Source organism: Anas acuta, chromosome 2 (genome assembly GCF_963932015.1).
Source record: "Anas acuta chromosome 2, bAnaAcu1.1, whole genome shotgun sequence".
Taxonomy (NCBI): Eukaryota; Metazoa; Chordata; class Aves; order Anseriformes; family Anatidae; genus Anas; species Anas acuta.
This window is the reverse complement of record NC_088980.1, coordinates 54,987,601-55,059,317: the sequence shown is the minus strand read 5'-3', so window position 1 is coordinate 55,059,317 and position 71,717 is coordinate 54,987,601. Positions and strand designations below refer to the sequence as shown.

Genomic DNA, 71,717 nt, shown 5'->3' with positions numbered 1-71,717 from the left:
TTTAGAGCCTTTTGTTTGGGATGCCTACCATGAGTTCTATTTCCAATTATATTTTAATTCCACCTCAGATTTTTTATAAGAATATAAGTTAAATGAATTCTTTTCTCTCTTATTTAAGGTAATTGGGGAACTGTTGGATATTTTTAATAATTCTTCAAATCCTGATAGGTAGTTCTCAGCAGTTAGTTGAAGTTGGCACGATACTACAGAACAACTGCACACTTGCTGTCATTGAAGCCAAATATTTGGTCTTGCTGTGCAGTTAAGCCTGACAGTATGTCTTCTTCATTGCACAGTGCTGATAGTGATTACCCTGAAATGCAATGACCCTGAGTCTTGACTTGCTCATCTTTCTGCTTAGTATCACTTAATAAGAATTACATAACCCATACAAACTAGCTAATGCATATGAAGAATTCACCACCAGTGGCAGAGTTCCTTTTTTCTTTACTCATCAAGCACTGTGACTCTATTTTTTTAGCAAAACATAACAGCAGCAGGGTTTCTGAATAATTCCAAAAATTCTCAGATGAAAGTCTAGCCTGACTTAGAGAGAGGGAGAGATGCATGGGATAAAGCACTTTTGTGATAGTGTCTTGTTTCTTCTAAGTACTGAGAGCAGTTAGGTGAGTTGATCTCTGAAGGTCAGTATTATCCTAGGGAAATTACCTTTTACAATTTTGTTTTGCTGTTTGTCTGTATGTCACTGGGTGCTGATGTCCCTTCTGACTAGCTTGTTGTTTCCCCAGAATACATGGGTGTCTTGGCCAGCTAAGATCCTCAAGTGCACCAATTCAAAATCACGGTTGGGAGTATGAACTGGTACCTAAAGTACCGTATCTAGTATTATAGATGGGAAGCATCTCAAAAGCTTGGTGGCAGAGGACTGGAGTCCACTGCAACTGGCAGAGCTTTGGTGATTAATGTCAGCTGATACTCAGCTCCATGGACTTAAGTGTTACAGTTTGTATATCTCTAACTAGTAACACTTAAAATGTGTGTGTTTCCATTATGTGCACTAATATAATTTGTTTCCCACATGTGCAGATATTTGGATGAAATTCTATTCTTATGTCTTGGACACAATTATTTTATTATTATTATTATCCTTCAGAAATAACATTGTGGGGTTTTGTTATTGTTGTTGTTTGTTTGCTTGCTCGCTTTGTTCTCCTCGGGAGGATGGGAGGATAGAAGAAAAAGAGCTAGAGGGGGAGATGTTTTTTTCATGTCTGCAACTGAATGCTAATACATTTATGTTGAACAGCCTTTGCTCAGAAATACATTTTGCTGTAATGCTTTCAGCCTTCTGTTTGTGTGGTCCGAGTTCAGAGAGATGATTTGCTTCTGTTTCCCACAAGGCTAAGGACTAGCTGAAGATATTATGGAAAATGTCACAGGAAGTAACATGCTGAGAGGGAGAAAGAACATAAGGCATTGTTAGCAGTTGTGCTGGAGATCTTAACAGGAATAACTCCAGCTAGGCCAGAAAACAGACTTGGCCAATGAAACTCAATGGAAGACACCCAAAATGCATTACACCACTGTTTATAGTCAGTGTAAGCTCTGTCCTACAAGGTACAGAGAAAGGTGTGCAGAGAAGCTTAGCACCATCAGATTTAATTAAGTAAGTAGACTTAATAGATATGTTAGACTAAGCAGAGCCTGGTCCAAGCCCACTCTGTACATATATTATGGGAATAGACCTGGCATGCCTTTTGCTCATACCAGTTAATGTACTTCCAGAAAACTCCAAGGCGGTCTAGCAAGGCTGGGATCACTTCTAGCACCCTGTCTGATGTGATTCTCTCAGTTCTCTATTTGCTCTTTGTGGTGGTTTCACATTGATGGCTAGCTGAGCTCTACCACAATGCTCTCTCACTCTCCCTCCTCACAGAACAGGAGGAGAAAAAATAGCTTGCTGCTTACACCTATTTATCAAGGGTTCATGTAGGCACAGTTTTTACCACCATGCTGTGATCCTCATTGTGCTTCTTTAACCTTCTCTGTACCAAGGGCAGGAGCTCAAGCACATCTGACAGGGCACCTGTGAGTCTACCAAACATGTCATGATGAGCTACTTGCCAAACACACAGAGCAGAAACAGCAATAGGTAAAATTTATGTGCTTTTCTACCTTACTACTCCCCAGACTTTATGCATTCCCAGCTGCAAGGTTACTTGAGTCTATTTACAATCCCATTTTTGATCCCATCCTCCCTGACAATCTTCCGCTTTTAACCCATTCCTCACAACAGAAAGTACCTTCAAAGACCATTTAGTCCAACTGCCTGACCACTTCAGGGATAACCAAAAATTAAAGCATATTCATAGGGACATTGTCCAAATGCCTCTTGAACACTGGCAAGAATGGAGCATCAATAACCTGTCTAGGAAGCCTATTCCACTGTTTGACCACCCTCACAATAAAGAATTGTTTTTCCTTATATCTAGTCTGAACCTCTCCTGGTACAGCTTAGTGCCATTCCCACGTTTGATCATTGGTTACCAGAGAGAAGAGAACGGCACCTCCCTCTCTGTTAACCCTCCCCAGGAAGGTGTAGAGAGCTATGAGGTTGCCTCTCAGCCTTCTTTTCTCCAGACTACACAACCCAGGTGTCCTCAGCCTCTCTTCACAGGACACGCTTTTTAGCCTTTTTACCAGCTTTGTTGGCCTCATCTGTATGCATTCAAGGATCTTAACACCCTTTTTATATTGTGGAGCCCTGAACTGCACACAGTATTCAAGCTGAGGCTGCACGAGCACTAAATATTGTGGGAGAATTGCGTCTTTTGACTGACTGGCTATGTCATGTGTAATGTACGCCAAAATGCAGTTTGTCCTCTTGGCTGCCAGGACACAGTACTGGATCACATTGAGCTTACTGACTACCAGCACTCTGAGACTCTTTTCTGCTGAGCTGTTCTCCAGCCATTCATATCTAGGCTCTACCCATTTCCGGCATTAATCCATACGAGGAGTAGAACCCAACATCTACCTTTGTTGAATTTCATGCTGTTACTGATTATCCAGTCCTCCGATCTGTGTATATCCCTCTGTAAGGCCTCCAGAGAATCAACAGAACCTTCCAGTTTAGTATCACCAGCAAACTTGCTGAGGATACATTTCAGTTGTGTATCCAGATCATTGATAAAAATGTTGAACAGGACTGGACCTAGAATTGAGTCCTTGAGAACACTGCTAGTGACTGTCTGCTAACCATATGTAGCCCCATTCACTACAGTGATATCACTCACCAGTTACCATGACACGCAAAACAAACTCAGCATAGGGAGATTAATGTAATTTATTGCTTACTAGTTCGAGGCTAAAGTGGTGAGAAACTAAAAGCAAACTAAAAATACCTTCTCTCCCCATACATTCTTTTCTCCCTCCTCCCCACAAACAGTGCAGGGGAATGAGGAATGAGGGATGTGGTCAGTCCATAATTATTCATCTCAGTTGCTCTTTCCCTGTTACTCTCTTTCCCTGTTCCAGAGTGGGATCCCTCACACAGAATGCTGTCCTTCCAGAATTGTTTCTGCATGGGCTTCCCACTGACTGCAGTAGCAGACAGCTACCAAAGCCTTGACATATAAGCACAATACAGACTTGTACTCACAGAGGACCTCTCACAGATCACAGTAGGACACACTGCACACCAGCTTGAACATGCTAGGAAAAAAAAAAAAAAAAAAAAAAAACAACAACAACAAAAAAAACAGAGCTGCAGAGTGGATGAGAGGAATGAGAGTTTTTTTTTTTTTTTTTTTATCATTATCTCATTGAGTCAATGAGTACTGATCTTTTAGCAGAGAGGAATAGAAGGGCCATTATGGGCCAGAGAGGAAAACAGTTCATTTAGAGATAGAAATGCTTATTGGAGCTCTGGAGATCATCTAGACCAATTTACGCGTCAAAGCAGGACTGTTTCCAGCATTAGATCAGGTCAGATATGTCTTCACCTTTCTTTAAAAACTTTAAAATGGAGAGAGTTGGGGCACAGGGAAGAAGAAGGCATGGTGGCAATGGCAACACCTGTGCAATTTATAGCAAGGTGCCCCAGCCATATGAGAATCTACAATGATATGGCCAATGGCCACTTACAGTTGGAACCAATGCTAACCAATGCTGGTTAGTATATCACATCAAAACCTCTTTTAATATTATCTGGTCCAGTGCTGGGACAGACCCTGAGCTTGTCTCTCTTGATTGAAAATTAGCTTTTATACTTGCTGATAGGGAAGTTAGTATGAGTTGAGGAAATCAGGATTTGTATTCTGAGATTGAGACATTTGGTGTAAATTAACATTATGAATAGACAGGAAAACACATATTTCATACTTACCACATCAGTTGTGCCATGGTTTAGGATGAAGCCCTGAGAGTATGCTTTAATTTCACTGCACAATAGAAAAAAACCTCCACCTATTTAAATTAAAGCTAAAGTATTTCTGAGTGCAAACTGTTAAATATTGGTAGGAGTCCTTCAGAGAATAAAGATCTCCTGGGATGTGGACACCTCTGATATCCTTGGTCTTTCAGAGTACCACACTGAACTGACCATGTATTGGCACTGTCAGACACAGACAAGTTAATTTAGATGTTGACATTTACCTCAAATGCTACAGAAACAGGAAGAGAACCTGGACTCTGTTTTTCTTTCTTTCCCTTCAACAACTGCGGAGGAGATACATTTCTTTTGAAAGTAGATGATTAATTCTATTTCCTCTGTGTACTGCATCATCATATAAGTGTATTCACATGGCATAAAACATAGTAAGTGCAATGTGTTCAGGTGTTGTTTTCAAGGAATATCTGTTACTTTTGGAGCCTTATACTCATGTGGTTATAACAGGGTCCAAATAAGGAGGAAGCAAAATGTGGACTTTCAGAAATGGACTGTTCCAATGATCAAGTGAAAGATGACAGGAAGATAAAGGAACTTGTGTTGTTTAGTCTGGCAAGCGTATGTAAAGGGGATGTGATTGTTCTTTATAAATATGCCTGGAAAGTAACCAACAGGAAGGGAAAAAATAATTCAAATAAGAGTTGGCATAAGGAAAAATGGTTTAAAACTCAGTACTGATAATTATAGGCTGAGAACAGGAAGGTTTTTAACCACCAGAATAGTGAGATTCTCAGTTTCCCAGAGGGGCAGTATAGGCAAGAAATTAAATACCTTTTAAGAATTGAGTTTTGCAGGAGATTAAATGTGTTTTCTTACAGTAACAGAGTATGGATCTTTGGACTATCTTATTGTTTATGAGATAAAATTACAAGACTGCCTCCAACCTTAAACAACCAAACAAATTTTTAAAAATAGTGGTATGTTGTGCTCATGTAATATAATAATAGCTTTGATGGCTATATCAAAATAGGGAGATATGCTGAACATTCCCTGTAAAGGAGCAATGTGTGTGAGAAACTTTTTATCTTTTGCAATTTTTGATTTAGGGATTAAAAAAAAAAAAAAAAAACAAAACAAAACAAAACAAAAACAAACAAACAAACAAACACAAACAAAAAATCACAGAGTGAGTATTTGCTAAATCATGGAATTATCAGCACACCTGCCTACTCTCAGATGGGTAGATGCAGCATATTCAAATGTAAATGATTGCTTCAGTGAATATTCTGAAAATGATAAAGAACAATATTAGGTTTTGTCTAATCATAGAATCATTTAGGTTGGAAAAAGACCTCTAAGATCATCAAGTCCAACCATTAACATAGCACTGCCAAATCTACCACTAAACTATATCCTTAAGCACCACATTTAGACACCTTTTTATTATGATCCTCTTTTTCTCCAGACTAAACAACCTCAGGTCCCTCAGCCACTCCTTGCAAGACTTGTTCTCTAGACCCTTCACCAGCTTCATTGTCCTTCCTTGGACATGCTCCAGCACCTCAAGGTCTTTCTTGTAGTGAGGGACCCAAAACTAACACAATATTTGAGGTACAGCCTCACCAGACCTAAGTACAGGGGGACAATCACTTCCCTAGTCCTGCTGGCCACACTGCTTCTTATACAAGCCAATATGCTGTTGGCCTTCTTGGCCCCCTAAGCACACTACTTGCTCATAGTCAGCTGGTAATTGACCAATACCCCACGTCACTTTCTACTAGACAGCTTTCCAGCCACACTTTCCCCAGCCTGTAGCATTGCATGGAGTTGTTGTTACCCAGGTGAAGGACCTGGCTCTTAGCCTTGTCGAATCTCATACGGTTGGCCTCAGCCCATCTGCCCAGCCTTTCCAGATCCCTCTGTAGAGCCTTTCTACCCTGCCATCCAGATCACTGATATTAAAGAGATCTGGCCCCAATTCTGAGTCCTGTGGGACACCATCTGTGACTAGCTGGATTGTCAGCACAGTGTGTGGATTAACTGTATTTATCTCCATTCAGTCCAACTCTTTGGGCCTTTAGGAAAGGCACAGAAACCTTAGGAAAGGCATGTAAAGTCCCATCTCTAACCAGATATATTCTTGCCAGTAGAAGTGAAAATTGTAGTGCCATCATGTTTAACATTGTTTCTAAGATTATGTACTGAATTTCTTTTAAACACAGAACAAGCTGAAAGATCTGCTGGAGTTACTGATTATTTTTACTTGGCAATATGCTGGAAATTGTCCTGGTGCCAAATCAGCATTTCTGAAGAGGAAAAGCATTCCTCCTTGACTGTCAATTCTATTATACTGAACTGATCAAAGTGAAATCTTTCCCATGAAATTTCAATGAGTATACTGCTTTCCTACCAGTTCAGCTGGAATTGAGTTGTGAACTCCACAGTTCTCACAGTTCTTTGGAAACCTTTTTTTTTTTTTTTTAATGAAAAATTTCTTCACTGAAAGGGTAATGAAGTATTGGAACAGGCTGTCCAGGGAAGTAGTTGAGTCATCATCCCTGGAGGTATTCAAAAGATGTGTAGATGTGGTGCTTAGGGACATGGTTTAGTAGTAGACTTGGCAGTACTACGTTAACAGTTGGCCTTGATGAACTTAGAGGTCTTTTCCAACCTAAATGATTCTATGATTCTATGTAGTGAATAGTGCTTTCAGTAGAATGAACTACAGAGGGATTCCATTCTCACCAACATGGACATATCATACTTCATCTTTGGATTCTCATTTTGACAAAAATGGAAATCTCACTTGTTATTCCATTGACTTTTCTGTTTTGTTTTGGAGGAAAACTCCACAGTAGTACAGAGTTTCCAGCACAGAAGTTTATGCAGCACTTAGGACTGTAACGCAGATCTTAATTTGAGGTTAAAGAGGTTCCTGGACTCTATATGAGATCACAATAGTAGCATACTTCTTCCAAGTAATGTTTAGAGACCTACACTATGAATTGGACAGAGCAGAAATGTTCTTTCTCTGCTTGTATCTTCTTGCTTGTGCAAATATTTATATTATTAATTTAAGAGTAAAAGAAAACACAATTAAAGGTAATCTGTATTGTTTATTTAGGAAGGAGTTAAGATCATCAAGAGGAAAATACTTGCTTTACTGTGTTGCAACATCGTGTTGCTTTCTTACACTCCAGAGCTCTCCTAACTGAAGTTAGGTTGCTTTATTTCTTCATTTGTATCTTCATTTACCAGAGATAGACATCCTACTGGACTATAATTGACAGAATCACTGTCTCTCTCTCTCTCTCTCTCTCTCTCTTTATATATATATATATGTATATATATATATATAAAATAAAATGAAATTAATCCATCATAGGTAATTTATCAAATTAATTGTTTTAGTTGTTTTCTCCTCTGTGGTCTGTGATCAGCTCACTTTCTGAGCCTATTCATGATTAAGAATTAGCCAAGGAAAATCTATTAAAATGAGTTTTGATGTGTTGTCCATGGCTAATGATCAGTTTTCAAAGTTAATGTTGATTTGCTCACAGTGTCTTCTCCTTCAGTGACTGGATTTGCATAATATTACTATGAGAAATGTGACTCTAACCATACTATTGGAAGTATAGAACTGATAATTAACATTCTGCAAAATTTTCTTAAGCTTCACTCTTTGCTTGAATGTCCTTCAATAGACATGCAAATTAAATTGATAAGGACATAATCTAAATAATGTTTTTTTTTTTCCACATTATCTAAATATTCCTAAGAGTTCTCCTTTCTGCTCCAGAAAGTGATCTATCCCCTCATCTGAATTCTATTAATTCAACAATTTATCAGGAGTGTTGTATCATAATGAAGCTCACCCACACTGTGGTTTTCTGCTCACACAGTTCTCATGTTAAACTCAGTAATTAGTACAACAATATGAGTTTGTGTTTGTTTCTTTGCAAGATGTTTGCTCAAGGATCTTCTAGCGAATGTGCACTATGGTCACAGGATTTTCTACAGAGTAAATAAACTGTTAAAATCATAGAATGTTACCCAAATATATGGTTTCTGAATCATGAACAGAATGTAGGGTATGGAATAAGAAACAGAAATATAAAGAGAATGTCTCCTCAGCAACAACGGGAAAGGATAAGCAAAATATATGTAAAACCTTGTAAAATACTTGTGTTGACTTGCTTGTTCTTCAGAGGGGAAGGTGATGACAGATACCCACAGGAGTCCCATTCTGGACTTGGAATAAATGAAGAGTGAAATGTTCTGTGGAGACTTTGTCTTGTGTTACATTGTTCTTTTATTATGGTAATTGTCATAGTAATTGAGAATGTGTCTTGGATGCTCTAGCTAAACTGTGCAAAACCAATTTAACACAATGATTAGCAGAAGAATACACAGAGTAAAAATGTAGGTGCTTATGACAGTTGTATCAATAAAACATCTGATGCATATTTACGATAGACACTAAAGATTAAAACTTGAGAGTTACGAACTTCAGTTATGGTTTGTTTGTTTTTTTTGTCAAAAAAGCGAAAATCATCCATTTTACTCAGCTGCTGGGTATCGCTTTAAAGACAAATAAATGGAAATGTGATTTACTACTGATGGTTTTACATCACACCAAGCTCTAATTTCAGTATGACACCACTTTTAGTTGTGCACACAAATTCTGCCAGCATTGGGACAATTTAATGTACAAGCCAATCTTTCTGATCCATTTATGCAAATTTATGTAAATATACCCCATAAGTATCATGAGTTCAAAAGTAAAAATGAGACATCCATACATCTGTATGTAAGTGTGTACAGAGATGGTATGGTGAAATGAGACTGTATACAATACAGCAAAAATAATGCCTGGATACCATCAAAATGCTGGGACTAATGTTAAATAGTGCACAATAGTTAAGTTTCTGGATAAAATAAGTATAATGTGTATGTGAATAATTCTTCAGCACTGTACAATGTACATTTGTGACCCACCACAAATATTAGAAAATATGAAACATTCAACTAAGTGAAAAAAAAAAAAAAATCCATGTTCCTCTTACTTGTACAAAAGGCACACGATAAAAACTTCTTTGAAAAGTCAGGGTAAGATCCTGGCAGTGATTGTTTCCAGAGGTCTTAAGTTTTTTCTGCTTATATGTATGGAAACACAGACTATTGATGTGTATACAGAAATTTCTTGTCCATTTTAAACAGAAGCAAATTTTTTTTTTTTTTTTTCCTTTTGGGCATAGCTTTCCTAGCCTCTAAGGAGATTTTCAGTTTGAGAGATTTATGAACTACAAACAAAAATTATATTAATCTTGGCTTAAATATTAAGAATACTCACTGAGAGATGCAATGGTCTTGTACAATATTTTAGTTACCTCTTAGATAGGCATACACAAATTTATCTTCTTAACTCTTCCTTATGATGTGTCCTTAAAACTGAAGAAAAGGTTGTATTTGCCATTTGCACAGGAAGAGGAGACTTCTCCTTATGATGAGCTAATAAGAATACTGGCATAAAATCTGGGACAACTGATGGAGCAAGAACTAAAATAGTTCTGGGGCAGTAGTGCCTAAAATATGAACAGCTTGGTTTATCGAACAGAGTTCCAATAACTTTACTTGTTTGTAACCTGCTCTTAGAACATTTACCAGTTTGTTGGGGAAATATGTATCTTAATCATAATTTAGAATACTGATGATTTTGGTACTGCAAGTTATATCTGAAAAAAAAAAAAAATCCATTCTTGTTGGCAAGCACAAGAATCAGAGAATCATAGAAAAATGAGCAAGAAAATAAATTCTAAGAAGGATGCTTTTTCCCACATTATAATCCCTACTGACAGTCACAGCAGCTATAGAATATATTTATCTCAACCAACACATGAATATAAGGACAAACTGAAATGGTCTGTTTTTAATGAAAGCAGCACATTAAAAACCCTGAAAGTCCCTCAAGCCTCTAACTGTCTTTTCCTATCAACTTTCCAGGAACTCAAAGATATGGACAAGGAAGCCACTGTCTATTTGAATGTAATGACACTCCCAGTGGGTACATGGGAGTTTTGTCTACAATTTAAGCTAAACAAGTATTCAACCCAAATGTTTAGTGCTCTTACTAGTTGCAGTGGCAACAGGCACATAACAAATTTCCTTCCATAGTCAAACAAGAATTAAGATCTCTTTCATCTATTCCATTCTGATCAATTAGCATGTGTGGAAGACATCCAGTCAGAAAATAGCTATAAATTTATAAAATATAAGCTTGAAAAGTCTGACTGGCTTTGGAGAAATGTTTATTCTGGCTTGAGATAAATTAATCACTTGCTGCTAGGCAAGTATTTAAACAGGAGATTTCCAAACGCAAAACCAAATACAACTATTTTTTTTTTCTGAATGGATTAAAGGAACCTGTGTCTCTGAAAAAAATAAATACATGTATATATCTTTTCCCCTTAACCCCCTACTTCTCTTCCTCACATTGTGTTTGGAATGAGTTCCTAGCCGTCTTGGCAACATGGAAAAAAAATAAATAAAAAAACACCATGCTGTGCATTACTTGCTTTTACATTGTTCTACTAAAAGTAGTATTTCTACCACACTAGTGGGTTGGTCTTGAAAGATGGCCCTGGAATAAATGCTGCCGCTTCAAAGAGCTACTGATCCCAGTCCTCTGCTCAAAAATTGCCAAAATATTTACTATCTCTGGAGAGCCTTGGGAAGCCCAGTAAGTAGGATACTCCTCTTAACATATATTTGTTTATTAATTTATTTATCTTTGTTTTGTTTTTCTATTTTTTATCATCAGAACAATTTGTTTAATGTGTTACATAGTATGGAAAAAGCACAGCTAGTGGACAAGACAGTGGACTGCTACAATGCATTTTACAGTTCCAGCTTGTCACCAGTGACAGCAGTGTCAGATCTGTTTGCTCAACAGATACGTCACCATGTGTTATTTTAATTTGTATAATATACTAATTAATTTCTCAATTGAAAGAACAAGTTGTTTGTTGTTTTTTTTTTCTTTTGCAAGCACCTGATACAACAAGTTTTCAATTGGCAAAATGACATTTTGTAGTAGATATCAAAGAAAGCAATATTATTTTCAATAGAATTACATTTTATTTATATCTGTAAAATGATTATCTGCTTCTTATCTGTTCTTTTGACACAATAAATGTGATTCTCAAAGACAAAACAAATATTTCATGGCTGTTAGAAAGCGTTAGAAAGCATTTGTTGATCTTGCATGCGTCTTGGGACTTGCACTAGGGATGCTTTCATCAGGTTCTGTTCTAGGCCCATTTAAATAAAACAAACAAACAAACAAACCAAAGCAAAACACTATTCATTTTCACTGTAGGAGAAGCACAGATTACTTGTCATTGAAAAGAAGAGAAGATATAAAGGTGAATGAGTAAATCAACACAGTTACAGCAACATGACAACACATTTGCCTTTTTATTCTTTTCCAACTGAATACTTGGCTGTGACCTCTTGTAATAGCTTCTCTTCCCTTGAGACAACAGGACCACCATCCTGAAAAGGGATACTTTCTTGGTGATTTCCCAAGGACCTGGAATTTTAGTCATGAAAGACCAAGTGAGCCTGAATTTCCTACATCAGGAAAAGAAAAATCAGTCATATTTTGTTTTGTCATGTCATTGTTCGAAAACTATCACTGAGCTGAATTAACCTTCTTGAATTTTGTAATTTTTTGTAACTTACTCAAAATTATAATAGAGCTGAGTTAATCTTGCTGAAAGAAAGAGAGAAGAAATATATATTCATTTATATGAGAGGTAGTTGTCTCAAGAATATTTTGATTTGTTTATACACTGTCTACTATAATGGTGTCCTTTCCTTTTAAACACTCACACACACACCACCTGAGGTATTTTCCAGAGCTAAACCAGTCCAAAACTAAATTGTACTGGGTTTGAGAGACTCTCTAGAACAAGTTAGTTTTTGATGCAACCTAAAGTAGTTTGGCTAGGCTCAGACAGAAATGTGCATGTAGTGTGGTTTCAACTAGCTCTATCCTAGCTGAAACCAGGACACTGTATCATGATGGTCCACCTTAGACTCGCTCCTTTCATTTCATTCTACATTAAAAAGGGGAAAAGATGATAATTACATAATTTTTGAGAGAAATCCATATATAGATATATATTTACACGCATTAAATTTTCTTGTAATGTGAACATTTTTTGAGGTTTGTAATTGTCTTGTAGCTTGGCTCATTCATGTTCCCATATTCATTTAAGAGTTGTAATTCCTGGAGAACAAGAATGGAAAATAAACCAAGTCCGTCCTCGTGCTGAGTAATGGCTGTGCATCAGGGCAGCTGAAAGGCTTTTTTTTTTTTTTTTTTTCCCCATAAGAATGAGCTGTAAATGCAGCTGTTGGAGATGAGTGGGTGATCCTCTCTCCTTTATCAGCTCTTGGCTTCTACGTTTGAACAGTGATCAGTGTATTGCAGCAATCAGTGCTAGCTGAATCCACATTTTTACATCTGAGTACACAGAGATGTTTGGAAGAGACAGAAAAATTGTCCATAGATTTCAAGGTGAGGTGAATTAGTATAACTTGCAGCAGCGTATGGTATTCATCAACTGTACAATTTGCTCTTAGATCACTAGAAAGGCTTAGGACTTTCCATGAAGTGTTTGGGAAATTAGCCAAAGACAAATGAATAATTCTCTATTTATCAAGAATATATACAAAACCAATCCTTTACCTTGCACATACAGAATGATATCCAAATCGCATATTCATGTGCATTTACATGTTAGAGCTTTTCAAAAAAAAAAAAACATGGATTGAATTTGAGCTAAGAGCTATTGCCTTCTTTAATAAGCCATCAGATTTGTGCCACAGTTTTAATCATGTCAGAGTGTCATGTGTATTGCTAAGTTTCCACAGATGGGCTTCACATTCATATCATATGTTCTTTGGTGCAACTTTGCTGAAGTTGGAGTACTTTTGTATTTTTTATTTTATATTTTTTTTTATTTAAACAAAGCAACTGTATATCAGTGCCAGGGAACTGAATTGGAATGTGAAGCCACAGATATGTTCAAAGAACAGGAACATAAGGCAACAGCACACCATTTTTTTTCCTACAGAGTTTCACGAAATCATCTCAATTCTGACATAAAGGGATCACTAGAAAAGTAAGAGTGGCATTTAAGTCTCTCTACCTATTTAGTCTGGAAGTCTGGACTTATGTGCTGATATTGCTCTACAGTAATAGCAGGTGATGGCTCGTGGACTGTGGACATCTTTCTATAACAAAGAGCCTGCAGTTTCCTTCCTGGGTGGTAGCATGTGAGCAGACCTCACTTTGAAACTTCCTGTCTGTGTGTGAGAATTAAGGTGCTGATATTTCAGTAAGGAAAGAACATGCTACCAGCTGGCATGCAGGGAGTGTGCCCATGAATGAAGCATCTATAAAAGAGGTCTCTTAGTGACACCTCTTCAGCTTGGTGACCCCCAGCTGAACTCACAGTTCAGGGGACCTGCATCATACTCTAATAATGAGATCACATCTCACTCACATGGGATGGGATTCTGGGCTCTTCTACCTGTTCTGGGGCTCCTCACTCTAAGACAAGGTCAGCTTGACCCCACTGTCTCTGGCATGAAGGTGAAAAAGAGACCTGAGGCTGCATTAGAGTTATAATCCTGTAGGATTAGCTCTTGGAAATGTGGTGGTGATGCTGGAGAATTTAAAGTCCTTTGACATCACTGGGGGTGATCTATACTGACTAAAGGGAGATCAGAGCTGAAACCTTGGTTTTAAAATTGCATATATATCATGAAAACAAGCCTTAGAAATAAGCAAATAGTTATGTGTAAAACACATGTATATGGGTGCCAAACCCTTGTGGGTTGAGATAAAGACAGCTTATTAGGATAGAAAGGAAAATAATAACAATAATGATAATAGTACTACCACTAATAATGTGTACAAAACAAGTGATGCACGATGCAATTGCTTACTACCTGCTGACCAATGCCTGAACAGTGGTCCTCCTAACCCCAGCCAGCCAGCTCATATTAATTGCTCAGCATGAAATCATACAGTAAGGGATATCTCTTTGGTCAGTCTGGGTCAGCTGTCCTGGTTCTGTCTCCTCCCAGCTCCCACTGTACCCTCAACCTCCTTGATGGCAGGACAAGGAAAAAAAAGTCCTTTGCTTAGTGTAAGCACTACTCTGCAACAATTAAAACATCAGTGTGGTATCAACACTCTTCTCATTCCAAATCCAAAACACAGCACCATACCAGCTACTAGGAGGAAAATTAACTCTACCCTAGCCGAAACCAGGACAGAAGAGAGTTTTATTGTTATTTGCCAAGGCAGCCTTCAGAGGTAATGGAATGGATTTTTTCATATTGTGGCTCTGCAGGTTATGGAGTATTTATATATGAGAGAGAGAGGATATCTGGGATATCCCTTCATCTGTTTAACTTCACACAAACTCTATATATTTTTAAATCCTCTACAGTAACTTAAAGAACAAATAAACAATCAGACAAAATAATCCACCATCATCAATAACAATAAAATCAACAGAAAGTAAAGACTCTTCATATGATTTTTGAGTAAATAAGTATCAATAATAGTTGTGGTTTATCACAGTAACTCAACTGCAGTTAATTCATATTAGGAGTGAAGCTTGGAGACAGCTTTTGTGGACATATCTTAGCCTAGGTAGTAGGCATCGAAATATCTCAGACTCCCAGAGGATCATTGAAGAATTCTACAGATTCATGCACTATATAGAGGATTTATTCTGAATGTTGAAGAGTAAATTATTTTTTCTTTTCACTGTATCTTATTATGGGAAAATTATTTTAAAGGTTTCTGCTGTCTTTGGGGAAATGCATTAATTTTAGATCCTGAATGTTTTTCCCTTGAACTGTGTGCAACTGGCCTTGAGTGGCACAGGAAATGGTAAAGGGCAGCAGCCATTGCTGCTAGAAAATAGCTGATGTCAGTTTTCTGAGCAAAAGCACAGCTGCAAAATGCTTAAAATTAACAATGTTTAGCAGAGTGATTTGAGCCAGCTCCTCTACTGATGTAAATCACTCTGTATCTGCTACTGCAGTAGTGCACCTCTGACTTAGACCATTGTAAACTGTCTAGGAAAGCAATAGTCAAAACAACTTTTCTCAATTGCTTTCCTTCAGCTGAAAATCAAGATGCTGAGTCTTCTTTGGTTTTATATATAACTAGCTCTGTTTCATTGGCATTAAGCTCAACTCTCACTGTTGTGATTATGAAAAGAATCAGACCTGTTCATGTTGTGTCATTTTAAATGATCTTCCTTGATTATTTGGCACTAATATGATATCCCCAACCAGTACAGCTGCTGCTGAAAAAAGCTGGATAATCTACTAGTAGTTCTCTTCTTTACAGCTTACAGGTTCCATGGATTTTTACACATTAAAAGAAAAACAAACTAACAAAAACCTCCAAAACTACAACAACAAAAATAAAAATATATGTGGTCTGGATATAAAAATTTAGATTGATTTTATAAAGAAGTATAAAGAATACTTTATATACACATTCCACTGTATAGCTGAAAAGTTCTAAAAATAAGCAAAGAAAAGGAAGGCATGTATAAAATTTTCTGAAGACCTAAATTGTCTTCTGCTTAGAGTTTAACTGTTGAAGTTACAGCTGCCAGGGATGCTAATACCTAGATCATTTTAACAGGTAATACAGAGAAACACAGGCTTTTACTAAAGGACAGAGAATCAGTGATGCAGTAAGTGCCATGTGCATATTCAAGAATAGAATTTGGCCAATCCATAGCTTCTATATTAGATGTTCTAGAAAGAACCAGACAGAGAAGTTTCTCATGAGATGCTTTCATACTAGAACATAATCTGAGTTAGAAGTGAAATACTTCAGAAGCAATTTCCCAGCTTTTAATTAAACATTTTTCAGAAAAAAAGATCTTCAGCTCCAGAATAGAAACTGCTCAAAACCAGAGAAGAGGATCCTGAGATTATCTCGTTTGCTTGTGTTTGTCTCCTTTCCTTGTTTTGAAAATAGTCTTATGTTGATCTTTCCATGCTGAGCAATCAGTATTTCAGTCCTTTCTGTGTTTTCAAGCATATATTAAAGTATCAATAAGAAGCTTTATAAAGTGCTTTTAGTATTGAATAGCATGTTTGAAACAAGCTTCATTTCTTTTTTTTAAGTGGCATCTAGTCCATTTTTTTCTTTCTTTTTCCCCTAGAATAGTGTTGAAACAATCTTTGCTTGTTCTTTTTCTCCGTATTTTAAGAGGCAGAGTCACAAACGTATGTACCTATTTGACATATATATTATATATATATATATGTTCATCACCCTTCTCAGCCAGAGAAGGCTGACGAAGCTGGTGAGGGACCTGGAGAACAAGTCCTACGAGGAGCGGCTGAGGGAGCTGGGCTTGTTCAGCCTGGAGAAAAGGAGGCTCAGGGGCGACCTTATTGCTCTCTACAGATACCTTAAAGGAGGCTGGAGTGAGGTGGGGGTTGGTCTGTTCTCCCACATGCCTGGTGACAGGATGAGGGGGAATGGGCTAAAGTTGCGCCAGGGGAGACTTAGGTTGGATGTTAGGAAGAACTTCTTTACCGAAAGGGTTGTTAGACACTGGAACAGGCTGCCCAGGGAGGTGGTGGAGTCACCATCCCTGGAAGTCTTTAAAAGATGTTTAGATGTAGAGCTTAGGGATATGGTTTAGTGGGGACTGTTAGTGTTAGGTCAGAGGTTGGCCTCGATGATCTTGAGGTCTCTTCCAACCTAGAAATTCTGTGATTCTGTGATTCTGTGACATGCATACAAAACAGGGATAAAGTGTTATTTTAAGGAACAGTAGAGAGAGATGATTGCCAATTCCCTTAGCAAACAGCAACAACATAGCATGTTTAGGAAAATCATTCTATTCTATCTATACAGGAAAAACAGTATTAATATGTGTTTGAATTATTAATGAATATAATATACTCAATTGAGTGCACCCTCCAAAAGTTTGAAGGTGACAGCACATTAGACACAAATGTTGGTCTGCTACAGGGTGGGAAGGCTCTACAGAAGGATGTGGATAGGTTAGATAAATGGTCTGAGGCCGACTGTATGAGGTTCAACAAGGCTAAGTGCTGGGTCCTGCTCTTGGGGCACAACAACCCCATGCAACACTACAGGAATGGGGGAAGAGTGGCTGGAAAGCTGCCCAGTGGAAAGGGACATGGGTGTATTGGTTGATAGCCGTTTGAATGTGAGCTCAGGTGGCCAAGAAGGCCTATAGCATCCTGGATTGTATCAGAAACAGCATGGTCAGCAGGACTAGGGAAGTGATTTTCCCCCTGTATTCAGTTCTGGTGAGGCTGCACCTGGAAAACTGTGTTCAGTTTTGGGCCCCTCACTACAAGAAGCGCATTGAGGTGCTGGAGTATGTCCAAGGAAGGGCAGCAAAGCTGGTGAAGGGTCTAGAGAACAAGTCGTATGAGAATCCACTGAGAGAGCTGGGGTTGTTTAGGCTGGAGAAGAGGAGCTCAGAGGAGATCTTATTGTACTTTGCAATTACCTTAAAGGAGATTGTAGGGAGATAGGGATCGCTCTCTTCTCAATATACCAAGTGATAAGATGAGGGGAAATGGCCTTAAGTTGTTCCAGGGAAGGTTTATGTTGTATATTTGGAGAAATTTCTTTACTGAAAGGGTTGTGCAACATCGGAATAGGTTGAGTCACCATGCCTGGAGGTCTTCAAGAAACTTGTAGATGTAAAACTTAGTAGCAAGATTGGATTAGATGAGCTTAGAGGTCTTTTCCAACCTGAATGATTCTATGATTATACTGCAACAATCTGAAGAACAGTAATCTGAATGGAACTAGGAAAAGGAAATATAAAAGTTTTTCTAACACAATTAGAACAAGCACACAGTTTCTACTGAATATTTTAACCTGAGGTTTATCACTCCTTGGAAAGCTGATGTAAACTTAAAAATTAACAGTAGGAATCAAATCAGATGAATGTTAATTTCTTTTCTGAGATAAAAAAAAAAAAAAAAAAAAAAAGGGGGGGGGTGGGATTTCTGCTATTTGAGAGGTAAAGCATAACACAGTAAAATTCCTTCCTCTTTTCCTTTTTTTTTCCTTTTTTTTTTTTTTAATAGTTTGCCACAATGTGATTTAGATAATTTTATTCATGGCAAATCATTTTTCAACACTTCCTTGCAAATTTCTCAAAGAATTAAGCTGTGGCAAGGTGCCTTTTTTTTTTTTTTTTTTTTTTTCTACAGCTGCCAGCTTATCTATGTCTTTTTACTTTTCTTGGCAACAAAACGCATTTCAAGCTTTCTCAATCCAAAAGGTTATGAGGTTATGCTAGAATGATTTTAATGATCTGCTTTGTTTACATTTGACATCTGTTAAAACAACAATTTTTTTCCACAAACTTTAATGTATGTTGACTTTTTTATCTGCAGCACTAGTTTATTTAACTCAACTTCTCCAGGTGATTTTATATCTAAACTGTTTTTTCTATAGGTCTCTGTATGACCCCACCTTTTTGGCACAACTGACAAGTACAGATAACTGTTTGGGGGAGAAGGGGCTGCATAAGCTCCTTCTGTTGCCAAGAATTTGTACATCAGAGAGTGAACTGAAAAAAAAGGCTTCTGCATAGACAACAGTAAGCATTGCAACAGTTATTGATCTACCTCAAAATTTTGTCCCCTCCCATCCCAGGAAATGCAAAGTGTTTTCCATATAGGATGTATCTTGGCTCATTGATAGTATTTTATCATTGCAGAGACTGTTGTGCTGATCATCTGAGCAGGGATTTAATCTAAACCAAATAATTAGCTCAGTTCTCAGCATCACCTCTGTTTCAGGCCATTGCACCTCAGACACTAGGAAGCACCTATATAAATATAAGAATATACATAATCCTGAAATATAAACCTAATAAATACAAGAAAAAAAAACAATCTTTAAATTCCAAAATGTTTGTGTTATGCTGGTTATCCTACCTGCAGGCATATACTCTTGTATACTAAAACTACCCTGGTATCCTAGTATTACTCTCATGTATCCTCGTATCACTCTTGTATACCAAAGTAATCATGTTTCACATGTATTTTTTAATGCTGATGGTGCTTTATGTTATTTCTGTAAGATGTGTGTGGAGAAATCCAAGATCCATTGCTTTAAATGTGTTGGACCAATCTAGTCTAGTGTGCATGTAGACTTAGATTTCAAAGGGAAAGGGCTTTGGGAGATTCAGGATGCAAGATGACATACTGTACTTCTTATGGTTGTTCTAGGACTTTATTCAGCTCACCAGGTTTTTCCATCTTCAAGTGTAAGATTTAGCATGTTTAGCATAGGATCCGGCAGAGTCATGATTTTTTCCTAAGACAAGTTTAGGCTGTGCTTTTACCTGAATTTTCCACTTGGGCCTTTCCCAAAGGTGAGTCCTTCTACTTCCAGTTCTCCCATGCAGCTCTGGTATATTAACTTCTGTGACTTCCTCATCAGATGGACATCAGCAACGGGGGAAAAAAAGGTCCTGTGATATAGATGGCTTGCTTGAGCTTGTACACAACATATTCAGAGGAACAGGGGAAAGCACAGAAATGCAAACTTCCAGACACCGCTGCAAGGAGCTGGCCCGCTACCACATTCTAAAACTCTTCTCTAAATAGTCTTTGAACCCTGTAAGTAGTAGAATTCTTCTTACACATCCATTAATGTAGATTTCAAGTTTGCTTTCTTCCAAGTCACTGCCTTCCTCAAGTTACAAGTGTAAGAACAGTGGCTTGAGACAATACTGTTTTTAGGAAGAAAAAGCCTCACACATCAGTAATAGGTAATACAGTCTTAGTGGAAGGAAAGAACTCTTCCTAATATTTTGTGGGGAGTTGCTGTTGGAAGAATACATTTCTTAAAACTATTTTCTCTATTTAGGACAGGCTTTCATGGACAGCTACACTATTTTGTGTTGTCTTCAACAGTTCTATTTAATTTCTTCCTTTGTATGTGGAATGAATGGGATAGAGGCCGTATAATGGGAAAAAAAAAAAAAAAAAAAGACAGGAAAATATTTCACTTTTACCATCCCAGACTAAGTATGAACTCAGAGTAAGTAAAAATCTCATGGAAGTTTGACGTCAGTTCCAGCCCATTCTTTACATACAGTATGACCTAGATTATTAGTGGCAAAAGTAAATTTTGGAAGCAATAATGTTATTTTGTCCTCCATCTCCACCTAGTGTCTGTTAGTGTTATTAACAAAATCATCCATCTCATTATCCCATTCTGATTACTTTCCTTTCCCCTACCTCCAGCACGCAGCAGAAAATAAAATAAATCTGCTTTTTATATAGCACTGACTTTCTTCTCCCGGTAAAAGACATTCATTTTTAATAAACTGCAGTCTTTTGGATTCTTGTGGCTAATATATGAATGTTCCTTTCTCCCTACTCTCCAGGAATTAACAGATCTAGCTACTGAATTATTAGTGAACCTCTCACACATACACTAGCTAAGGTTAGACCACATTTGTCCTCAGATTCTTGCAGCTTCTACTACCATGACTTTATTTGTGTCATGACTTTTTTGAGTCACACATCAGTAACTCATATTTGTACTAGTACTAGTGAAAGAACTGGCATCAAATTATCTTCATGTCCTAGTACTTTTCCTTTTAATTCTTTCATCTACATGAAAGCTGTAATTGACATTTTAATAAAAATCTTAATGTAATCAAAATTTAAAGACAAGATCAAAAAAAATATATATATATAATAAAAACCTTGTAAATGGGCTCATATTTGAAAAGTTTTATGCCAAGAAAGGTAAAAGCAAATTTGTATATCTGAGAGTCTCGAAATACAGTGAAATCCATTCATTTTTAAAGTAGTGTTAGGTCACCAAAACATGAAAGGTACAATTCAAGTTATTCCAAAGGAAAAAAAGACAAGATAAATACCCCAAAAATTATCACCATTTGTGATTCTCTTTGATGGATATTTAATGTAAAAAACAAAACAAAACAAAACAAAACAAAACAAAAAGCACTGCTTCTTCTCACAGGAATCTAATTTACTTTATCTCTATAAAATTGCAATATCGAAACTAGTTTGCTATATTGGAAATAAAGTAACAGTAAAATAATTAAGTAGTAGTCACTGTTTGTTTTGTTTGTTTTTGTTTGTTTGTTTGTTTAAAAGTTCTTCTTTAGAAAAAAATACCCTCTCTTTTGCAAAGGCTTTTAATTTTATTTGTCTTTTAGAAAAACAAAACCACCACCACCACCAACATATTTTTTTTTTAAATAAATCCACTCTATTACTTTTTATAGAATCATATTTGTTGTGGATAGTAGCTCCTGTTGTATGTTGGGAGAATATTAACATTTAGAAAATTCAGAAAAACATATCTCAACTTACAGAAAAAAAACCACCTCTGATGCATGCAATTTTCCTAAAATGTGAATACTCTTTATCCTTCGTAGGAATTTTTGGATGGTTTCCATAAAAGACAGTCCATAACAAAGATTCATCTTTGAAAGGACTTACGGAAACCTTAGAGTACTGAAATTTTTGTATTTTCTAATAGTATATTTGTCCTTTATTTCAATATAATGCTCTTCATACAAGCTCAACAATTAAGAATAAATATTTACTGTAGAATTTAGGTGGATGTCATAGCAATAAACTGTATGTCTGCTCTCTGGTTTTCAATGAAATAACCAGTATGTATTCCAGTTATGCCTTTTGAGGCTTGACAAAAGTACTCTAAAATTCACCTGTCAATGCTAGTTTATCATAATTTCTCTATATATCCATTCTGCAGTTATTCATGTTCTCGTAAGATCTGCTTTCAGGCATTTTTAAGCATTGTTATGAAATAAGTGAAAATTGAATTAAATTTTAAATGAAATGTGTTAACTTGGTATTTCGGTAGAGGGCAATTACTGCACCTTTTTGGCAAAGTGGCCCCAAAATAATCTTGCATATCTACAAAATGTATCAAAAATCTATACGGTGGGAGGGAATGTGGAAAAAAAAAATAATCTAGGCAAATGAAATATTTGCATGAAAAGATGTTGGAAATTATTGTGCTTAATTCAGTCTGGGTAAATAGGAACTACTGAGAGAGAATAATTATGAATTTTATTCCTTAGTTATGTCTTAATCCAAACACAAATAACAATGGACTTCATAGCTCAACAAGTTTTTTGTTTGTTTGCTTTTTGTTGTTGTTTTAATTTTATTTTTAATGGATTGGTTGTCTTGCTGGCCAAAAGCCTAGGGGAGCTTTCATGGAAAAACTGACCAAAAATCAAATCTAAAATTCTTTTGCTGGCTTTATAGATTCAGTACTGACCAAAACAGACTGGGAGAATTAGATTGCCATACAAATGCTTGATTTTCTCAAATCAATTAGGCATGGTAGACAAATCTTCAGGAGGTTTTGATTTTATTTACTTTTTAATAAAAACGGTCTATTAATACCTTAATTGTTTATGAGATTTTATTTTCCAACTGAATGGATTTTACCTCTCCCCTCCCACCCCCACCAATTAATAATAGAATCATAGAATCATTATGGCTGGAAAAGACCATAAAGATGATCTGGTCCAAATATCACCCTACCACCAATGTTGTCCAGTAAACCATGTCCCTAAGCACCAGGTCCAACCTTTCCTTGAACAACCTTAGGGGTAGTGACTCCACCATTTCCGTGGGCAACCCATTGCAATGCCTGACTGCTCTTTCTGAGAAGAAATGTCGCCCAAATTCCAACCCAAACCTCCCTTGGAACAACTTGAGGCCATTCCCTCTAGTCCTATCACTAGTTAACTGCAAGAGGAGGCCAACACCAGGGAAAGTGCCAATCTGCCAGAGGGTAGGAAAGACCTTCAGAGGGACCAGGACAGGTTTGATCGATGGGAAGAGGCCAATGGTATGAAGTTCAACATGGCTAAGTGCCATATCCTGCACTTTGGCCACAAAAAACCCTTGCAATACTACAGGCTTGTGGCACAGTGGCTGCAAAGCTGTGTAGAGGAAAAGGATCTGGGGGTGCTGATTGATGCTCATTTGAAAATGAACTGGCAGTGTGCCCAGGTGGCCAAGAAGGCCAACAGCATCCTGGCTTGTATCAGGAATAGTGTAGCCAGCAGGACCACAGAGTTGAATGTCCTCCTGTCCCTCTGGTGAGGCCACACCTCAAAAGTACTGTGTTCAGTTTTGGGCCTCTCACTACAAGAAGGACATCGAGGCCCTGGTGTGTGTCCACAGAAGGGCTGAGAAACTGGTGAAGGGCCTGGAACACAAGTCCTATAAGGAGTGGCTGAGGGAACTCATGTTGTTTAGTCTGGAGAAGGGGAGGCTCAGGAGACCTTATTGCTCTCTACAGCTACCTGAAAGGAAGTTGTGCGGGGAGCTGGGAGTTGGCTTCTTCTTGCAGATAGCTAGATGCTTGGAAGTACTGTCTTCTGAGCAGCTTGTAACTTTTTCTTTGTAAATTTGGTACTAGCTGAGCACAGAAAATAAAAGGAGAATGGGCTATGCAATATTTCTGAAACATTTCTTATAATAGACCTCACATTTAGATGAAATATAGTGCTTATTATTAAGCAGTATTTGCAAAGGTAAAACATTCACGCTATTTGTAATCTACACAGAAAGAGAAAACCTAGAAACTTTACTGCTTTCAGAGGAGGGTTTGATTTTTCTTCTTTTTTGAAATGTTGGAAATCTGGGTCTCCAGTTTTCTTCCTCTCCCCTCTAGTCACTGAGCTTTCAGTAATATTTTAGATATGATCTAACCTCTAACATGACTCTGCAAGATCTCTTTTTTGCATTTTTTGTTGTTTTTGTTTTAAAGAACGTTATTATTCATAACATAGCAATGAAGTTCATATTAACAAGATTAAAACCTAGGTATCTTGGGAAGCCTCTTAGGTTTCATAATGATGACATTCTGCAGAGATTCTTTTTTATGCTCCTTGAAGGACAAGCAAAGAAGATTATGTTTTCAGAGCAAACTGCAAGCTTCTGGAGCAGTCTTCCTCAGGTTGGAAGTCAGGAGAAGTTTCTTCTCAGAAAGAGTGGTTAGGTATTGGAAAAGGTTGCCCAGGGAGGTGGTGGTGTCACTGTTCCTGGAGGTGTTTAAGGAAAGGTTGGATATGGTGCTTAGAGACATGGGTAATACTGGTGGTATGGGGATGGCTGTACTTGGAGGTCTTTTCCAACCTTAATGATTCTATGATTCAGGATACCTTATTATTGAATAACAAAATTTGTGCCCTTAAAATAGCATGGAGGTTGATTTCGTATTTGTGGTCTTTTACAGACATCAGCTATACAGATTGTATTTCAATGTGATCATTCAGTTTTGACGTAAGGAACAAAATTACCTGAGGAATTAGTAAAATACAACAGTATTTCAAAGATTTCAGACCATATCCTGCCAAGACATAACCACATGCTTACTTTGCTTGTAGTAGTTTGTAAAAGCATGTTTGAGCCTGTGATGGACCACAGTATGGGCAAATATGTTTAGTAATTTAAAATATGCCGTTTCTTCTAATACTGCTTTCCTTCTCACTTGGCCTGTTCAGCCTGGGAAAGAGGAGGCTGAGGAGAGACCTCATCATTGTCTACAGCTTCTTTGTGAGGGGGAGTGGAGAGGAAGGCACCAATCTACTCTCTTTAGTCACCAATGATAGGACCTGTGCGAGTGGTGTCAAGCTGAGGCAGGAATGGTTTAGACTGGACATCAGGAAGAGGTTCTTCACTGAGAGGTTTGTTGCACATTGGAACAGGCTCCCCAGGGAAGTAGTCACTGCACCAAGCCTGTTGGAGTTTAAGAAGGGTTTGGACTACGTTCTTAGTCACGTGGTCTGCACTTTTGGGTAGACCTGTGTGGACTTGATGATCCTTATGGGTCCCTTCCAACTTGGGATATACTATGATTCTATGATTCTATGCTCTGAATTTGAGCTATTCAAATTGTCAAGGCTCACTAAGGAGCAAATAATTAGCACTCACAGTCATTAAGACAATTAAAACATAAAAACAATTTCTGTTTTTATTTTAAATGTTTGCTTTAAATACTTGCATTGAGGTGCTGCTTGCTTTAAGTAATTGCGTTAAGATATTGCTTTTTATTGTATTTTTCCAATCTTCTAATAAGTTATCCTCAATAATTCACACATAGACGTAGTTACAGGTTTGTTTTGGAAGCTTATTTGTTTTAGGAAGCTTTTTGCCTTTGTTTTGACTGCACCTCAAGTAAAATTAATTGAGACAAACATATTTTATTTTATTTTATTTTGTTTTGTCTTGTTTTGTTTTATTTTATTTTGTTTGTTATTTTATTTTAAAATTGTTTAAAAAATAAAGACGAATAAACTGAACAACATTAATAACAAATATAACTGAGGAATGAAGGGAAAGCAAAGAAAAAGTATTGGGCTTCTATTAGCAACTGAAACAGTAGAAGGAAAGCACTGACTGCTGTAAAATTCAAATAGGAGATGTGTATATATTAGTATAAAAGAAGGAAGTGCTCTGGTTTGGGTTATTTCTGTCAGGAATTCAGTAGTATATCTGCAGTGCTTTGGAATGCTCTTCTTGTCTCTGTTTAGCATTGGAAAAGATCACAAACCTGTCAGTGTTGACATTTAAAGAGGTTATGATAGAGGTGATGACCAATTCACTTGGTAATGAAGCTCATTGGCAGCCTCAGCAGTGATTTTCCTTGAACCAACTGTGATTGAAAAGACTGTCAGAAACTTTGGGTAAAATCTCAGCAGAATTTTTCGATCACAGAGACAACATTTTGAAAAAAAAAAAAAAAAGTTATTACACATCCTCTTTTGACTTGTTCAGTTCTCATCAGACAATGAATAGGCGACATGAGACTTGTGGTTCTTCCTAGACATGCAACTTATCCAATATGGAGAACAAAGGCTTAGATTAGTATTTAAGAAGCCCCATGGCAGCTATAACAGATTTTTTTTTTCCTGTGATAGCACCATTGCAGTTGGAACCTCTTCAAGCTCAACTCAACTCCAGGTGGTTCCAGAAAAAGGTTAGGATTCCCCACTTGTCTTTTTAAGGTCTTGTGGGTCGTGTGTGATCAGGGGAGCAGTTATTTCTGTTAAACTGAGGAGCACAGCAAATGAGTCACTTCTTCAGAACTTCAGACATAATAAAGGCCTCAAATGAAACCTTATTGATATCCTTATTGAAGATGTAGATAAATTATTATTATGGATAAAATATAGGAATACTTAAAATCTCTTTAAATTATGCACACTGTGACATACGGGAAAACCCAAATGCCTTCAATTGCACAGGCCTAACTTTAAAAATTAGGACTACGGAAGAGAGGTTGTGGAGTCTCCTTTGGAGAAATTCAAAACCTGCCCGGATGCCACCCTGTACAATGTGCAGGAGGTGACCCTGCCTGGCAGGGGATTGGACCAGATGAACTCCAGAGGTGCCTTCCAATCTCAACCATTCTCTAATTCTATGATTCGTTGCTCAACAAATACTTGGACTGTCTTCTCTTCTTAATGTTTCTGCTAGACCGTATTCTAAAACCTTATCTGTAGCATTTAAATAACTTAAGGGAATAAAATTGAGAAAAGTGATAGATGGAAAAGGTATTTCAACAAACCAAAGGAAATGAAAAGCTAAGGGAAGCACTTTGGAGAAATCGGGGACCATGTTAAATTGGAAAAACATGCTAGCAAACATGCAGTATGTTTGTAATGCACATATGGTTTGGTCTCAGTCCTCAAAGGAAGATCTGCTGACACAGGCAAATTCTGTCTACAGAAACATTGCAGGCTTGATTTATGTTCAAGCAGAGATATCACAAATAATTGACTTTGGATATCTACAAAATAGTTTGCATTCATTTGAAAATTACTGCCAGTATTTTTCTACAAGTTCCTCTGTTTAACATACCTGCTGCTCCATGTGCTTGACTGATGCCTGAGTTTGAAATGTCAATGTGCAGCAAACCACAGGGATTTAAATTTTGAATAGAAATTATAGACTTAACAGCTGGTCAACTGAGATAAAATTATAAAGTTCCCCAACTTTGAGATAAAACAACATAGTTAATAGTTAAATTCTTTGATACATATATTGTTTTCTTTCTCTTTTTCCTCGTTCTCTGATTCATTAATTTTTTTCACTTTTTTTCAATACAAGCCCTAGATTGTGCAAAACGCTCTTTTCATTTTCTTATTCCTGTAACTGTTGGCTTGTCTGCATATCAACTCTATCTCTCATTTAATTTTACTATATTTTGACTTCCATGTTCCTAGGGTTAATTTAAAAGAAAGAATTTTTATTTTGGGATCTAATGCCTAAAGATTACATTCAGAACCTGAAGCTTAGAAGTAAAAAGGTGAGAGTATCCTGGTTTTGGTTGCATAATTTTATTCCTAGTAGCTGGTATACTGCTGTGTTTTAGATTTAAGGTGAGAATAATTATGATAACACACCAATGTTTTAGTTGTTGCTGAGCAGTGCTTACACTGAGCCAAGGACTTTCAGCTTCTTGCACTGTCCTGCAAGCTGGCAAGCTGTGGGTTCACTGGGAGCTGGGAGGGTACAGAGCCAGGACAGCTGACCCAAACTGGCCAAATGGATATTCCAAACCATCTGATGTCATGCTGAACAATAAAACTGGGGAAGGGATTGGCTGGGGGAAGATGCCGCTGTTTGGGGTCTGGCTAGGCACTGGTCAGTGTGTGGTGAGCAGTTAATTGTGCATCACTGGATGTTTTAAATTCTTTTGATGATGATGATTATTATTATTGTTATTATTATTATTCCTTCCTTTTCTGTCCTAATTACACTGTCTTTATTTCAAGCCATGAGATGTTTCTTCGTTTGTTTTGTTTTGCTTTGTTTTCCTTTTCATTTAGCTCCCTGTTCCACTGTGGGGCTGAGGGAGTGAGCACATTGCTGTGTTGTGCTTAGCTGCCAGACAAGTTAAACCACAACTATAAGTATTGCTGTTTTCTGCTTCTCCCAAGTTATTATTTAGATTGAATTCTGAATTATTATATAGATTTAATTCAGCCCAGCAGGAGTTGCAGGACACCTCAGGTGGCCCCAAAGAGGGCTCCTTGCCTTTCAGGTGCAGCTTTCCAGGAGTGACCCACTCTCAAGGCCAACCTGGCAGTGGACTGTCATGCCAGCAAGGACATGGTGCTCCCCCAGCAGGGAGCAGCTTCCCCATGTCTCCTGTGTATTGAATGGGTGTCAACAAAAACATGCTCAGAAAAGTAGGAATATATCAGAGAGCTCAGAACTCAGTGGTCTCACATAAGATATCCCAAAGGCAAAACTACCTATTAAAAGGATGTTACAGTTTGGCAGAGAAGCAAGGAACATATGTAGCCTGCTTCCTTGTGGCATTCTTGAGTGGTGTGGTGGTTTTACTTGGGTGGACAGCCAAGTTCCACCTCAGCCACTCTCTCACTCCCCCTCCTCAAAGGGAAAGGGAGAGAAAATATGCAAAGGGATCCATGGTTGAGGTAAGGATGTGGAGATTGCTCAACAATTATTCTGATGGGCAAAACAGAGTCAGAGTAGGTTTATTGCCTGTTACTAACAAGCTACTGAAATGAGGGGCCTGAAGGCCTTACCAGAATTTATGAACTTCTCAATTGCTGGAGGTAAGCAAGGCGCTGAGAAGAGGTATTTGGCCATCTCAGTTCCACCCCTGCTGCAGGTTAACAAGTGTAGCGGGTGGGTGGCAGATGGTGATCTTGCTTTCTTCAAGACAGTTCCTCCTCTCTGCTCTCCTCCTCTTCCTCAGCACTTCAGCCCTTGTCCCCAGCACTCTCCTGCTGCCTCTCTCACCACCTTCTCCTCACTGCAGAACAGCTCCTCCAAAGCAGAGCAGTGGCAAGAGCAACTCTCTGGAGAGTGCCTCGAGTCCCCTCGGCCTCTCAGAGACAAGTGGGATGACGTGTGGCGACCCCAGGTTGAAAGGTGGCAGTCACCATTGTGAGGTAGGAATGTCGCACTATGACGTCAGACGGTGTCACAGTGGGGCTGCAGCGACCCTGCCCGGGCACTGCCCAGGGGGGACTCCGTAGCAGGTAGGGGCTGCAGGGGGCATTTGGGGGAGCTGCCGCCACCTCACTGTCTCCTGACCGTGAGGGCTCTCCCCAGGCCGTAAGTGCTCATGGCCTGTAACTGCTGGTGGGTTTCTTTACCCAAAACCAAAAAGCAGAAAGCAGACTAGACCCACACAGACGTGACAAGAGAGACATGGAGACAATGAGAAGAAAGAAGCCTCCCAGGCACACTACTCGATGGCCTATGGAGAAACTACAGGCACCACAGGTGGAGCTCTGCTTTCTGTCCTGCAGCCATTAAGGCTGCCTGGGCCCAGGAAGCCCCACCAGATGAACCAGATGATCCCACCTTTTGAGCACAGACATTGCCTGGTTCAGCCATGGATCTGATACTGTAAAAGCTCATCAAAGAAACTCTCTAAGAGCCAATTTTGAGTTTTAGAAAGAAGGCATTCTTTAATTTTTGGACCAAATGCATGGGGATCACTCCACCTCGTCTGCATACCAAATTATTCAAGCTATGGGGCTTATACACTGTTGCAGGAAGAACGGCCGAAAACACGACAGACAGTAGTATGGTCAGATCACGCTCTCTCTTTATTACCCGAATAGCCTGACTTTTATAGCAAACATAACAGGGGTGGATAGTGTCTCATAAAAGATTATTGGTCATAAGCACTCAGACAAACAACTGCAAGAAAACAACCCCCTTGTGATTAGCAGTCACATATATCCCGTCCTTGAAGCCAGCTGCTGGCAACAATATTTTTTTAAATTCCTCAATTGGGTGATGTGAGAACACTGTCATGGGAACTTCTCATAGTCGTCCTGGTAGCTTGGTTTGCTCAGCTGCAGCAAGTCATGGCCTCCTTACTGTTTCAAAAATCCCTCAACAATATACAATCAAAACATACATATTCATTATATTTCTGAGAAATACTTAACATATACCATTTCCTGGAATTTAATAAAATATGTAAAAGTTCCCAATGAATGTGCATGTCTTTCTCTTGTTGGTCTTCTGGGGTCTTCTGATGATCATCAGTATTCTTCCTCACCATATGCACTTTTTGAACCCTATTCTCAAGCATGCTCAGCTGTATGCAGTTATCCCCCACTGGGCAAATGCCTACCACAAGTTTCATGTCCTGCTGGACTTGGGATATCGTGTCCTCGTCCTAATATATGAGTTCCTTTGTTCTTACAGTTGACTTATTATTAGTGGGTTTCAGTCTACAACTTCCTCGTAAGGGGGTGTGGAGAGGCAGGAGACCTTTTCTCCATTAACACCAGTGACAGGACCCGCGGGAACGGGGTTAAGCTGAGGCAGGGGAAATTCACAGAGAGGGTGGTTGCACACTGGAACAGGCTCCCCAGGGAAGTGGTCACTGCACCGAGCCTGTCTGAATTTAAGAAGAGATTGGACTGTGCACTTAGTCACATGGTCTGAACTTTTGGGTAGACCTGTGCGGTGTCAAGAGTTGGACTTGATGATCCTTAAGGGTCCCTTCCAACTCAGGATATTCTATTCTATGATTCTATGATTCTATGAATTCACAATTGCAGATACATTGTACCAGTGCATGATATTTATTTTCATATTGCTTTTAATATAGCAGCTTTAACACACCCCATTATCATCAAGGTGATCGTTATGATTAAAAGAATCAATCTAATGTTTTGTATTAAATTTGTCCACCACCCAGATAAATAAATTTCTAATTTACCAAATATTGTCCTAACCCAATCTGTCTCAAAACTTTCTGTTTTCTCTATTGGCTAATGTGATTTTTATGATCCTTTCTAATTGAGCTTTAAGGGGTTCTGTCATGTTTGGAATGTGGATACTACAATTTTCAGGACATTCTAGTAAGTATCCACATAAGCCATGTTTGCTGGCTAAAAGTAGATCCAATGCTTGCCTATTCTGTAGAGTCATCTTATCAGTACTTTGGGCTTGTTGATTTAAGTCCTGTAGGCTATTTTGTGTAGCATTTGCCAAGAACTGCACCTGCCCTCTTAAATTGTCTATAGCAAGCCTATCAAGTAGACTCATAGACTGAGAACTATAGATAGATTCAAGCACCCATCCATCAACACTTCCAGTTTCAGGCTTTTGCCACTTATCTGAATTTATTGTACTTTTAGACCATGCACTAACAGGAGGAGTAATAGAGTTTTTTCTCCATAGTGGACATAAGGTTAACAACCTTAAGGTTGGACTCTAATTCTTAGCAAAGCTGAAGGTAAGGCCTGTGGCCAGTTCATTGAGGTTTCTTGACACAGCTTGCCTAACTGAGTTTTGAGAGTATGATTCATTCTTTCTACTCTGACACTAGACTGGAGCCTGTAGGGGGTATGTAGATCTCAGTTAATACCTAATAGTCTACTTAATTCAGTAACTACCTTGGCTATATGTGGACCTTTATATGATGGCATTCCTAAAGGTACTTCCCCTTCCCCTTCCCACTTACTCTCCTCTTTCCTCTTCCCTCTTCCTTTTCCCTGCACAGTCCCTTCCTAATCAGGGATGTACAGCCAAAGCAGCTAATGCAGCCAAGGACCAGACAGCAGCAAGAACCGTGCAGGCCAGCAAGAGCAGAGCTGAGGGTGAGCAGGTACACCTTTGACCTAGGAAGCAAGCTGCCCTGGGAGCTGGACTGACAGTCAAGCCCTCCCTCCCACGCTGGCATTTTCGTGCTCTATCAAAGTTCATCCACTGCAAAGTGCAGAGTGGACAGCCACCAAGGAAAGACCCAGAGAACTTTGGAGACAGGGTTTTATTGAATGGAAGGAAATTTTGGCATTGATAGCCTGGATGGGCAACCCTCGTCCCATTCGTGCTGAAAGGAGGGCCCTTGCTGGATTTCTCCATCTGGACCCTTCTGTGTGCTGCATGGCCTCTCTGGTCCCTTGCTGACATACATTGGCACTGTTCTTCGCACCTGCAGAGTTCAACACAGACCTCTGTAGTTTTGCATACACAGAGACATGCAGAGCAACACTGCAACTCTGTTCAGGACAGAAATGAGGAGATCTGACGCTGGCTGGAGACAGCAGGCCTGTGATGCAGTCCCTGTGATGCAGTCCCAGACCCTGTGTCCAATCCCATTCCTGCATACCGTGTTGCGGTGCTAATAGGCCTGGCGCTGAGGCAGGCAGGGTCTGGGACCTCGGGCTGAGCAGGTATCGACCCCGAGGGCAACGCTTCTGGGGGTCCATATTCTGGGAGGAGAAGGATGGACTCTGGCTTGAGAAGGGAGAGCCAAACACGGGATGAACGCAGCTGCCGACCCTTCAGTTTGCAGCTGCCTGAGCCTCACTGTGAAACGTTCTCCCCAGTGCCCTGCGGCTGGAAGGGGCGTCTGTTGTGAGGCCTCCCGCTCCACAGCTGGCTACTCTCCATTCCACGAGGTCCATCAGGAAAATGCTTCTCTGCACAGTCACTACAGGAGCCCAGGGCACTTACCCAGCTTGACTTCCTCTGCCTCGGCCCAGCGGGGGGTGCAGGCTGGTGACCCATTTGCCAAAGCTGTTGGCAGCTCTGCGCCTCTTTTGCTGACCGATTCCACCGCAGCACTGCCAGCTCACTGCAAGCACACAGCGGGACGAGGTGGTGTGAGCACCTGGAGAGCACTCCCAGATGGGGCTCCCAAGCAGGCCGTCTGCTGGGGCTGCAGAAGGCCGGTGCCAGGAAAAGCCCCTCTTTCCAGCAGGGCTGGGGGAGTGGGAGGAAGGGCACTGCATGGGAGGAAATACTGCCCGCATTGGGAGAAATTTACCACTTCAGCTGCTCCTGCAGATCCCTCTCCGCATCGTTCTCTCCCTGTCGCTTACGGGCCACCTGCCCTATGATGCACGTCGCCACCTCCCTTAGGGTCCCATGTGTCCGTGGAGAAAGAGTCCTGCAGCAGCAAGGACAAAGTTGCTCTCACCATTCAGCTGAGAAACCCCTACCTCTTCCCTCAACCAGCCACCCTTTCCCGGCGAGGCCCCATTTGGCTGCCCTGGGCTGTGGAGAGGGTCCTGGCATTGGGCTCTAAGCCAGGTCAGACTTCCTTCGACTTCCCAGGGCTCCGTAAACAACCCCATGGCTCAGGGGCTGGCTTCCTCGACCCACAGGTGCCTCAGCACCACTCCACTACCCCAGGCCTTGGCTGCAGCTGCTGCACACTTACCGCTTAGGGGGAACAGGGCTGTCCTCCTGGGTTCTGGGTGGCTCTTCTTCATCCTCGTCCCACTCCCCCATCATTCTCTCTATGAGGTCAGGGCTCGACTGCCCTGAGTCGCTCTCAGACAGAGAGCTGGAAGTTTCCTCCTCAGAGGAAGAGGATTCCTGCACAGGAATTACACTCATTACAACAGCCCCGCAGCGCTGTGCTGATACTTCCCAGCATGCAGCTCCCTCCCACCGTCCGAGGCACCCTCCACACCACTTCTGACAGGGACCCCAGGGGGACGGCGAAAACAACCAGCACAAGGCCATCAGTGCGCTCCCATGGTCATGTCCCAGCACTACCGGGGTTTTCTTAAAACTCCCTGTTGGTCTCTTGCTCAGCAAAGGCAGCAGCCCCCCACCCTGCAGTGCTGCAGCAATAGTGCTACTATGGTTGAGTGCTAGAATCACGGAATTGCCTAGGTTGGAAGAGACCTCAAGATCATCGAGTCCAACCTCTGACCTAACACTAACACCTTGCAGTCTCAGTTTCCCGGTGGGGAAGTGTTCCTTTAGCACACAAATTCAAAGTACCTCGGTTGTTGGCGTCTCTACTTCCCTCATGGTTTTCGATTTGCTTAGTTCTGGGCTACGTGGCTTGGGTTGTTTCTTTTTAACTTCCTGCAGCTCTTTGTTCTTATTTTCCTCATCAGCCAAGAACTTCAGAATGTGTTTTGGAAGCTTCTCCTCAATCTTAAAGCACTTTTTCTGGAGTATAAGCAAAATGCAAACACAGGCAGTTAGTAATGCTGTAGAGGGAGGGCTGGGGTGTCTCCCCCCTTCCTGCACTCTCTTCCACCCTCTCAGTCTTCTGCCCTTCTGTCAGCTCAGGGTTGCTCCCATGCTCCTGCAGGCTCAACCAAAGAGTCACCTAAAGAGCCCTTCAAAAATGTCCATGCAAGCTAAGCGACCATGGGGCTAGAAGCAACCTGACAGCTGGCTATCCCACCCGGGCAAGCCATGCAGTGATATTGCTTGGAAGCATCCCTGGGTAAGCTCTTTGGGTGTGTTTCAGGAAGATCATGGGAGCGAAAAGCATCTTCTCAAATGACACAGTAAAGGGCTTCTCTTCAATTAAGAACCCAAAGAAACAACTCAGTGGTCACATGAAGGCACAAGTCAAGAATGTTCTGTGAATCAGTGTCCATTGAGTGATGCTATTCTACAGTTAAGTTAGACATACGTTCTGCAGCAATCCTTTCCACGTACCTGTTTCCTCTGCTCAATAGTTTTGGAAATAAAGTCTACCATCCTGGGAGTCACTTGGATTAGTTTCTCTTCCTCTTCCTCTTTCTCTTCCTTCACAGAACTCCCCTGGATGGCCGGAAGCTTACTGCAAAGACACAATGGGACAAGGTGACCAGAGTGTGGGAGGAGCTGGTTTTGCATCATCTGCTTCCAAATGGTGCATCTGCTTCTGCTGCAAAAGGCTGTAGAGCCCCTGAATGCTTGATCTGGTCTCTGTCACGTCTCTCCGAGAGCTTGAAACAGCCTGGGTGGTTGAGAACCAGCCCAAACCAACACTCGATAGTGTCCAAAAGATGCTAGGAGAACACCTGCACTCTTCCACCATCGCTCCTGGGGTAGTCTCTTCAGACTCGAGGCACTGTGCTCATTGCAGTCTGAGGGAAGGCAAGACCTCCCAGTCCTGCAAGGAGCTGTTTCCATTAGTTACCCAGCTAAGAAACGATGCTGCAAGATGCTTGCCATGCAGCAAGAAAGCACAAGGTAGTGGGAGATGGGATAGCTGCACTTTGAGCACATACAGCTTCTGCATCCAGGAGAAACTGCACTCCTACACGGGCAAGAGCAGGGCAGCACCCTCACTTGTCTCTCCAGGAGTCTCACCTGGCATGACGCTCTCTCTTCTGAGCTTTCCGGCTGCTCTCTGACTTCACTGTCAGGGCAGGTAACCTCTCTGGAGAAAGTGTTGCTCGACGAAGGAGGCGCTTCTTGGGAAGATCCTCTGGAAAGAAGAAAGGAGACAACTTCAGTAAACCAACTCTGTTGTTATGGTAATAGTGTGCCAATTCTGCCCCAGTTCCAGCAAGAATGACATGCAGATCAGCTCAAGCCTGTGGCAACACCATTGGCAGGGGCCATTTTTGTCGCTGTGGAGCCATGTTTCCTGAGACCTCGTAGGCCTTTTCGGACACTCTCTTTCTCCATCTCTTTCTTCCTGGCTACACTGCACCGTTGTTCCCTGGGGAATACCATTTTGATACCCTAATCTCTACCATGTGCTGAAATGGGGGACTCTCTGGGAGATGCCCATGCCCTCAAAGAGTCGTTCTGGGGTGGGGAATCGCTTAGGACCGGAGGAGACAGCTCTTGCATCTGTTGATCGGTCCTACGCACACACATTTGCTACAGAGGCACGCTCACAACAGAGGCAGTGTTTGTGAGGCATCTGAGAGCATGGAAGGAAGCTGAGTCAGAGTTTTCCGGGGTTTGCAGCACAGGCCAGGTAGTGGAGGCTACAGGAAAGTTGTCCTTCAGCACTCGCGGTGGACATTTGTGGTGCAGGGCTGTCCCGCAACCTTGTTCCACAATGGCTTGCTTGAGCTTTCCCACCATGGGATGGAATCACAGGAGGTGTCTCAGGCTTTTTCAGGCACTCTGTGGTAACCGCTGATCTAATCACCTCCAGACAAGAAGGAAGGAATCCTACACCCCCTGCAAGTGACCCATGGGTCCCTTACCTTTCTTGCCTCTCTCTCCTCCTTTTGTCTGGTCTTCATCTTTGCTGGGCTTCATTTGTCCTTCCAGACTCACTGTCGTTTGTTCTTTGCTGGGCTTCACTTTCCCTCCCAGACTCACTGTCCTTTGTTCTTTGCTTGGCTTAACTTCCCCTCCCAGACTCACTGTCCTTTCTTCTTTGCTGGGCTTCACTTCCCCTCCCAGACTCACTGTCCTTTCTTCTTTGATGGGCTTCACTTGCCCTCTATGACTCACTGTCTTTCCTTCTTTGCTGGGCTTCACTTGCCCTCTCAGACTCACTGTCTTTTCTTCTTTGCTGGGCTTCACTTGCCCTATCAGACTCATTGTCTTTTCTACTTTGATGAGCTTCACTTCCCCTCCCAGATTCACTGTCATTTGTTCTTTGATGGGCTTCACTTGCCCTCTCAGACTCATTTTCTTTTCTTCTTTGATGGGCTTCACTTGCCCTCTCAGACTCACTTTCACCCTTGGCTTCTTAAACACTCTCTCGAGCTTGTACCTGGAAGGAAGAGGAAGGAACCATGCTGAAGATAGGGCACTGTGCCAATGTTCTCCTGTCCTTGTTGTGAGCATGGCTCACCTTGCAATAATCCTGCCTGCTGCTTCAGGGGAAAAACTTATTCCTCTCTAACTCAGCACCATCCAACACATAGCTACCTCTAACTCATAGCTCACAAAGCAACGTGCAACCCCAGCAGACTCAAGCTCCCGTTTGGACATGGAACTATTCCTCCTCTAGCCCGTGGGCCCAAGGGGAAGGACAATCTCGCTTCACAGGAGAGAAGAACCCGTGGGAGAATGCTGATGGAGAACGAGCCCAAAAAACTCTCTATGTCTATAGCAGCACAGTCATCTAAAGCACTTCTGCTGTCCCACGTTTCTCCACGGAGCTCCCTGCAAAACAGTCCTCCCAGCACTGAAGAATACCGTCACAAGCACAATCCACAGGGCCCAGCAAGGCAGCCCTCCCCCCAAGCATGAGCTGAGAAGCCGATCTCTTTCTCTGCTGAGAGCAGCAGGAACAAGCTTACTCACATCGGAAAGACAATGACACATCCAGAAGTGGTCTGAGAAACAGCAGTGTCGAGGTGAGAGATGACGGAGTTGTTCATCTCTGGCATCTGCAATAGAGAGAAACAAGTGACGGGCGATGGGGACACTGGCAAGGGCTGGCTGCTTGGTCCACCTTAGCCCCACGGAGAGCTGCCTAAGGGCTCCAGCCTCAGCAAGCCTGGCTCTGCCTGCACCTCCACTCCCTGCCCAAGCACTGGGCTGCGCGGTGATCCCCACTGACACGCTGGCCTTTTACCAAAAAGCAAGGCCTCTGTCAGGGAGATCTCTTGCAGAGCCAGGCCACTGCCTGCAAGGGAAGTGCTCTACAGGGCCTGCTTTCCTGCAGACCACGAGGAGCCCAAATGGCTGAAGAAGCACGACAGGCCAGGAGAAAGCAGCCACCCAGTCCCTGGAAGGCATTTCAGAAGACATGGGTAGAGCTGGGAAAATGAAAATCCTACCATGAGAAGAGCTTCCAAAGTATCTGTTGTCCCATTCAACTTTTCCAGAAAGTCTTCATAGAATTTCATTTTAACATCCTTGCCCTCGATGATCAGCATGCCAATGTCTCTCCAAAGGAAGGCGATGTTCTGCCTGTCCTCTATGCAGACACGGAAGAGACGCGTGCTCCTTTCTATGCAAAGCCGCACTAAGCTCTCAGAAACATTGTTTTCTGAGGCGATCTGAGCATACGGCAGTTCCTCAAAATGCGCGTAGCCTGGAAAACAAGGGAAGAGAAACACGCGCTCTTAGAGAGATGCTAAGCTGGCTAAAATCAAAGGTCAGAACTGGCAGGAAGAAGATCCTTATCCACAGTTCTTGGTGGGGAAAAAGGTGCTAGGACCCACAGCAAGCTGAATGGTGCCAGGCCATGGTAGTCTTGTCCACATGCAGTGTGCTCCTAATCATTAGACAGGAACACTCCCAACCACAGACCCAAGTTCCTGGTGCCACGGAGGGTCCTCAGGTAGCTGTGGCAGTGGAAGCAGCAACTGGAAGTTACAGGCCTTGTGGACTGGGGGTTTGGGAACGAGCCGCATTTTGCAAGCTTTTTCTGCTTGCAAAGAGGTGTTGAGAGCCAAGAAGAGCTCTGGCATTTGCCAGACATTCAGTCCTCAGTCTTCCTACCTGGAACGTCTATGTAGTCGTATCGGAGGTCATTGTTGTGCACAATAGCCTTAGCCAGATGAAACACGGGTCTCTCAACAGTCACGATGTCCTTTTCCTTGTTGGCCACTTGCTCTGTGACAACTGTGAATGTTCCAAGACCAGGAATGCGGACAGCCTGAAACAGAAGAGGGTGGATGAGAAGAAGCTTTGCAGGGACAAAGAGATGACTTGCCAGAGAGCGGGGAAGGCGCTTTGTGCCCTATCCACACCTGAGATACAACTGAGCAAGACGGGTTCCTTGGAGAGCTGGGAGAAGATGTGGACAGCCCGGACTTTTCCTTCTCACCCCCCGTCCCCAGGGAAGAACCAGGAAGTGCAGGAAAAGCCGACACATGTCCTTTGGCTCACTGAGATACAAGCGGGCTTCCCACACTTGGAACTCCCCTTGGAATAGTACCCCTGCCCAGTTCGGTAATCAGCTCTGGCAATGGGGGACTCAGGAAGCCCCAGGAAAAGTCCATCCCTTTTTCTGAAATCTGGGCCTGGACCTCACAGTGCATCTCAATTGACAGCGGAGCTAGTCCGTGGCCCAGCAGTGCATTACTGAGGCCTTCTGGGGCACTGGTCCTGCTTCCAAAGGAGGGAAGAATAACTGCTCTTGATGACAAAGTGCTCTCATTGCTTCATGGAACATCATGGTGTGAGGGAAGAAGAAGCAAGTCTCACCTGGTGGAGAGCCAGCTGTTGACTCAGGTAATGGGATGCGCTGGCCCAAATCTTAGCGATCTCTGGAAAACCAAGGAAAACACACGTCATGCTCTCTGACAGCAACATCAAAGCCACTCAGCACACTGCTATCCAAGGACCGATGCATTTCTAATGTACACTCTACAGGTGTCTTCTCGAGAGCCCAGCAGAGGCAGCACGACTCCTCAGGCTGCCCCGAATAGGGTTCCTTGCCCTTCAGGTGCAGCTTTCCAGGAGTGACCCATCCCCAAGGCCAACCTGGCAGTGGACTGTCACACCACTGAGGGCACGGTGCTGTGTTCAGTGGGACTCTAGGAGGCTCAGGGCAGGCCCTGGTGTCTCCCCAGCAGGGAGCAGCTTCCCCATGTCCCCTGTGTATTGACAGGTGTCAGCAAAAACATGCTCAAAAAAGGAGGGACATATCAGAGAGCACAGAACTCAATTGTCTCACATAAGGCGTCCCAAAGGCAAAACTACCTGTTAATAGGATGTTACAGTTATGGCAGAGGAGAGAATTGGGGAACATATGTAGCCTGCTTCCTCACGGAATTTTTGGGTGCCTTTGAGTGCGCTCAAGAGAGCTGTATTTGCTGTCATTTCTCTGTCGTGTGCTCTTAGACTGAAGTGAATGGGGCAAATTTATCCGCAGTCAGCACATTCTACGTTTGCCACTGCTCTTTTCAAGTAAACTGCTTTGTAGAAATACTATTCTTTTAGTCAGCTTGTGGCAGTGACAAGCGGCAGGAAATCTGCCATTTCTTTGGGGCAAAAACTATTTCATCAGAGAGTTTGATATGCTGCGGATGTTGTGGTAATAAAAGTCTAGTAAGTAACGATTCACAGAATCACAGAATCATCTAGGTTGAAAGAGACCTCCAGTATCACCTAGTCCAACATCTGGCCTAACACTAACAAGTCCTCCACTAAACCGTATCACTAAACTCTAAATCCAAATGTCTTTAAAAGACCTCCAAGGATGGCGACTCACCACTTTCCTCAGAAGCCCAATCCACTGCCTAACAATCCTTTCAGTAAAGATGGTCTTCCTAATAGCCAACTTAAACCTCCCCTGGTGCGACTTTAGCCCATTCCCCCTCGTCCTGTCACCAGGCACGATTCTCTCAATAGAAATAGGTGTATCTTTTATATTTAAGATTCTGCTCTATCAACTGAACCTTCTGCAGTTGCATACAATTGTCCTTCTCTAGTGTATCTCCCCCAGTCTTTCACTTCTAGTCATGGAAGTGGACAGAGGAGCTTTAACACATGAGTATATGCAGATATATGTGCAGCTTCCCCACATCGCACCTCCCAGCACAGTGACGCTGCACAGCCCACAGAGCCCTCCAATTCTTCCAGCCAGCCAGGAGCTCAGGGTGGGCAGCGCCCACTGCCAGGCAAGGAGCAACCCTCAGGACTGGCAGCTTCTGTCTGGGGTGCCGTAGGGAACACAGGGGCTGGGTCATTAAAAAAGCCCCGGAGCCCCAGCTGCCAAGTCGGTCCCTCAGCCCTACAGCATGGTCAAGCAGGCCCTTTCCTGCAGACACCAGGCCTTCGCAGCCACCCCCACTGGCCTCAGGGGCTCCACACCAGTTTTCAGAGATGTCATTGACCCTGACAGCCCTCGTGAATTTGGGCCTTACCAGAATTTATGAGCTTCTCAATTGTTGGAGGCATGCAAGGCGCAGGGAAGTATTTTGCCATCTTAGTTCTACCCCTGCTGTGGCCTCTCACACCACCTTCTACTCACTGCAAAACAGCTCCTCCAAAGCAGAGCAGTGGCAAGAGCAACTCTCTGGAGAGTGCCTCAAGTCCCCTCGGCCTCTCAGAGACAAGTGGGATGACGTGTGGCGACCCCAGGTTGAAAGGTGGCAGTCACCATTGTGAGGTAGGAATGTCGCACTATGACGTCAGACGGTGTCACAGTGGGGCTGCAGCGACCCTGCCCGGGCACTGCCCAGGGGGGACTCCGTAGCAGGTAGGGGCTGCAGGGGGCATTTGGGGGAGCTGCCGCCACCTCACTGTCTCCTGACCGTGAGGGCTCTCCCCAGGCCGTAAGTGCTCATGGCCTGTAACTGCTGGTGGGTTTCTTTACCCAAAACCAAAAAGCAGAAAGCAGACTAGACCCACACAGACGTGACAAGAGAGACATGGAGACAATGAGAAGAAAGAAGCCTCCCAGGCACACTACTCGATGGCCTATGGAGAAACTACAGGCACCACAGGTGGAGCTCTGCTTTCTGTCCTGCAGCCATTAAGGCTGCCTGGGCCCAGGAAGCCCCACCAGATGAACATCCCACCTTTTGAGCACAGACATTGCCTGGTTCAGCCATGGATCTGCTAGCAACATTAAGGGGGATGTTGTGGAAGGGGCCACCTCTCTTTTAACCTGTTCACTGTGACAGTGCCAGGGAGCCCAAGGACCCCTCAGCTGGGACGTGCGGGATGAGCAGTGCCACTACCAGCACTGCGGCAGCCCCTGTGCAGCCAGAGCTCCTCCAGACCATCGGGGCAGTGTCCTCCTGCTGCCTGCGGGGGTCCAAGTCCCGCTGCAACTGCAGCCACTGCCACTGCTGGCCTGGAGCACCTGCAGAGCCCAAGCAGGGTGTGGGTCCCCAGCAGCTTTGGGGTGCCTTCCCTCCTGTTGCACAGCCCGCTCTCAAGCCCACTGCTGAGAGCATTGTCCTGACCCAGGTGTCTGGAGAGGAGCTTTTGGAGGTCTGCTCAGCTCCCCTGTGCAGCACGGTGCCTGCACAGCTCTGGGTAGCCCTCGCAGGGCTGGCCTGGGCACCCCGCAGCACCCTGGCTTTGCAGGCCTCTGGACAGTTTTGACCTGTGAGGGGACTGGTGCCCAGAGCTGCCCCAGGCAAAAGCCTGCTTCTCTTCCTCTTCCTCCTGTTCCCTGCAGTGTCCCTTCCAAAGAGGGATTTGCAGCCACAGCAGGGTATGCGGCCATAGACCAGTGTGTGGAAGTGTGCTGGCCAGCAAGAGCAGAGCTGCAGGCGAGCAGGTACAGCTGTGGCCTCAGGAGAGAGCTGCCCTGGGAGCCGGACGGACAGTCAAGCCCTCCCTCCTCGCTGGCCTTTCCCTGCTATATCAAAGCTCATCCGCTGCAAAGTGCAGGGTGGACAGCCTCCAAGGAATGACCCAGAGTGCTTTGGAAACAAAGCTTTATGAACGGAAGGAAGTGCGACCATTAGCAGTCTGGATGGCCTTGTGATCAGTGGGTTCTAGTCATGGAAATAAAAGAGCTTTACCATGGGAATATATCCAAGGAGTGGTCTTTTTAATCTAGCTCACAACTCAGTGGTTTAGCTTTTTCATGGGGCTGCGATGCTAAAAATGTTTCCATGGACAGCAGAGAATCGCATTTTGACATCTTTTCCCTGGATGATCAGCATGGCAATCTCCCTCCAAAGGAAGGCAGCGTTCTGCATGTCCTCTGTGCAGGCACGGAAGAGATGCGTGGTCCTTTCCACGCAAAGCCACACCGTGCTCCAAGAGACACGGATTCCCGAGGTGATCTGAGCATATGGCAGTTACTCCAAATGGCAGTGGCTTGGAAAACAAGGCAGGAGGAACACATGCACTTAGAGAACTGCTACGCTGGCTGAAATCAGATATCAAAATTGGCAGGAAGAATATCCACAACTGCAGGACCAGGCAGTGAAAAAGGTGCCAGGGTATGGCATTCATGTCCACACATAGTTTGCTCCTAATCATGAAAAAGAAAGCATCCCATCACAGACCCAAGCTCCTGGTGCCATATGTGGCCCTCGGACAGCTGGGCCAATGGGAGCAGTAACTGGAAATCACAGTCTTGTGGTGAGTGGTCAAGAGCTTTAACATGGTTATATATCCAAGGAGTAGTCTATTTTCTCTACCTTACAACTCAGTGCTTTAGCATTTTCATGGGGCTGTGATGTCTCATAACAGCTGTCATGAGGTAAGCTTCATGCTCTTCCAGTAACATTTTAAAATAGAGAACTCTTAACAGTGAGCTTCACTTACAGTCAGGAATGGCACATTGGAAGGACACATGCATTTCCCTGGATAATCCTGGAGAGCTTGACAGAAGGCAGATTGTTCACTGACCTTGCTGAGTATTCCTCCTCTTTTTCCCAGTTAAAAGTTCTTTTGAGCGGCAGTGACATCTGGGACATTTGGTCTCAAAAGATTATCTCAAAGGAAAGGAAACGTACGGCATCCCAGTCTTCTGTATTAGTCAAACTGGTCTTTCCATCTTCCAGGTCAGAAGACTCAAGTATGTCATTGCCCTAACCACAATCACTCAGGCTATCAGATTTCAAGAAGCAATGGGAGATGCAAGAAGTGATTTTCCACATCTTCCTGCAGTTTGCCTTTGCCTAAAGCTTTCCACATTTTCCCTACAAGTTTGTCCTAAACTTGGTATTTCATTGGTCACTGACTTGGAGTTGCCGCTGAGCTTTCTGCACTGCTGCTAGAGCTTTTGGTACTGCTGTGCAAAAGTGACATCGCTAATGTTGTATCTTCCTCAGCTGCTGTAGCACACTTATTCACATAGAATCACAGAATATTAGGAATTGGAAGGTACCTTGAAAGATCATCTAGTCCAATTCCCCTGTTGGAGCAGGAACACCTAAGTCATGTCACACGGGAACACGTCCAGGCAGGTTTAGAAAGTCTCCAGAGAAGGAGACTCCACAACCTCTCCGAGCAGCCTGTTCAAGTGTTCTGTCACCTTCACTATAAAAAAGTTTTGTCTCATATTTAAGCGGAACCTCCTATGCTCCAGCTTGCACCTACTGCCCCTTGTCCTACCATTGGATGTCACCGAGAAGAGCCTGGCTCCGTCCTCCTGACATTCGCCCTTTACATATTTATAAACATTAATAAGATCACCCCTCAGTCTCCTCTTCTCCAAGCTAAAGCGACCTAGCTCCCTCAGCCTTTCCTCATGAAGAAGATGCTCCACTCCCTTAATCATCCTTGTGGCTCTGTGCTGGACTCTCTCAAGCAGTTCACACAGATCACATAGATTGTCTCTTTCTTCAGTTTCATTTAAATATCAGCATTACTGGAAGCAATCTGGTAACTAAATATCCAGCAACTATTTTCAAGAAGTATTTCAGAAGATCATGAAGACAGGCTAATATCCAATTGCCTGACAAGACTCTTAAAGACATGATCTCCAAGTCGATTGATGCTTCTCCTCCTGATCACTCCAGGCCAGTAGAATGGCTTGGTTCTGCAGCAGCTGGGAGAAAGAAGACAGCTTGCCTAGAATCCTTTCTCTTCTTTATGTACTTTTGATTCTAGAACTGCTCAGAGTTAGTTCTAAAGGAGACAGATTTTTTTGCTCAGTCAGCCGACATCCGTCGCTTAGATTTGCTTTCCTAACCTGTGTCAAGGACACCTTTGTAAGGCAATGAAGAGCTTTATAGTTTTCCAAGGTTTATCAATGGTGATTTCACAGAATCACAGAATCACAGAATTTCTAGGTTGGAAGAGACCTCAAGATCATCGAGGCCAACCTCTGACCTAACGCTAACAGTCCCCACTAAACCATATCCCTAAGCTCTACATCTAAACGTCTTTTAAAGACCTCCAGGGATGGTGACTCCACCACTTCCCTGGGCAGCCTGTTCCAGTGTCTAACAACCCTTTCAGTAAAGAAGTTCTTCCTAGCATCTAACCTAAAACTCCCCTGGCGCAACTTAAGCCCATTCCCCCTCATCCTGTCACCAGGCACGTGGGAGAACAGACCAACCCCCACCTCACTACAGCCTCCTTTAAGGTATCTGTAAAGAGCAATAAGGTCGCCCCTGAGCCTCCTCTTCTCCAGGCTGAACAAGCCCAGCTCCCTCAGCCGCTCCTCGTAGGACTTGTTCTCCAGGCCCCTCACAAGCTTCGTCGCCCTTCTCTGGACCCGCTCAAGCACCTCCATGTCCTTCTTGTAGCGAGGGTCCCAAAACTGAACGCAGTACTCGAGGTGCGGCCTCACCAGAGCCGAGTACAGGGGGACGATCACCTCCCTAGCCCTGCTGGTCACACTGGTTCTGATACAAGCCAGGATGCCGTTGGCCTTCTTGGCCACGTGAGCACACTGCTGGCTCATATTCAGCTGGCTGTCCACAATCACTCCCAGGTCCTTCTCTGCCTGGCAGCTCTCCAACCACTCATCTCCCAGCCTGTAGCTCTGCTTGGGGTTATTGCGCCCCAGGTGCAGGACCCGGCACTTGGCCTTGTTAAACTTCATGCAGTTGGCCTCAGCCCATCGGTGCAGCCTATCCAGATCCTCCTGCAGAGCTTTCCTACCCTCGAGCAGATTGACACACGCACCTAGCTTGGTGTCATCTGCAAACTTACTGAGGGTGCACTCAATGCCCTCGTCCAGATCATTGATGAAGATACTAAAGAGGACCGGCCCCAGCAGCGAGCCCTGAGGGACGCCACTAGTGACTGGCCTCCAACTGGACTTGACTCCATTTACCATGACTCTTTGGGCCTGGCTATCCAGCCAGTTTCTAACCCAACAAAGCGCGCGCCAGTCCAAGTCAAGAGCAGCCAGTTTCTTGAGGAGAATGCTGTGGGAGACGGTGTCAAATGCCTTGCTGAAGTCAAGGTAGACCACATCCACAGCCTTTCCCTCGTCCACCCAGCGCGTCACTTTGTCATAGAAGGAGATCAGGTTCGTCAAGCAGGATCTGCCTTCCATAAACCCATGCTGACTGGGCCTGATCGCCTGCTTGCCCTGCAAGTGCTGCGTGATGACTCTCAAGAGGATCTGCTCCATGAGCTTCCCTGGTACTGAGGTCAAACTGACCGGCCTGTAGTTTCCCGGGTCTGCCCTCCGGCCCTTCTTGTAGATGGGCATCACATTTGCTACCCGCCAGTCAACTGGGACCTCCCCCGATAGCCAGGACTGCTGATAAATGATGGATAGGGGCTTGGCCAGCTCCTCTGCCAGTTCTCTCAGTACCCTTGGGTGGATCCCATCCGGCCCCATCGATATGTGCACATCCAAGTGCCGTAGCAGGTCACCAACCAGTTCTTCGTGGATGGTGAGGGCCACATCCTGCTCCCCATCCCCTTCCACCAGCTCAGGGAACTGGGTATCCAGACAACAACCAGTATTGCCGCTAAAGACTGAGGCGAAGAAGGCATTGAGCACCTCCGCCTTTTCCTCATCTCTTGTAACTAGGTTTCCCCCTGCATCCAGTAAAGGATGGAGATTCTCCTTAGTCCTCCTTTTTGTGTTGATGTATTTATAAAAACGTTTTTTTGTTATCTTTAACGGCAATAGCCAGATTGAGCTCCAGATGAGCTTTGGCCTTCCTAATTTTGTCCCTGCACAGCCTCGCTACATCCTTATAGTCCTCCCTAGTGGCCTGCCCGCTTTTCCAAAGATTATAAAACCTCTTTTTTCTCCTAAGCTCAAGCCACAGTTCTCTGTTGAGCCAGGCTGGTCTTCTTCCCCGCTGGCTCGTCTTATTTCCTCTCTCCTTTCTCCATTAAGCAAAAAACAATTTCCTCAATAATTTAAACTACAGGAATGTCTTTTCCTTTTCTTCCTCTTCCTCTTCTTCTGACTCTCACTCTGACTCTGACTCTGACTCTTCCCCTTCCTCTTCCGCTTCCTCACCAAAACTCACGTACTGCAAAGTGCAGAGTGGGCAGCCACCAAGGAAAGACCCATTTGCCATTTACCTCGCCATTTGCCGAGGCGATCGGCTCCAGGGCAGACGCGTTCTGCAGCGGAGTGGGGGATCGGGCCAGGCATGGCTAATTTTTCCGGCATCGAGCCTACTTGAGGGAGCCACCAGGACCCGGCAGCCCTCGTGAGGGAGGCTGATGAGGCGTAGGCGGAGCCAGCAGCGTCAGCGGCGTGTATTTAAAGCGGGCGCCACTGCCATTTCACTGCCATTTGCCGAGGCGATCGGCTTTGGGGCAGATACGGGGCAGTCAGTGAGCTCGGCAGTCAGTGAGCTCGGCAGTCAGTGAGCTCGGCAGTTAGGGCAGCAGTTAGTTAGCGCAGCAGTTAGCACAGCAGTTAGGGCGGCAGTGCGAGCAGGCAGGGCAGAGCACTCTCCCCCGCCAATACGAACACCTCCTGTAATGACAGCCGTTAGCTAGGCGATAATGGTCTCCAGCAGGCACGGTGCGCTCTCCAGGAAGTCGGTACACACCCAGACCGACTACCCGTTAAAAAATGCAGCAGTTCAGGTCACCGGATGCAGGGAGTGCCTGAGCCTGTTCCTGACATCGGCGGGAGGCAGAGAAACTGCGTGCGTGAGGTGCGAGCAGGTGGATGACCTGGTCCGCATGGTGGCGGAGCTCAAGGAGGAGGTGGACAGCTTGAGGGGTATCAGGGAGTGTGAGCGGGAGATAGACTGGAGGAGCGACTCCCTGCAGGGCCTCAAGGAGAGGTACCGAGGTGAGAAACCCCAAATGGGGGTGGACGCCCTGCCCTGTCGCCATCAGGCAGAGGGAGGGGATCTGGGAGTTGAGGAGGAATGGAAACAAGTCCCTGCTTGACATCGCATGATGAATTAGGATTAAGCCCATTCATCTGCTTACCCGATGAATGGGCTTAAGTTGCGCCAGGGGAGTTTTAGGTTGGATATTAGGAAGAACTTCTTTACCGAAAGGGTTGTTAGACATTGGAACAGGCTGCCCAGGGAAGTGGTGGAGTCACCATCCCTGGAAGTCTTCAAAAGACGTTTAGATGTAGAGCTTAGGGATATGGTTTAGTGGGGACTGTTAGTGTTAGGTCAGAGGTTGGCCTCGATGATCTTGAGGTCTCTTCCAACCTAGAAATTCTGTGATTCTGTAACCCAGAGAACTTTGGAGACAGGGTTTTATTGAATGGAAGGAAATTTTGGCATTGATAGCCTGGATGGGCAACCCTCGTCCCATTCGTGCTGAAAGGAGGGCCCTTGCTGGATGTTTCCATCTGGTCCTTTCTGCGTGCTGGATGGCCTCTCTGGTCCCTTGCTGACATGCATTGGCACTGTTCTTCGCACCTGCAAAGTTCAACACAGACCTCTGCAGTTTGCATACACAGAGACATGCAGAGCAACACTGCAACTATGTTCAGGACAGAAATGAGGGGATCTGACGCTGGCTGGAGACAGCAGGCCTGTGATGCAGTCCCAGACCCTGTGTCCAATCCCATTCCTGCATACCGTGTTGCGGTGCTAATAGGCCTGGCGCTGAGGCAGGCAGGGTCTGGGACCTCGGGCTGAGCAGGTATCGACCCCGAGGGCAACGCTTCTGGGGGTCCATATTCTGGGAGGAGAAGGATGGACTCTGGCTTGAGAAGGGAGAGCCAAACACGGGATGAACGCAGCTGCCGACCCTTCAGTTTGCAGCTGCCTGAGCCTCACTGTGAAACGTTCTCCCCAGTGCCCTGCGGCTGGAAGGGGCGTCTGTTGTGAGGCCTCCCGCTCCACAGCTGGCTACTCTCCATTCCACGAGGTCCATCAGGAAAATGCTTCTCTGCACAGTCACTACAGGAGCCCAGGGCACTTACCCAGCTTGACTTCCTCTGCCTCGGCCCAGCGGGGGGTGCAGGCTGGTGACCCATTTGCCAAAGCTGTTGGCAGCTCTGCGCCTCTTTTGCTGACCGATTCCACCGCAGCACTGCCAGCTCACTGCAAGCACACAGCGGGACGAGGTGGTGTGAGCACCTGGAGAGCACTCCCAGACGGGGCTCCCAAGCAGGCCGTCTGCTGGGGCTGCAGAAGGCCGGTGCCAGGAAAAGCCCCTCTTTCCAGCAGGGCTGGGGGAGTGGGAGGAAGGGCACTGCATGGGAGGAAATACTGCCCGCATCGGGAGAAATTTACCACTTCAGCTGCTCCTGCAGATCCCTCTCCGCATCGTTCTCTCCCTGTCGCTTACGGGCCACCTGCCCTATGATGCACGTTGCCACCTCCCTTAGGGTCCCACGTGTCCGTGCAGAAAGAGTCCTGCAGCAGCAAGGACAAAGTTGCTCTCACCATTCAGCTGCGAAACCCCTACCTCTTCCCTCAACCAGCCACCCTTTTCCGGCTAGGCCCCATTTGGCTGCCCTGGGCTGTGGAGAGGGTCCTGGCATTGGGCTCTAAGCCAGGTCAGACTTCCTTCGACTTCCCAGGGCTCCGTAAACAACCCCATGGCTCAGCGGCTGGCTTCCTCAACCCACAGGTGCCTCAGTACTACTCCACTACCCCAGGCCTTGGCTGCAGCTGCTGCACACTTACCGCTTAGGGGGAACAGGGCTGTCCTCCTGGGTTCTGGGTGGCTCTTCTTCATCCTCGTCCCACTCCCCCATCATTCTCTCTATGAGGTCAGGGCTCGACTGCCCTGAGTCGCTCTCAGACAGAGAGCTGGAAGTTTCCTCCTCAGAGGAAGAGGATTCCTGCACAGGAATTACACTCATTACAACAGCCCCGCAGCGCTGTGCTGATACTTCCCAGCATGCAGCTCCCTCCCACCGTCCGAGGCACCCTCCACACCACTTCTGACAGGGACCCCAGGGGGACGGCGAAAACAACCAGCACAAGGCCATCGGTGCGCTCCCAGGGTCATGTCCCAGCACTACCGGGGTTTTCTTAAAACTCCCTGTTGGTCTCTCTTGCTCAGCAAAGGCAGCAGCCCCCCACCCTGCAGTGCTGCAGCAATAGTGCTACTATGGTTGAGTGCTAGAATCACAGAATTGCCTAGGTTGGAAGAGACCTCAAGATCATCGAGTCCAACCTCTGACCTAACACTAACACCTTGCAGTCTCAGTTTCCCGGTGGGGAAGTGCTCCTTTAGTGCATAAATTCGAAGTACCTCGGTTGTTGGCGTCTCTACTTCGCTCTCGGTATTTGATGTGCTTAGTTCTGGGCTTTGTGGCTTGGGTTGTTTCTTTTTAACTTCCTGCAGCTCTTTGTTCTTATTTTCCTCATCAGCCAAGAACTTCAGAATGTGTTTTGGAAGCTTCTCCTCAATCTTAAAGCACTTTTTCTGGAGTATAAGCAAAATGCAAACACAGGCAGTTAGTAATGCTGTAGAGGGAGGGCTGGGGTGTCTCCCCCCTTCCTGCACTCTCTTCCACCCTCACTCAGTCTTCTGCCCTTCTGTCAGCTCAGGGTTGCTCCCATGCTCCTGCAGGCTCAACCAAAGAGTCACCTAAAGAGCCCTTCAAAAATGTCCATGCAAGCTAAGCGACCATGGGGCTAGAAGCAACCTGACAGCTGGCTATCCCACCCGGGCAAGCCATGCAGTGATATTGCCATTGGAAGCATCCCTGGGTAAGCTCTTTGGGTGTGTTTCAGGAAGATCATGGGAGCGAAAAGCATCTTCTCAAATGACACAGTAAAGGGCTTCTCTTCAATTAAGAACCCAAAGAAACAACTCAGTGGTCACATGAAGGCACAAGTCAAGAATGTTCTGTGAATCAGTGTCCATTGAGTGATGCTATTCTACAGTTAAGTTAGACATACGTTCTGCAGCAATCCTTTCCACGTACCTGTTTCCTCTGCTCAATAGTTTTGGAAATAAAGTCTACCATCCTGGGAGTCACTTGAGGAATTACTTTCTTTTCCTCTTCCTCTTTCTTTTCCTTCACAGAACTCCCCTGGATGGCCGGAAGCTTACTGCAAAGACACAATGGGACAAGGTGACCAGAGTGTGGGAGGAGCTGGTTTTGCATCATCTGCTTCCAAATGGTGCATCTGCTTCTGCTGCAAAAGGCTGTAGAGCCCCTGAATGCTTGATCTGGTCTCTGTCACGTCTCTCCGAGAGCTTGAAACAGCCTGGGTGGTTGAGAACCAGCCCAAACCAACACTCGATAGTGTCCAAAAGATGCTAGGAGAACACCTGCACTCTTCCACCATCGCTCCTGGGGTAGTCTCTTCAGACTCGAGGCACTGTGCTCATTGCAGTCTGAGGGAAGGCAAGACCTCCCAGTCCTGCAAGGAGCTGTTTCCATTAGTTACCCAGCTAAGAAACGATGCTGCAAGATGCTTGCCATGCAGCAAGAAAGCACAAGGTAGTGGGAGATGGGATAGCTGCACTTTGAGCACATACAGCTTCTGCATCCAGGAGAAACTGCACTCCTACACGGGCAAGAGCAGGGCAGCACCCTCACTTGTCTCTCCAGGAGTCTCACCTGGCATGACGCTCTCTCTTCTGAGCTTTCCGGCTGCTCTCTGACTTCACTGTCAGGGCAGGTAACCTCTCTGGAGAAAGTGTTGCTCGACGAAGGAGGCGCTTCTTGGGAAGATCCTCTGGAAAGAAGAAAGGAGACAACTTCAGTAAACCAACTCTGTTGTTATGGTAATAGTGTGCCAATTCTGCCCCAGTTCCAGCAAGAATGACATGCAGATCAGCTCAAGCCTGTGGCAACACCATTGGCAGGGGCCATTTTTGTCGTTGTGGAGCCATGTTTCCTGAGACCTCGTAGGCCTTTTCGGACACTCTCTTTCTCCATCTCTTTCTTCCTGGCTACACTGCACCGTTGTTCCCTGGGGAATACCATTTTGATACCCTAATCTCTACCATGTGCTGAAATGGGGGACTCTCTGGGAGATGCCCATGCCCTCAAAGCGTCGTTCTGGGGTGGGGAATCGCTTAGGACCGGAGGAGACAGCTCTTGCATCTGTTGATCGGTCCTACGCACACACATTTGCTACAGAGGCACGCTCACAACAGAGGCAGTGTTTGTGAGGCATCTGAGAGCATGGAAGGAAGCTGAGTCAGAGTTTTCCGGGGTTTGCAGCACAGGCCGGGTAGTGGAGGCTACAGGAAAGTTGTCCTTCAGCACTCGCGGTGGACATTTGTGGTGCAGGGCTGTCCCGCAACCTTGTTCCACAATGGCTTGCTGGAGCTTTCCCACCATGGGATGGAATCACAGGAGGTGTCTCAGGCTATTTCAGGCACTCTGTGGTAACCGCTGATCTAATCACCTCCAGACAAGAAGGAAGGAATCCTACACCCCCTGCAAGTGACCCATGGGTCCCTTACCTTTCTTGCCTCTCTCTCCTCCTTTTGTCTGGTCTTCTTCTTTGCTGGGCTTCGCTTGTCCTCCCAGACTCACTGTCGTTTGTTCTTTGCTGGGCTTCACTTTCCCTCCCAGACTCACTGTCCTTTCTTCTTTGCTGGGCTTCACTTGTCCTTCCAGACTCACTTTCCTTTGTTCTTTGCTGGGCTTCACTTGCCCTCTCAGACTCACTCTTCTTTGTTCTTTGCTGGGCTTCATTTGTCCTCCCAGACTCACTGTCCTTTCTTCTTTGCTTGGCTTAACTTCCCCTCCCAGACTCACTGTCCTTTCTTCTTTGATGGGCTTCACTTGCCCTCTCAGACTCACTGTCTTTTCTTCTTTGATGGGCTTCACTTGCCCTCTCAGATTCACTGTCCTTTCTTCTTTGCTGGGCTTCACTTGCCCTCTCAGATTCACTGTCCTTTCTTCTTTGCTGGGCTTCACTTGCCCTATCAGACTCAGTGTCTTTTCTACTTTGATGAGCTTCACTTCCCCTCCCAGATTCACTGTCATTTGTTCTTTGATGGGCTTCACTTGCCCTCTCAGACTCATTTTCTTTTCTTCTTTGATGGGCTTCACTTGCCCTCTCAGACTCACTTTCACCCTTGGCTTCTTAAACACTCTCTCGAGCTTGTACCTGGAAGGAAGAGGAAGGAACCATGCTGAAGATAGGGCACTGTGCCAATGTTCTCCTGTCCTTGTTGTGAGCATGGCTCACCTTGCAATAATCCTGCCTGCTGCTTCAGGGGAAAAACTTATTCCTCTCTAACTCAGCACCATCCAACACATAGCTACCTCTAACTCATAGCTCACAAAGCAACGTGCAACCCCAGCAGACTCAAGCTCCCGTTTGGACATGGAACTATTCCTCCTCTAGCCCGTGGGCCCAAGGGGAAGGCAATCTCGCTTCACAGGAGAAAAGAACCAGTGGGAGAATGCTGATGGAGAACGAGCCCAAAAAACTCTCTATGTCTATAGCAGCACAGTCATCTAAAGCACTTCTGCTGTCCCACGTTTCTCCACGGAGCTCCCTGCAAAACAGTCCTCCCAGCACTGAAGAATACCGTCACAAGCACAATCCACAGGGCCCAGCAAGGCAGCCCTCCCCCCAAGCATGAGCTGAGAAGCCGATCTCTTTCTCTGCTGAGAGCAGCAGGAACAAGCTTACTCACATCGGAAAGACAATGACACATCCAGAAGTGGTCTGAGAAGCAGCAGTGTCGAGGTGAGAGATGACGGAGTTGTTCATCTCTGGCATCTGCAATAGAGAGAAACAAGTGACGGGCGATGGGGACACTGGCAAGGGCTGGCTGCTTGGTCCACCTTAGCCCCACGGAGAGCTGCCTAAGGGCTCCAGCCTCAGCAAGCCTGGCTCTGCCTGCACCTCCACTCCCTGCCCAAGCACTGGGCTGCACGGTGGCCTTTTGCCAAAAAGCAAGGCCTCTCTTGGGGAGATCTCTTGCAGAGCCAGGCCACTGCCTGCAAGGGAAGTGCTCTACAGGGCCTGCTTTCCTGCAGACCACGAGGAGCCCAAATGGCTGAAGAAGCACGACAGGCCAGGAGAAAGCAGCCACCCAGTCCCTGGAAGGCATTTCAGAAGACATGGGTAGAGCTGGGAAAATGAAAATCCTACCATGAGAAGAGCTTCCAAAGTATCTGTTGTCCCATTCAACTTTTCCAGAAAGTCTTCATAGAATTTCATTTTAACATCCTTGCCCTCGATGATCAGCATGCCAATGTCTCTCCAAAGGAAGGCGATGTTCTGCCTGTCCTCTATGCAGACACGGAAGAGACGCGTGCTCCTTTCTATGCAAAGCCGCACTAAGCTCTCAGAAACATTGTTTTCTGAGGCGATCTGAGCATACGGCAGTTCCTCAAAATGCGCGTAGCCTGGAAAACAAGGGAAGAGGAACACGCGCTCTTAGAGAGATGCTAAGCTGGCTAAAATCAAAGGTCAGAACTGGCAGGAAGAAGATCCTTATCCACAGTTTTTGGTGGGGAAAAAGGTGCTAGGACCCACAGCAAGCTGAATAGTGCCAGGCCATGGTAGTCTTGTCCACATGCAGTGTGCTCCTAATCATTAGACAGGAACACTCCCAACCACAGACCCAAGTTCCTGGTGCCACGGAGGGTCCTCAGGTAGCTGTGGCAGTGGAAGCAGCAACTGGAAGTTACAGGCCTTGTGGACTGGGGGTTTGGGAACGAGCCGCATTTTGCAAGCTTTTTCTGCTTGCAAAGAGGTGTTGAGAGCCAAGAAGAGCTCTGGCATTTGCCTGTACTAGGCCTACTACAGCAGAATGTGGCAGGAAGTGTTGAAACACCATGGGGCAAGAAGACACGTTTCCAGTAAAACTGGAATAAAACCTGTTGTTGAAGCAGGTCAAAGAGAGTGAAGTGTTATGCTGCACTGTCATCTGGTGATTATTTAAAACAGTCAGAGAGACTGGTTCCGTTCCACACCAGGCACGCTTTGACAAGCTTTTCCCTGGTTGTGCCAGGAGTTTGGTACTTGGCTGCGTCACCAATGGACAGCAGAGCACAGCTCTCACATTCTGCTGCAAGGGCAAACACCACTTTCAGTCCTCAGTCTTCCTACCTGGAACGTCTATGTAGTCGTATCGGAGGTCATTGTTGTGCACAATAGCCTTAGCCAGATGAAACACGGGTCTCTCAACAGTCACGATGTCCTTTTCCTGGTTGGCCACTTGCTCTGTGACAACTGTGAATGTTCCAAGACCAGGAATGTGGACAGCCTGAAACAGAAGAGGGTGGATGAGAAGAAGCTTTGCAGGGACAAAGAGATGATTTCCCAGAGAGTGGGGAAGGCGCTTTGTGCCCTATCCACACCTGAGATACAACTGAGCAAGACGGGTTCCTTGGAGAGCTGGGAGAAGATGTGGACAGCCCGGACTTTTCCTTCTCACCCCCCGTCCCCAGGGAAGAACCAGGAAGTGCAGGAAAAGCCGACACATGTCCTTTGGCTCACTGAGATACAAGCGGGCTTCCCACACTTGGAACTCCCCTTGGAATAGTACCCCTGCCCAGTTCGGTAATCAGCTCTGGCAATGGGGGACTCAGGAAGCCCCAGGAAAAGTCCATCCCTTTTTCTGAAATCTGGGCCTGGACCTCACAGTGCATCTCAATTGACAGCGGAGCTAGTCCGTGGCCCAGCAGTGCATTACTGAGGCCTTCTGGGGCACTGGTCCTGCTTCCAAAGGAGGGAAGAATAACTGCTCTTGATGACAAAGTGCTCTCATTGCTTCATGGAACATCATGGTGTGAGGGAAGAAGAAGCAAGTCTCACCTGGTGGAGAGCCAGCTGTTGACTCAGGTAATGGGATGCGCTGGCCCAAATCTTAGCGATCTCTGGAAAACCAAGGAAAACACACGTCATGCTCTCTGACAGCAACATCAAAGCCACTCAGCACACTGCTATCCAAGGACCGATGCATTTCTAATGTACACTCTACAGGTGTCTTCTCGAGAGCCCAGCAGAGGCAGCACGACTCCTCAGGCTGCCCCGAATAGGGTTCCTTGCCCTTCAGGTGCAGCTTTCCAGGAGTGACCCATCCCCAAGGCCAACCTGGCAGTGGACTGTCACACCACTGAGGGCACGGTGCTGTGTTCAGTGGGACTCTAGGAGGCTCAGGGCAGGCCCTGGTGTCTCCCCAGCAGGGAGCAGCTTCCCCATGTCCCCTGTGTATTGACAGGTGTCAGCAAAAACATGCTCAAAAAAGGAGGGACATATCAGAGAGCACAGAACTCAATTGTCTCACATAAGGCGTCCCAAAGGCAAAACTACCTGTTAATAGGATGTTACAGTTATGGCAGAGGAGAGAATTGGGGAACATATGTAGCCTGCTTCCTCACGGAATTTTTGGGTGCCTTTGAGTGCGCTCAAGAGAGCTGTATTTGCTGTCATTTCTCTGTCGTGTGCTCTTAGACTGAAGTGAATGGGGCAAATTTATCCGCAGTCAGCACATTCTACGTTTGCCACTGCTCTTTTCAAGTAAACTGCTTTGTAGAAATACTATTCTTTTAGTCAGCTTGTGGCAGTGACAAGCGGCAGGAAATCTGCCATTTCTTTGGGGCAAAAACTATTTCATCAGAGAGTTTGATATGCTGCGGATGTTGTGGTAATAAAAGTCTAGTAAGTAACGATTCACAGAATCACAGAATCATCTAGGTTGAAAGAGACCTCCAGTATCACCTAGTCCAACATCTGGCCTAACACTAACAAGTCCTCCACTAAACCGTATCACTAAACTCTAAATCCAAATGTCTTTAAAAGACCTCCAAGGATGGCGACTCACCACTTTCCTCAGAAGCCTAATCCACTGCCTAACAATCCTTTCAGTAAAGATGGTCTTCCTAATAGCCAACTTAAACCTCCCCTGGTGCGACTTTAGCCCATTCCCCCTCGTCCTGTCACCAGGCACGATTCTCTCAATAGAAATAGGTGTATCTTTTATATTTAAGATTCTGCTCTATCAACTGAACCTTCTGCAGTTGCATACAATTGTCCTTCTCTAGTGTATCTCCCCCAGTCTTTCACTTCTAGTCATGGAAGTGGACAGAGGAGCTTTAACACATGAGTATATGCAGATATATGTGCAGCTTCCCCACATCGCACCTCCCAGCACAGTGACGCTGCACAGCCCACAGAGCCCTCCAATTCTTCCAGCCAGCCAGGAGCTCAGGGTGGGCAGCGCCCACTGCCAGGCAAGGAGCAACCCTCAGGACTGGCAGCTTCTGTCTGGGGTGCCGTAGGGAACACAGGGGCTGGGTCATTAAAAAAGCCCCGGAGCCCCAGCTGCCAAGTCGGTCCCTCAGCCCTACAGCATGGTCAAGCAGGCCCTTTCCTGCAGACACCAGGCCTTCGCAGCCACCCCCACTGGCCTCAGGGGCTCCACACCAGTTTTCAGAGATGTCATTGACCCTGACAGCCCTCGTGAATTTGGGCCTTACCAGAATTTATGAGCTTCTCAATTGTTGGAGGCATGCAAGGCGCAGGGAAGTATTTTGCCATCTTAGTTCTACCCCTGCTGTGGCCTCTCACACCACCTTCTCCTCACTGCAGAACAGCTCCTCCAAAGCAGAGCAGTGGCAAGAGCAACTCTCTGGAGAGTGCCTCGAGTCCCCTCGGCCTCTCAGAGACAAGTGGGATGACGTGTGGCGACCCCAGGTTGAAAGGTGGCAGTCACCATTGTGAGGTAGGAATGTCGCACTATGCCGTCAGATGGTGTCACAGAGGGGCTGCAGCGACCCTGCCCGGGCACTGCCCAGGGGGGACTCCGTAGCAGGTAGGGGCTGCAGGGGGCATTTGGGGGAGCTGCCTCCACCTCACTGTCTCCTGACCATGAGGGCTCTCCCCAAGCCGTAAGTGCTCATGGCCTGTAACTGCTGGTGGGTTTCTTTACCCAAAACCAAAAAGCAGAAAGCAGACTAGACCCACACAGACGTGACAAGAGAGACATGGAGACAATGAGAAGAAAGAAGCCTCCCAGGCACACTACTCGATGGCCTATGGAGAAACTACAGGCACCACAGGTGGAGCTCTGCTTTCTGTCCTGCAGCCATTAAGGCTGCCTGGGCCCAGGAAGCCCCACCAGATGAACATCCCACCTTTTGAGCACAGACATTGCCTGGTTCAGCCATGGATCTGCTAGCAACATTAAGGGGGATGTTGTGGAAGGGGCCACCTCTCTTTTAACCTGTTCACTGTGACAGTGCCAGGGAGCCCAAGGACCCCTCAGCTGGGACGTGAGGGATGAGCAGTGCCACTACCAGCACTGCGGCAGCTCCTGTGCAGCCAGAGCTCCTCCAGACCATCGGGGCAGTGTCCTCCTGCTGCCTGCGGGGGTCCGAGTCCCGCTGCAGCTGCAGCCACTGCCACTGCTGGCCTGGAGCACCTGCAGAGCCCAAGCAGGGTGTGGGTGCCCAGCAGCTTCGGGGTGCCTTCCCTCCTGTTGCACAGCCCGCTCTCAAGCCCACTGCTGAGAGCATTGTCCTGACCCAGGTGCTTTGACACTGCTTCCAGGAGGATCGGTTTTGTGATCTTTCCTGGCACAGAGGGGAGGTTCACCACTCTGTCGTTCTCTGGGTCCTCCTTTCAGCCCTTTTTAAAAATGACAGTGATGTTTCTTAGTGATATGGTTTAGTGGAGGACTTGTTAGTGTTAGGTCAGAGGTTGGACTCGATGATCTTGAGGTCTCTTCGAACCTTGAAATTCTGTGATTCTGTGATTCTTTCCCTTTTTTCAGTCACCAGCGACTTCACCTGATTTCCAGGACTTTTGAAAAATTAAGGGAAGACAGCATTGGCAACTCCATCAGCCAGCTCCCTCACAACCCTGCGATGCATGTCACTGAGCGCCATAGATTTGTACCTGTAGCCCCTCTGCAGCCAGAGCTCCGCTGGACCATCTGGGAAGCGCGTTGCTGCTGCCTGAGGGAGTTAGGGTGCTGCTCCATCTGCAGTGGCTGCCACTGCTGGCATGCAGCATTCGCAGAGCACAGGCAGGGTGTGGCTGCCCAGCAGCCAGCAGCTTTGGGGTGCCTTCATTCCTGTGTCACAGTGCCCATTCTCAAACCTGATGCTGAGCACATTGTCCCAAGTTCAACACAGACCTCTGTAGTTTTGCATACACAGAGACGTGCAGAGCAACACTGCAACTATGTTCAGGACAGAAATGAGGAGATCTGACGCTGGCTGGAGACAGCAGGCCTGTGATGCAGTCCCTGTGATGCAGTCCCAGACCCTGTGTCCAATCCCATTCCTGCATACCGTGTTGCGGTGCTAATAGGCCTGGCGCTGAGGCAGGCAGGGTCTGGGACCTCGGGCTGAGCAGGTTTCGACCCCGAGGGCAACGCTTCTGGGGGTCCATATTCTGGGAGGAGAAGGATGGACTCTGGCTTGAGAAGGGAGAGCCAAACACGGGATGAACGCAGCTGCCGACCCTTCAGTTTGCAGCTGCCTGAGCCCCACTGTGAAACATTCTCCCCAGTGCCCTGCGGCTGGAAGGGGCGTCTGTTGTGAGGCCTCCCGCTCCATAGCTGGCTGCTCTCCATGCCACAAGGTCCATCAGGAAAATGCTTCTCTGCACAGTCACTACAGGAGCCCAGGGCACTTACCCAGCTTGACTTCCTCTGCCTCGGCCCAGCGGGGGGTGCAGGCTGGTGACCCATTTGCCAAAGCTGTTGGCAGCTCTGTGCCTCTTTTGCTGACCGATTCCACCGCAGCACTGCCAGCTCACTGCAAGCACACAGCGGGACGAGGTGGTGTGAGCACCTGGAGAGCACTCCCAGACGGGGCTCCCAAGCAGGCCGTCTGCTGGGGCTGCAGAAGGCCGGTGCCAGGAAAAGCTCCTCTTTCCAGCAGGGCTGGGGGAGTGGGAGGAAGGGCACTGCATGGGAGGAAATACTGCCCGCATCGGGAGAAATTTACCACTTCAGCTGCTCCTGCAGATCCCTCTCCGCATCGTTCTCTCCCTGTCGCTTACGGGCCACCTGCCCTATGATGCACGTTGCCACCTCCCTTAGGGTCCCACGTGTCCGTGCAGAAAGAGTCCTGCAGCAGCAAGGACAAAGTTGCTCTCACCATTCAGCTGAGAAACCCCTACCTCTTCCCTCAACCAGCCACCCTTTCCCAGCGAGGCCCCATTTGGCTGCCCTGGGCTGTGGAGAGGGCCCTGGCATTGGGCTCTAAGCCAGGTCAGACTTCCTTCGACTTCCCAGGGCTCTGTAAACAACCCCATGGCTCAGGGGCTGGCTTCCTCAACCCACAGGTGCCTCAGCACCACTCCACTACCCCAGGCCTTGGCTGCAGCTGCTGCACACTTACTGCTTAGAGGGAACGGGGTGGTCATGCTGGTTTCATGGTGGCTCTTCTTCATCCTTGTCCCTTGGCCCCACCGAGAGCTGCCTAAGGGCTCCAGCCTCAGCAAGCCTGGCTCTGCCTGCACCTCCACTCCCTGCCCAAGCACTGGGCTGCGCGGTGATCCCCACTGACACGCTGGCCTTTTGCCAAAAAGCAAGGCCTCTCTTGGGGAGATCTCTTGCAGAGCCAGGCCACTGCCTGCAAGGGAAGTGCTCTACAGGGCCTGCTTTCCTGCAGACCACGAGGAGCCCAAATGGCTGAAGAAGCACGACAGGCCAGGAGAAAGCAGCCACCCGATCCCTGGAAGGCATTTCAGAAGAACCATGGGTAGAGCTGGGAAAATGAAAATCCTACCATGAGAAGAGCTTCCAAAGTATTTGTTGTCCCATTCAGCTTTCGCAGAAAGTCTGCACGGAATCACATTTTGAACTCTTTCCCATGCATGATCAGCATGCCAATCTCCCTCCAAAGGAAGGCAGCGTTTTGCATGTCCTCTGTGCAGGCACAGAAGAGATGTGTGGTCCTTTCCACGCAAAGCCGTACTGCGCTCTCAGAGACATGGATTCCTGAGGCGATCTGAGCATATGGCAGTTCCTCAAAATGCGCGTAGCCTGGAAAACAAGGGAAGAGGAACTCTTGCCCTTAGAGAATTTCATGCTGGCTGAAATCAAAGGTCAGAATTGGCAGGAAGGAGATCCCCAATGGCAGGATGAAGCATGGAAAAGGTGCCAGGCCACGGCAGTCATGTCTACACACAGTGTGCTCCTATTCATTAGAGAGGAACACACTGAACCACAAATCCAAGCTTCTGGTGCCACACGTGGCCCTCGGACAGCTGTGCCAATGGAAGCAGCAACCTTAAATCACAGGTCTGGTGCTCTGTGGGTTGTAGTCATTGAAATGGATACGCTTTAACATGGAAATATATCCAACAAGTAGAATCTGTTCTCTAACTTGCAGAATCAGCTAAGCCTCTGATAGATCTGCTGTCATAAATCCTGTCTCTTGCTGTTCGTGATCTCCACAGGAAAACCCTTTCACACCTGCCAGTATTCTAAAAATTATATGTCACAGGAGGATTGTAAGGGGTTTCTGGAAGGAACCCTGTGGTGATGCTGAGCCTTTGTGACTCCTTAGAACTTTGTCCATCATAAAGTGGTTAGTTCTGAATTCTTCTGCACCTACAGTTATCAAATAAGACAGTTCTTATTAAGCTGAGCTCCATTAGTGGGCTTCTTGGATTCAGTATTTCTCATCCTCACTTAAAAATCATCTTGGAGGCATGTTCTCTATCAATGCATGTTTCTCCCTGACCACAGCTTCATTCCAGTGTCTGTGTTCATGACTATCTGAGGCAATTCTCTCAGTGCATGTCCTGCAAAAAGGAGTGCTTAAGCTTCCTTCTAACCTTTGCAGTCTGTATGCCTCATCTAAAATGAGCTGCATAGAAAAGTACAGGAAGAAGCAGGCTGAATTGTCACTGCTTTTCCGTAAGGCTGAGATTGAAAACATTTTCCTTTCTCTTGTTCCTTCCAATGGCAGGAAGATATTTTTCTCTGTGGTCTGTGGAAAAGTTCCTGTGAATATTAATTTAAATAAAATATCTAATTCTGTTTTCTGCTCATAAGATTATTTTTTTTTTAACAGATCTCAGCAAATCATCCCTCTTTCTCTGTACTGTTCAAGTTTACTTTTTGGTTAATGTACTGGGTCTGGCTGGGATGTTAACTTTCCCGGCAGCAGCCCATACAGTGCTGTACTCTGCACTTGTAGCTGGAACAGCAGTGTTATCACACCAGCGTTGTGTCCACTGCTGAGCAGTGCTGGCACAGCATCGGGCCTTTCTCTAACCCTCCTAGGGGGTGGGCAAAAAGTGAGGAGAGAAAATGGGCAGCTGACCTAAACCAATCAAAGGAATATTCCATACCATGTGATGTCACACTCAGCAATAAAAGGTGGAAACAGGAAGAAGAGAGGAGGGGTGGGCTCTCGTTGGGGAAACGTGGGTCGTCCTGTTGAACACCGGCTACGTGCGTTGAGGCCCTGCTTCAAGGACATGGTCGATCATCGCTCATTTGTGGGAAGTCGAGAGTAATTTCTTTCCTCTGCACTTCCATATAGCCTTCATTTATGTTATTTGTTTGTTTTCTTCCCTTCTTTTTATTTTTTCCCTTTCCCCCTCCCTTTTCCCCTTTCCATCTTTATTATGAACTAAACAATTTAACTAAAGGGAAATAATCTTTATTTAATTATTATAATTATTTCCCTTTAATTAAATTATCCTTATCTCAACCCATGAGTTGTTCTTTGCTTTACTTCTCCCCCTCCTCATCTAAAAGAGGGGAAGTGAGAGAGCGGTTGTGGGGTTTAGCTGCCCAGCACGGTAAAACCACCACAGTTCATCACACAACACAGTTTAAATGCTTAGAAGTTCTTTGCCAGCTTTCTCCACAAGATGTCAGTGTGGGTTCTTAATTCAATTGTACTGGCACTCTCCTCTGCCTTATCGCAATGCTGAAAAAAAATGGAGACAGGGTTGGGCAACTCCTTCTGCATACGTTTATTTTGAAGCTGAATTCGGTTTGCATCATGTACAAATACCGTTATTAACCTGGATTTTACCTTTGCCGTTTAAACGGACTTTGGGATCAGGCTGTTGTTTCTAGTCCTTCCTTACAGGAGGAGTGCTACATGTCAGACGTATCTATTGAACCGCAGATACCAGTGAAGCTGGCCTGACAGCAGACACTAACAGAGCTGATGGGTTTGTTGCTGAGTGTGATTCTGGAGCAGAAACAGGATGCTAATGGCATGGGGTAGTAAGCTAAGACTGCTCAGGAACAAGGCTTGTTAGGCTAGGATCATTGCAGTATAAATTACAGCATAATATATTTTTTAGCCTGAGTTAATAGTTCTGCATTGACTTGCCTTGCACCATGTGGGTATAGCATGTAGTCGTGTTTAATTGATTATCTCAGCCTAAGGCATGTTGTTTGGCAATAGGTGCGGTGTATTCATGTCCCTCTGAAACTGTTTAAGGCCTATTTAGGGTTGGTGATTTTGTTTAGGTCATTTACTGTCTCTTGCTGCATACTCATCCCAAAGTGGGGGGAAAAAAAAAGCTGGCAGAATTTGGTAACCTTTGAGTGCCCAAATGGTTCTTGCTTACATCCCATTGGATTTCATCTGAGTTGTCAGCTTTCACTGAGAAGAATGCAACCAAGCTTAATGCTATGGAAAGGTAGCATTCCATTTTAAGCAAAGTCAGACATAACCTTTTCCAGGGGAAAACACATTTTCGTTAGATTGATGTTACTTTCAACTGAATGGCTTCAGCATCGTTGGTTGATTACGAGGTGGCTAAAGCATCTTGAAGAACTCAGACGAATATGATGTATTTCATGAGGTTTGGTAAGATTAAGCTAGAATGAAGGTGAAAATGAAGAATGAGTGAAGATGGATGTTCTTACTGACAATTATTTCCTTATTCAATAAGAAAGATCACTTCAACATACATTTTTTTTTTCCTGAATGCCTCATTTGATAACTTTCCCTAACTGTTCTCCAATTTCTCTAATTCTCTCATTTGTTATTGAATGGAGTGTAAACTGAAAAGTAGCGTGCTTGGCCCATGGTTTCCAAGAGATATGCGTAAAAGAGATGTAGAAATTTCTGACCCCTTCGGCGATTTCTTGCCAATGGCTTTTCTGCCTCTGTCCAATGTCTGCTCTCCTAATCTAGTTTACTTTCCAGAGTACACTTTGTGGGCCTGCCACATCATATCAGTCGTCTTAATTTATTGTTGCTTGTGGCCTCATTCATTCTCCTTCTCTTTCAGAACCTCAAATCCTTGTTACTGGCATCTGCCATTCTCTGGCATCTTGCCTTATCACTCTGTGGGTTTTTCCACAGGTAGCTTCTTCCTGCCTATTGTCATACCTAATGGCCTTCACTCCATCAATTCCCAACATTTAGCCCCTTATTGTCTTTCTCCTACCACCAGTCTTTCTGTACAACACCCTTATTTCTCTCCTAGGATCTGAAATATTTATCTTCCTTTTGTGGACCTGTCTGGGTACCAACACAGGTGTCTAATTACTTTCCAGTTAGAAACAGCTAGCTGTAGATTTTTTCTAAAGAAGAGCCCAGATTTCTCTCAGTGGTATGACTGTTATCTTTTCTTATCCCCAGCACAGTCTTTGCTCCCCTGTCTTCCCACTAATCTTTTCTTATCTCCTGATTTAGTTGTTCCTCTTACTGCTTCAGACTGTAAATTCTGATAGCATACTCTTCTGCCATTCTTCCGCCAGTGTGAAATATCTGTCGCACTGCAGAAATTACAGAGACTCCTTCTAAGGTGTGTTACCAGCAGTAGGCCAAGGATAAATCCTAATATCATTTTTTTTTTCTTTCTTTTCTTTTAAGAAATGTTATAAAGTCCCATTTCTAATCCATCATAAACAGCTTGATGAATAGTTTTCTCATTGATGATAAATGACATTGAAAATGCTCTTCCACCCTGAGAAAAGTACTCTATTTTAGGACAGGAGAGAATCCCACATGCCACAACAGAATGAGAAATCACAGCAGAAAAATTTGGGGGCAAGAATTGGAACTGGAGATCTTTTGGTTTAGAAGGTATTAAAATCCCAGAAAGAAAAGAGCTAACTTTAAAATTCTTTGCACTGAGTTTCCAGAGTAATAGTGTTATATTTATAGTTTTATGCTTTACTTATGCAATCACATATTTTACAAAAGTGAACAGCTGGATGCTATTGCTTTTGGTTTCTGACAGATGCCAAATGAGGTCAGTTACAGAGTTTGAGCTGATTCATGTGGGGTGAATGCTAGAACTAAGATCTCTCTACAGAGCACTTAGATTAAAGGGCCATATGCAACTTTAAGAGGATTTTATCCTCTTTGCAGTAGGAGCTGCTGTCTTCATTGTCCATAGTTCAGGCTAGCAGTGCCTAATATGGAAAGAAAAATGTGCAAATGGTGTCCTGGTGGTATTGTACTTTTTTTTTTTTGTGGTTGGTTCTTGTCTGTTTGTTTTTTAGTGGTTGGTTGTTTTTTTGTTTGTACTGTTTTGTTTTGGTTTTGGTTTTTTTTTTTTTTTTCACCTATATGTGCAGAATTGACTGAGTTCAGATTTTGGGAGTTACTGAAATCAAACTTGTGACAGAGAAATCTCCAGTAAGACATTTGCAAGCATTCATACAAATGCAAATTTTGTCCTTCTAATACTTATTTTTTAGTCCCAGAATCTCTTTTGTTTTGAAGAGGAGGGGAAAGTTTAAGAGAGGAGAGATTATTTTGGTTTATGGTTTTTATCTGTCAGTGTCTATATATTATTAAAAGAAACATTTCCTATAAAAATTCTTTTGTTTTGCTGGATGACTCCAGCTAAAATGAGATATCCAATAATAAATGCTGGAAGCTGAGCCCTTGGGGTCCATACCAGCAATGACTGAAAATCTTTTTCTTCTCTCTGGAGAACTGTGGCCAATATTCCCCTTTTATACAGAAATGTTTTGGGAGGGAGACTCAAGTGACGTCTTATTAGTTCTTATTTCTCTAACAGGAGAAATGGAAGAAAATGCTCGAGGTGTGGTTACCAGTTAATCCACAGCATTAACTGGAGAAAGAATTGTTTTTGTTGTTGCACTTAAGGTCTTTTTCCCTGTGGTAGACTCCAGACTGTACTGAATAGCACAGTCAAAGGTGTCAGATCAAATGCTATTTTCTGTAATCTTGAACAGTGTTTTTCAATATGCTAACTCAGGAAGGAGGATCATGGAAGATACCTGTCTGCTCTACTGAAAGGTATGACCTGGGTCAGTTCCACTGAATGACTATGCTTAAATTATTTGTGGGTTGCTGAACAAACTGCACCACAGGCTCTGAACCAAAGACATGTAGGGATAGAAAACACGTATCAATGTCTAATGGCATATCTGTTTCATTCTTCTCTACTTCTGTTCATAGCTCCTCTTCACTGAACGCACATTGGAATCTGAAGCACAGACTGTGACCATTCATCTGCTGGCCAAACTTGGGCAAATAATTTCTTTATGCCTCAGTCTGTAAACAAATACAACAGTTCTGTCTTTCCCTTGTTTTGGGCAAAGAGAGAAGAAACAACAGTACAACAGATGCTGTCATTGCTGTTATCCTGGTAAGATCAACATGCACCATTTGTTACACAGAAGAATCTTCTTGCTGTCTAAAATGGTTTATATAATCTGCCCTGTTAATCTTTATAACATTACAGTTTCTCCTGATCTAACATGGCTCAAGATGTCTTTCAGAGCCTGAAAAAGGTGGTGAACAGTGATAATGTTGGCGGTGAGAGCTGGGGAAATCCTGCTTCAGTAGTCCACTATAATTTATTTGAAAACAACCACATCTGAATGTCTAAAAATGTGCCAGCTGAACCAGGCTCTCAACAGCTGTAGATGCTTGTAATTCTACTTACAGCAAGCTATCCCATAGGCTCCTTAACTGTCTTACTGAATAAGCAAGATATAAAGCTGGATGCAGGGAGTGAAGTGTCCTGCTTATATTTAAGCTTATATTTCTTATTGCATTCTCTGATAAAATACTGGTATTCTTGAAGTGTACATAGTGTGGTCCTGAGAAAGTCTGCAACAGTGGCCGTGTCATTATAGGCAGTCTTTAGGTTTTCAAATTTTCTCTTAATTTCTTATTCTAACACTTATTCATATTAATGAATCATTAATTTATTCTCTGGAATAAGCCAGTAGCAACTTTTGAGGAGTTATTATAGGAAAAGTAGCTGTCTGAATGAAACAAATATGAAGAGAACAATTTGTTATAGAAAATGTGTTTATTTGTGTTTGTTGGTGGCAAATATGACCAAAATTTCCATTTTTATCATCTGCTTATTCCTGTAAATGTTGCTGTGAAAGTACATCTATTTGAGGTTCAGCACAAAATTAGAACATCTCTTCTTGATTGGTACAGGCCATTAATTGTTAGCAGAGAAGTTTGAGAAATGGATTAGGCAGTAATTCCAAGAGAGTTTGGTTTGCCTTTGAATACTATTTGGCTAAATATGACATTCATTTTATAAGGCTTGTGGGCAAAGCTTGTCTATTCTTATCATTGTCTTTACTCAAGTTTTGCTTTCTCATGCTATTTTTGTTTTGTTGCTCTCATTTAATGCCATTCTGCTGCATCACCTAATGACATAGACTAGCAACATGGCAAAAGAACTTTCTTATCTAATTTAATCAAGCTGCATTAGGATTCTGGTTACAAATATCTTAATGGTTGTGGAGAAAGAGGTCTGAGAAATCCTCATAGGGGCTGAGTAATCAAACGTAATTATTAATTAGTGGAAGTCTGCCTTTGTAGCATAAATCTTTGTGTGTCTAATTTCAAAGTACATTGCACATAATCATGTTCAGGGTTATGTCCATTTCAGTGAATTTTCTTTTTTAATATACAGATAAGAAAGACAGGAAGCTCTTTCAATAAGAACATAAAATACAAGGCAGCTGCTCTACCAAAATATATTTCATTGAAACAGAGCTATTTTCTGTGAACTGGATGCAGGTGGAAGTCTATAGAGATAACTAGACATATTGTCATTGCCATGAATGCATATCTGCAATTGCCTTTTCCCTGCTCTATATATTTTTCACGTTTCAAAGAAGATTATACAGTCAAGGGCAGATAATGTCCAAAATTCATTCATCGTGTGACTCTATTGCTTATGGAGACTTCAGGCTGGGAATAAGTTTGATGAAAACTGTAGCTGAAATGGAAGACAGGGGACCATGTTAGATTAGATATGCTGTTCAACTTTCCTGCTATTTTAGAAAGCCTGACTCCCCCCAAGCAAGTTATTTTACTTCACCAGGGAAATACTAGCCTATTTTTCCCTCATTTCAACAAGTTTTTATGTCATGCTATGTTTGATGTTTCTGATGAATAAGTTAATTTTTGCAGCCTTTAAACAAACAGAGTTAATTTTTGCAACCTTTAAACAAGCGGCAGGGTATGAGAAGTGCACAGAGAGGGTAATAACCTAATACTGTAATAGCTTCCACAGTCACTGGTGGGGAGGGAGGCGGGGGGAGGGGACAGGAGTTGGCCTTGTTCCAGCCTTTACAGTAAAAAATTTCCAAGTTGTAGAAAAGCATGTTTGGAATTTAAAAGAACACAACTGCAATCTGTTTACATCACCTGTTGACCAATTAGCCAATGCAAATTAAAAAGAAATACCTTTTCATGAGATCTATTTGGTCTTGTTAAGTAAATTCTTTTTAAACTCATCTGATTATGGAAACTTTGATAACATAAGATTTTGTTTTCTGATGTGGCCCCAAAATTTCTTAGAGATGAAAACAGCTGATTGATTTAAATACAGTATAAACTGGGAAAGTCTTGTCTTATGTAGATTTTTTTTACTTGTTTAGATTTTTTTTAATTGATTTATTTTACTGGAAGATATTCTGCTTACTGAAAAAGTTCCTGGGGGAAAAAAAAAAAACAAAACTCTCCCTTCTTAAGCATTTTTGGGAGGAATGTTCCATATTTTGTAAAAGCAGCTTCTGTCATTATTAAGTCTGCACTCACACATTTGCAGAGCACTAGATGAGTTTCTTCTTAGTATTAAGAAAGTGCACACTAACAAATTTATGCCAGCTAGCATAGGAGAAGGTACAAAATATGCTGATCAGAGCGTTTTGGGAGCTAGGGGCTTGTAAGCTGGACATCAACCAGAGAAGCACAAGGGAAATCTGGGGCAAGGAACTGAGGAATATGGGACTTGGCCTACTAGCCCGGGAAACACTAGAATGGGAATTTTAGAGCTGGGTGCAGTCATTCCTTCTACTTCACTCTTTAAGGAAGGGCAGAGAAAGTGGAGGAACATCCCTGCTGCTGAACTCAGTATGTGTGGTCTTCCACTCTAAGCATGGGAAAGGAGAAACAGAAATGTACAGCGCTTTTCAGAAAGCATGCGTGAGTATAGCTTTAAGATAAAACTTCCATTCAACACAACTGCAAATAATTAACTTGATAAAAACTTTGATGCAGTGCAACGTTTTCACAATTATATGACATGGAAATGAGTGGATCCTACTTCAAAATTCATGATCAGATTTGAAAAATAAGCAAGAGATTGGATTTGGCTTGCAAAAAATAAATAAATAAAAAGGTGTATTTATCATGTTATTGAAAACACGAGATCAGTTAAAATATTTGCAGTGGAAGGCTGGCTTGCTTACACATTGCTGGATCTGTTATTGAACCTCTAGTTTGTCCTTATGTTCATGTCAAAGAGAATTATGTCAAGACAAGGAAATTATGAGACTGAGACAGGAAGAACAGGAGTTTGTTTGTATGTGTGAGTATATAAATACTATGCAAAGTATATTCCTGCCTTAAGACTGTGAGGAGAGAAAAAGAAAAGGAAATATGTTTTAGGGTAGTTAATTTGAATATTTCAGTAATGTGTAACTAATGCTATTAAAACCATTATTTCAAAACCTGTAGTAGCCCATAAAATCTTCTACATAGACTTCAGAAATTTTATATTACAGTATGATAATTCTTAAAGGGGAAAACAACAACAACAAAACTATGAGGTTTGTATTGGCTTTCTGAAGTGACTTTGGTTTCTTGTATTGACTGGTTTAGAAACACTTGAAAAATTAAGGTTAATTTTGTGTTATACTGGTGCTCTTGAGCTGGAAAGGAGAATGTAAGTGTTATTGATGTCTGGAAAATCTCTGGAGATGAAAAGGAGAAGGTAAGAGCATTTCTGGTGAAGCATTTCTTTGCTTCTGCAGTGTTTTACACTTCTCAGTTCTTTATAAAGCTCTTGAAGAGATTGAGTTCACATGTGTAGTTCACCGAGCCTTGACCTCCATGCTCCTTTGTCCTGGGGGTGACTGATCAGATGTAAGTGAATGGTGTAACTACATTTGAATTAGAGACTAAAGACAGCAATATCATGCCATTTCCATGCAGTTTTGTCTTGTTTCTAAGATACTAATCTAGAAGAAAGAAGCCAATCTGAAGCCAATACCTCATTTCTTCTATACACTAGCATGAGAGTAGTGTCTTCTAAGAGTTCAAAAAATAGCTACTGTATTCCTCAAAATCAAGAGCAGCTGCTATTGAGAGATATGAAGTGGGACTACAGAACTGTGCACACTGTTACATTTTATCATGTTATTTATTTGAAAATACTAGATTATGATAAATATGCTCAATGTTGATGTAAATGGCAATGTTATCTCTCATTTAATCTTTCATGCTTTTATAAAAATATTGTTGTATACCAATCAACTGATTAAGAAATCAAGTAAGTTTTGTGATGAAGGAAAAATGTATTAAAGAATTTCTAATGCTTTTGTGGTAATGCCTCATTTACTTGAAAATATGTGATTTCCACCGTACTTAAATTGGGAACTGGGTCCAAAATGTATGTCTGTGTATTTAGTTCTACTAGGTTACCCTGTTCATCTGGTTCCTTTAGTTCTATTTAGTTTCATTATGTAATTTTATTGCAGATAGTACAGATCTAATCTTAAAAATGACACACACACACAGGAAAAAAAAAAAAAAGATACCTTGCTGTGGCATTTGATGTTCAGGTGTATTCTTTGAGAGATTTATTCCTGCTCTATACATTCTAGCAATCTGAGCTAAAAATATGGATAGTAGTTCAATATAATCTTTTATCACTATTGCTAGAGTATAAGCCATTTTTCTGTCACTTCTGGGTGGCACTTCAGTCAACTTACTTAATCTCATAGCAGCTTTCTGAATTTTTTTTCGGCAACTGCTAGAAAAGATCAGATAGAGAAGTGATAAACTAATGCAATAAAATTTCTCTCAGGTGTTGGCAAGCTTGCAGCAAGAATAGTGAATATAAAGCATCCATGTCTTGAAGGACTATGCCATACAAATATGAATATCAGCAACTTTTTTTCTATATGTAGAAAGAGAGATTTTTAAAAGCTTAACATGAAGTCCAAAATGTGAAGTTTCTGTTCTGAAAAATAACTATTACAGAACTAGGCAGATGTATGGATTTTAATGGCAGTAATTCATGCTAGGAGATCGATTGTGGAATTATTTTCATGTTTGGGGATGTAAAGATCAAAATCATATTATCCCAGGTTATTCATATAACAGTTATCAGTAGATATTAGTGTGCTCCAAAGAGCACAGTAACAGTGCTCTGAGCCAGCTGTTAAGCTGTCCAACTACTCAGTCTGAGGGTTCTCTCATATTAAAACCCTCTAAAGAGTAAACTGAGAGGAGCATTTTTCGACCACCGACATCTTTTCTATTTTTGTCCCTTTTAAGCTCTTTAACCTGCTTCTGCTTTAATTCCAACCAATAAAAATAAACTTGAGTGATGTGACCAACTTTAAATGCAACTTTAAATTGGCAGCAGGGGTAGGGGACAGAGGAAGGGAGCAATTTCTAGGTAATCTGCAATAATCTGTAATA

At 44.0% G+C, this 71,717-nt stretch overlaps 1 protein-coding gene and 1 long non-coding RNA gene across 7 annotated transcripts in view; one reads left to right on the top strand and one right to left on the bottom strand.

The window, feature by feature from the left end:
- Nucleotides 1–33,280: 33,280 nt before the first annotated feature.
- On the bottom strand, nucleotides 33,281–39,418 carry LOC137851291 (coiled-coil domain-containing protein 81-like). Its single transcript, XM_068672258.1, has 10 exons — nucleotides 39,329–39,418; nucleotides 38,621–38,777; nucleotides 37,954–38,210; nucleotides 37,475–37,560; nucleotides 36,421–36,938; nucleotides 35,567–35,684; nucleotides 34,928–35,051; nucleotides 34,253–34,426; nucleotides 33,681–33,817; nucleotides 33,281–33,407 (listed from the first exon to the last, which is right to left on the bottom strand). Exons 1-10 carry the CDS (start codon nucleotides 39,416–39,418, stop codon nucleotides 33,281–33,283), a joined length of 1,788 nt encoding a protein of 595 aa, XP_068528359.1.
- A 22,778-nt stretch (nucleotides 39,419–62,196) lies between these two features.
- Nucleotides 62,197–71,717, top strand: part of LOC137852758 (uncharacterized) — a 16,528-nt gene continuing 7,007 nt past the window's right edge. For 2 of the 6 annotated variants that reach the window (XR_011094024.1, XR_011094020.1), the window contains exons 1-2: nucleotides 62,203–66,044; nucleotides 66,207–66,396. This is a non-coding gene — a long non-coding RNA (uncharacterized lncRNA). Of the gene's footprint in view, nucleotides 66,045–66,206; nucleotides 66,397–71,717 lie in introns of all 6 variants that reach the window. The other 4 variants (XR_011094021.1, XR_011094022.1, XR_011094025.1 and 1 more) reach the window with 4 other exon arrangements.

Bases quoted from the DNA above. Each gene is read 5' to 3' on its own strand.
- LOC137851291 (XM_068672258.1), bottom strand. From the start codon at position 39,418: ATGACGTGTGTTTTCCTTGGTTTTCCAGAGATCGCTAAGATTTGGGCC. The intron at 35,685-36,420 runs GTAAGGGACCCA...TCTTCTTTCCAG, and splicing joins AGGAGAGAGAGGCAAGAAAG to AGGATCTTCCCAAGAAGCGC. The intron at 33,818-34,252 runs GTACTTTGAATT...TCCTCTGAGGAG, and splicing joins TAGAGACGCCAACAACCGAG to GAAACTTCCAGCTCTCTGTC.